Source organism: Nycticebus coucang, chromosome 4, assembly GCF_027406575.1.
Source record: "Nycticebus coucang isolate mNycCou1 chromosome 4, mNycCou1.pri, whole genome shotgun sequence".
NCBI classification, from domain to species: domain Eukaryota; kingdom Metazoa; phylum Chordata; class Mammalia; order Primates; family Lorisidae; genus Nycticebus; species Nycticebus coucang.
Window position 1 is genome coordinate 65,598,735 of NC_069783.1, and position 72,089 is coordinate 65,670,823.

General features: G+C 39.1%; 1 non-coding gene across 1 annotated transcript; it reads right to left on the reverse strand.

Annotated features, from left to right (window-relative positions):
- Positions 1 to 29,751: 29,751 nt before the first annotated feature.
- On the reverse strand, positions 29,752 to 29,858 carry LOC128585056 (U6 spliceosomal RNA). Its single transcript, XR_008379805.1, has one exon. It is a non-coding gene; the product is annotated as a U6 spliceosomal RNA (small nuclear RNA).
- Positions 29,859 to 72,089: the final 42,231 nt, after the last annotated feature.

The window sequence follows — 72,089 nt, forward strand, 5'->3', positions numbered from 1 at the left end:
ATGATTTAAAATTAATAAAAAAGAAGAAGAAAATAAATAAATAAATAAATGGGGCTTGATTAAGTTAAAAAAGCTTTTGCACATCTGAGTTAATATTTAACAGAGCAAATAGACAACCTATAAGATGGGAGAAAATATTCACATGTATCTGACAAAAGGCTAATAACCAGAATCTACAAAGAACCCAAACAAATCAGCCAGAGAAAAACAAACAGCACCATTAAAAAGCGGGCAAAATATGTGAACAGATTTTCAAAAGAAAATAGAGAAATGGCCAATAAACATGAAAAAATGTTCAATGTCACTAATCATCAGGAAAATACAAATTAAAACTATAACAAGATATCACCTTACTGCAGTTAGAATGGCTTTGTTAACTAGTTCAAAATAGGGGCTGGCATGGATAGAGAGAGAAAGGAAAACTTACACACTGTTGATAGGACTGCAAATTAGTACAACCCTTATGGGAAACAGTATGGAGATTCCTCGAAGAACTAAAAGTAAACCTACCACTCAATCCAGCAATCCCATTATTGGGTATCTACCTAAAGGGAAAAACAACTTTTCATCAAAAATACATGCACACTCGAATGTTTACTGCAGCACAGTTAACAATTGCAGACATGTGGAATCAACACCAGTGTCCATCAACTCATGGATAAATTAATAAAATGTGGTACATTTATTCCATAAAGTACTATTCAGGATTAAAAAAAGAATTAATAACTTTGTGACAATCTAGATAAAAGCTGGAGATCATTATCCTAAGTATCTAAAGGATGCAAAAATGAATTACTCACATGCACTCACTCTTAAATTGGAAGTAAGCAATGAGCACACATGTGCACAGAGGGAGTGAAACTCATTGGAAATCAAGCTGGGGGAGGGAGGAGGAGGAAAGGGAGAAAATCTACCCAATGGCTACAGTGAACCGTTTGGGTGATGAGTACAGTTACAGCTGGGACTCCAGCACTACAAAATTGATCCATGTAACCTAAAATATGTGCACTCCCTTAGTATTTTGAAATTAAAAGAAATGAAGTACTGAAATTATGAAATAAATTAGTCTATCTTATGCTCAGTGCTTAGCCTAGTATTACTTCTTATTCTTACCTTTTCTTTTTTTTAAACAGTGTATCAGAATCAGCAAGTGCATCTAACTCTTTTTTCAGCTGAATATAAAGAAAATTTATTTTTATGAAGCAGGGTTATTGTTTTGTCATATGTCAATATCAATGTTTATGGATTTCTCTTATGACTAGAAAAGAAATATCCTATTTCTCATTAATGTAGACAAAATTGGGCTGTATAGATAAGCTCAAAGAGTAAAATATGATTCTTTCGTCTTTATGTTACTCAGAGAAAGCAGTCTTTGGTATTTACACTCTAGGCTTTTCAAAAATGAATATTATTCTTCAAAAATTTATCAAATTTATCAAATATAAAATTACATAAGATACTAAACAATCTATTTTATTCATTAAACAGTAATTATCTATATTTTCACATGACACTTTCTTCTCCAACATTATTATTATAATTGAAGTATTAATTTACTATGTCATGATAATTATGTATCATTATTGGTTTAATTACCTATTTTTGTTCATTTGGACCATTTTCAATGTCTCTCTGGCACATATTCTGAGTTTATTTTATGGAATTATTATTAACTTATCAGAGATTCTTCGTATCTTGGAGATATTAGCCTTTTGCCATTTATATTTGTAGTATGTATTTAATTTTTTTCCCCTGGTTTGAATATGGCCTTTCAAATTTGTTTATAACTGTTTTTTACTTGAAGAATTTTTTTCTTTCACATAGATAAATTTTTCTTTATCTGTATTTAATTGTATTTACTTACATATTTCTACTTTAAAAGTTCTGTTAGGTAAATATTCCTGACTTGTTATCACTTGAGGAGTATTTTATAGTACCTCCAGTTTATTCTTTTGATGAATATTAGAATTTTTTTGTGATATTTTAAGAAAAAATGTGTAAGGCTATTTGGATTTTTCCAAAAATTATGTCAAATCAAACACTAAGACAAATTCGAAGAAATGAAATTTCTGAAAATGAAAGGCTTACTACATTAATTTTTATAGAATTGACCTTTTAATGTAGTTTTTCATGTTTTAAAATTTCACTTTTTATACATTTCTTTGAATTTATTTTAGTGTTTTGATTTTTTTGCTAATTTGGGTGAAATTTTAAATATTCCTAACTGGTTATTGATATGTAGAAAACACATTTATTATTCATATCTTTGTTATTTATTTATTTATTTATGGAGATAGGGTCTTGCTCTATTTCTCAGGCTAGAGTGCAGGGGCAAGATTACAGTTCACTGAAGTTTTGAACTCTGGAATTCAGTGATTCCTTCAGTAAATCCTTCCTCAGCCTCCTGAACAGTTGGGACAGCAGGTATGGACCACCATTCCTCACTAATTAAAATAATAATAATAGAAATGGGCTCTGGCTATCTCAGGCTGGTTTTGAACTTTGGGGACTCAAACAATCCTCCTGCCTTGGGAGGGTTAGAAAATGAAATTTATGGGTGGCACCTGTGGCTCAAGGAGTAGGGCGCCGGTCCCATATGCCGGAGGTGGCAGGTTCAAGCCCAGTCCTGGCCAAAAACCACAAAAAAAAGAAAATGAAATTTATAAAAAAGATTAATCTTCATCCACAAATCCATCATTCAAAAATATTTACTTTCCTTATATTGTTATCTATATTAGCAATCCATTATCTTTAATAAACACATTTATATACAAGTATCTTCAAAATTAGAGTACTCTTCTGTAAACTATAGTTTCTACTAAGATATATATTTGGAACTTTTTCCTACTTCATTTTATGGGACTGATTTTCTAATCAGTCACATTTTGTTGGATATTGATGTGGCTTCTAACTTTTTCATATGCGATACTATTACATGGCTTACATACAGATACCAGAAGATATCACTAATGATTTCCTAAGAAAAATTTCTAAAAATAGAATTACTATATTATGGGCATTCAAATTTTGAAACTTATACCTATTGCACAATCTTCCAAATTTATTTTTCCAATTTACTAGAAGTATTGCTCATTTCTCTTTAAAAACTCTATTATAACACCTTTCACCATTAATTAAGATAGACTCTCACTGTATTAAAGATTTAAACTTAAGACATGAAACTATAAAAATACTAGAAGGGAGTGCAGGGAAAACTATTGAAGAAATCAGTCTGGGTGAATATTTTATGAGGAGGACCCCCTGGGCAATTGAAGCAGCTTCAAAAATACACTACTGAGACCTGATCAAATTAAAAAGCTTCTGCACAGCCAAGAACACAGTAAGCAAAGCAAGCAGACAGCCCTCAGAATGGGAGAAAATATTTGCAGGTTATGTCTCTGACAAAGGTTTAATAACCAGAATCCATAGAGAACTCAAACGTATAAGCAAGAAAAGAACAAGTGATCTCATCGCAGGCTGGGCAAGGGACTTGAAGAGAAACTTCTCTGAAGAAGACAGGCGCATGGCCTAAGGCATATGAAAAAACTGCTCATCATCTTTAAACATAAGAGAAATGCAAATCAAAACTACTTTGAGATATCATCTAACTCCAGTAAGATTAGCTCATATCACAAAATTCCAAGACCAGAGATGTTTGCGTGTTTGTGGAGAAAAGGAAACACTTCTACACTGCTGGTGGGAATGCAAATTAATACATTCCTTTTGGAAAGATGTAAAATAGACCTGCCATTCAATCCTATAATTCCTTTACTAGGTATATACCCAGAAGACCAAAAATCACATTATAACAAAGATATTTGTACCAGAATGTTTATGGCATCCCAATTCATGATTGCTAAGTCATAGAAAAAGCCCAAGTGCCCATTGATCCACGAATGGATTAATAAATTGTGCTATATGTACACCATGGAATACTATGCAGCCTTAAAGAAAGATGGAGACTTTACCTCTTTCATGTTCACATGGATGGAGCTGGAGCATATTCTTCTTAGTAAAGTATCTCAAGAATGGAAGAAAAAGTATCCAATGTACTCAGCCCTACTATGAAACTAATTTATGGCTTTCATATGAAAGCTATAACCCAGTTATGACCTAGGAATATGGGGAAGAGGGAGAGGGAGGAGAGCTGGGGGCAGGATGGGTAGAGGGAGGGTAATTGGTGGGATTACACCTGCGGTGCATCTTACAAGGGTACATGTGAAACTTAGTAAATGTAGATTATGAATGTCTTAACACAAGAACTAAGAAAATACCAGGAAGGCTATGTTAACCAGTGTGATGAAAATATGTCAAATGGTCTATAAAACCAGTGTATGGTGCCCCATGAGGTCCTTCACCTCCTTTGTTAGGTATACTCCTAGGTATTTAATTTTCTTTGAAACTATGGTGAAGGGAGTTGTGTCCTTAATTAGCTTCTCATCTTGACTGTTATTGGTGTACACAAAGGCTACTGACTTGTGGACATTGATTTTATATCCTGAAACATTACTGTATTTTTTGATGACTTCTAGGAGTCTTGTGGTTGAGTCTTTGGGGTTCTCTAAGCATAAGATCATGTCGTCAGCAAAGAGGGAGAGTTTGACCTCCTCTGCTCCCATTTGGATTCCCTTTATTTCCTTGTCTTGCCTAATTGTATTGGCTAGAACTTCCAGCACTACGTCGAATAGTAAAGGTGACAGAGGACAACCTTGTCTGGTTCCAGTTCTAAGAGGAAAAGCTTTCAATTTTACTCCATTCAGTAAAATATTGGCTGTGGGTTTGTCATAGATAGCTTCAATCAGTTTTAGAAATGTGCCACCTATGCCTATACTCTTCAGTGTTCTAATTAGAAAAGGATGCTGGATTTTATCAAATGCTTTTTCTGCATCTATTGAGAGGATCATGTGATCTTTATTTTTGCCTCTGTTAATATGGTGGATAACGTTTATGGACTTGCGTATGTTAAACCAGCCTTGCATCCCTGGGATGAAGCCTACTTGATCATGATGAATGACTTTTTTGATGATAAGCTGTAATCTATTGGCTAGGATTTTGTTGAGAATTTTTGCGTCTATGTTCATGAGTGAGATTGGTCTGAAATTCTCCTTTTTGTTTGGGTCTTTTCCTGGTTTTGGTATCAGGGTGATGTTTGCTTCATAGAATGTGTTGGGGAAGATTCCTTCTTCCTCAATTTTTTGGAATAATTTCTGCAGTACAGGAATAAGCTCTTCCTTGAAGGTTTGATAGAATTCTGGAGTGAAGCCATCTGGACCAGGGCATTTTTTGGTTGGAAGCTTTTTTATTGTTTCTTTGATCTCAGTGCTTGAAATTGGTCTGTTCAGGAGCTCTATTTCTTCCTGGCTGAGTCTAGGGAGAGGGTGTGATTCCAAATATTGATCCATTTCTTTCACATTGTCAAATTTCTGGGCAGAGAGTTTCTGGTAGTATTCAGAGATGATCTCTTGTATCTCTGTGGGATCAGTTGTTATTTCCCCTTTATCATTTCTGATTGAGGTTACTAGAGATTTTACTTTTCTATTCCTAGTTAGTCTGGCCAATGGTTTATCTATTTTATTTATTTTTTCAAAAACCAACTCCTTGTTTCATTAATTTTCTGAATGATTCTTTTGTTTTCAATTTCATTGATCTCTGATTTGATTTTGGATATTTCTTTTCTTCTACTGAGTTTAGGCTTAGATTGTTCTTCTTTTTCCAATTCCATAAGATCTCTTGTGAGATTGTGGATGTGCTCTCTTTCTGTTTTTCGAATGTAGGCATCTAAAGCGATGAATTTTCCTCTCAAAACTGCTTTTGCAGTATCCCACAGATTTTGGTAGCTTGTGTCTTCATTGTTGTTATGCTCAAGGAAGTTAATGATTTCCTGTTTTATTTCTTCCTTCACCCATCTGTTATTCAACAGAAGATTGTTTAGTTTCCATGCCTTTGGGTGGGGTCGAGCATTTTTGTTAGAGTTGAGTTCCACCTTTAGTGCCTTATGGTCTGAGAAGATACAAGGTAAAATTTCAATTCTTTTGATTCTGTTGATATTTGTTTTGTGTCCCAGGATATGATCAATTTTGGAGAATGTTCCATGGGGTGAGGAGAAGAATGTATATTCTTTATCTTTGGGATGGAGTGTTTTATATGCGTCTATCAAGCACAGTTGTTCTAGGGTCTCATTTAAGTCTCTTATATCCTTGTTTAATTTCTGTTTAGAGGATCTGTCCAGCTCTGTAAGAGGAGTGTTAAGGTCCCCTCTTATTATGGTATTATCAGATATCATATTGCTCAGACTGAGTAAGGTTTGCTTCAATAATCTGGGAGCATTTAAATTGGGTGCATAGATATTTAGAATTGAAATGTCTTCTTGTTGTAGTTTTCCCTTGACCAATATAAAGTGACCATCTTTGTCTTTTTTGACTTTAGTTGCTTTAAATCCACATGTATCTGAAAATAAGATTGCAACTCCTCTTTTCTTCTGAATTCCATTTGCCTGAAAAATTGTCTTCCAACCCTTGACTCGGAGCTTTAATTTGTCTTTTGAAGCCAGGTGTGTTTCTTGCAGACAGCAAATGGATGGCTTGTGTTTTTTAATCCAGTCAACCAATCTATGTCTCTTCAGTGGGGAATTCAAGCCATTAACATTTATTGAGATAATTGATAAGTGTGGTAGTATTCTGTTCATCTTATTTTGTGAGAGTCCATTGCTTAGTTTTATCTTTTGCATCAGTGTGGAGGTTTGGTTCTGTCCTTTAATTTCTGAGTTCTTACTTTGCTGCTGATCCATTGTGGTGGTCAGTGTGCAGAACAGGTTGAAGTATTTCCTGTAGAGCTGGTCTTGTTGTGGCGAATTTCCTCAATGTTTGTATATCCGTAAATGATTTGATTTCTCCATCAATTTTGAAGCTTAGCTTAGCAGAGTACAGAATTCTGGGCTGGAAATTGTTCTGTTTAAGTAGATTAAAGGTAGATGACCATTGTCTTCTTGCTTGGAAAGTTTCATTAGAGAAGTCTGCAGTCAATCTGAAGGATTTGCCCCTGTAGGTCAACTGGCGCTTACTCCTGGCAGCTTGCAGAATCTTTTCTTTTGTCTTGACTTTGGACAGGTTCATCACAATGTGTCTTGGAGAAGCTCGGTTAGAGTTGAGGCAACCTGGGGTCCGATAGCCCTCTGAAAGCAGTGTGTCAGAATCTTTGGTGATATTTGGGAAATTTTCTTTTATAATATTCTCTAGTATGGCTTCCATTCCTCTGGGGCATTCTTCTTCCCCTTTCTGGAATTCCTATAACTCATATGTTGGAACGCTTCATAAAGTCCCATAATTCTGACAGTGAACGTTCTGCTTTCTCTCTCTTCTTTTCTGCCTCTTTTACTATCTGAGTTATCTCAAAAACTTTGTCTTCTACCTCTGAAATTCTTTCTTCTGCATGGTCTAACCTGTTGCTGATACTTTCCATTGCATCTTTAAGTTCCCTGATTGACTGTTTCATTTCCTTCAGCTCTGCTATATCCTTTTTATATTCTTCATATCGTTCGTCTCTTATTTGATTCTGTTTTTGGATTTCCTTTTGGTTATTTTCCACTTTATTAGCAGTTTCCTTCATTGTTTCCATCATTTCTTTCATTGTTTTCAACATGTGTATTCTAAATTCCCTTTCTGTCTTTCCTAACATTTCTGTATAGGTGGAATCCTCTGCAGTAGCTACCTCATGGTCCTTTGGCAGGGTTGTTCTGGACTGGTTCTTCATGTTGCCTGGAGTTTTCTGCTGATTCTTCCTCATGGGTGATTTCTTTTATCTGTTTCCTTGCCGTAATTTTCCTTTCTCTTCCTCTTGCTCTTCAAGTTCTCGTGCCTGTGGACTAAGGGTTACAGGACCAGAAGGGTGAGAAGGTTTTAGAGCCAAAAAGGGATGAAAGAAAGGAGGACTGATTGATAAGAAAAAAAGAAAAATAGTGAAAGGAGCGGGGGTGGGTAAAATGAATATTGACAAAAAGAAGAGAGACACAGAAAGAGGGAGACAGAGCAATATTGGTGTACAGTAGGGTACTTTGATACAACCTTAAAAAAAACAAAAAAAACACCTTCTGGGGGTGCCCAGTGGGGTGGTTCCCTTGAGGTCAGCAGCTCTTTGCTAACCTGATCAGACACAGTACCCCACCTCCACCAAGTAGAGAGGAAAGACAAAAATGCTATAAATCAAACCAAAACAAGCAAACAGAAAATGTTACGGGATAAAATTGGCTGGAAAAACCAAATAATAGCAGTAGAAACACTAAGAAAAATGAAGTTCTAATTATTGAAATAGGCAGCAATGGGAAATTATAATTAAACTAGAGAAATTGAGAAAGAAAAAGGATCTGTATGGAAAAGGTTGAACTTAAAAAACAAAACAACAATCCACAACATCAGAATAAACAAAAAAAACAACCAAACCAAAAAAAAACAAAAAAAAAAACACAACCAAAAACAAAGCAGTACGTATATGTTATTGAATATTGTCTGGGCAACATGTGGTCTTCTGGGGTATGAGATGTTAATCACAGTTCTGATATGACTGGAAGCTGCTAGTTTCTCAAACCCCAGCAGGTAGACACCCTAAATCTCTTTTCAGCCCACTTAAAAGGCACTTTGAACTTGTTGAATTACTGAGCAGAAGCTTTCTCAGGGAAGTGCTTGTCGCTGGAATCACTGCTGAAGTGGCTATCCACTTACCCTGTGTGTCAAAACTGGTCTCCCTCTGCCCCCGAGGGTTAGGGCTGCAAGGTGGCTCAGACCCCGCCCTTAGGCTACTTGGTCGCTGGGTTACCAGCTCCCACCCAATTCCAGCTCTGCGACCCTGAGGGCGGAGCTTGCCGGGGCAGATCGCTCACAATGTCTGCCTGTGACCCAGAGCCAAACACTATTAGCTCCGTCTGGCTCAGCGGCTCAGACTGGGGTCCTAGACAAAGGCCAAAGTTCTCCGCACTCCCGCTCAGGCTCTCCCCAAGGCAGTTCAGCTGAGTGCCAAGTCCAAAGACACCAAAACAGTTCACAGGTAAGGCCTTTTTGGTTTGCAGTCTCATTGCTACTGAACTTACAGTTGCGGGCGGGTTTAGACAGATTGAACACACGTGACCACTTGCTGCTTTTCCACTGTTTTAGTCCTCCTCTTGGGGTCCAGAAGTCTCTCGCTGACTCCCTGTATCCTCTCAGGGGTGATGATAGGCAGATCCCACCAGCCAGAGATGCCTGGAGTCCTATATCCCCAGACTCACGGTGCCCAGATGCAAGGAAGCTGTTACTCGGCTGCCATCTTGCTTCCGCCTCCTCGAGAAATCACCAACCTTTAATGTGCAAGGGTCAGGGCAAGTTGGTGACCCGTAGTATCCCACCGCCTGCTCGAGTTGACGCTGGGAATTGGGGAGGGTGGCAGGGAAGTCGGTGGGAGGTGCAACCTCTACCCCCGAAATTTCTTCCCCGGCACCTGACGCAGCAGGAGGAGGCCCCCTCCCTACAGAGGCCGCCCTTCCCAGGGACCCCGGCCGGCCCTCCCTCCCTCTGCTCCCGCTACAGTTCAGGTCTTTGCCGCGCTAGTCCAGGCGCCGGAGAACCGCGCGGTCCAGGATGGCCCTGGAGCCTTGGCAACCGCTACCAAAGACTTTTTCTAACACCTATCAAATGGTAGTGATTTTTAATACCTTGATTTTGCTCTGATTCATTATGCAATTCATTTACCAGAAATAAAGTTAATCTTCTCAGAATTTATTATTTTTTGGCATAATGCTAGATTTAGTTTTATTTTTTCTCCACATTGTTTATATCCCAACCCAGGGTTTTCTCTTAATTCTGTTCATGGTTTCTCTACTATGTAGAAAGTTTTAATTTAATGCCATACTATTTGTCTATGTTTGCTTTGTTGCTGTGCTTTTGAGTCATATTAAAAAAATTAATTGTGAAACCAATTCCATGGAGCTTTCCCTCTATGTTTCCTTCTAAGAGTTCAACGATTTTAGATCACACTTTTAAATGTTCAATCCATTTTGAGTTGATTTGTGCCTATGGTGGGAGATAAAGGTTCGAGTTCATTCTTTTGTGTGTGGATATTCAGTTTTCACAAAACTATTTATTGAAGGGACTATCTTTTCTCCATTGTGTGATTTGTTGAAAGTCAATTGACTAAATTCATGTATTTACTTCTGGGCTCCCTATCCTGTTGCACTGGTCTCTGTTTTTCTTGCCAAAACATGTAGTTTTTATTACTATAGCTTTGAAGTATATTTTGAAGTCAGGTAGTGTGATATTTCCAGCTTATATTTTTGTGTGTAGTTACATAGAATTTTAAGGTATTTTTCTAGTTCTATGAAAAAATGACATTGGAATTTTGATAGGTATTGCATTTATAGATAGGTCTGGGTAGTATGGATATTTTAACAGTATTAATTCTTTCAATCGTTGAACATGGCATGTTTTTCCTTTAATTGTGTTGTTTTCAGTTTCTTTCATTAATGTTTTATAGTTTTCAGTACACAAATTTATCATCTTGGTTAAATTTACTCTTAAACATTATTAATGCATTGTAAATGAGATTTTTTTTAGGTTTTTAATTTTTTTTCTTTTTCAGATAGTTTATTGTTATCATATAGAAATACGACTGATTTGTCACGTCGATTTTTTTTGTTTTTTTTTATTGTTAAATCATAGCTGTGTACATTAGTGCAATCAAGGGGTACAATGTGCTGGTTTCATATATAATCTGAAATACTCTCATCAAACTATTCAACGTAGCCTTCATGGCATTTTCTTAGTTATTGTATGTAGACATTTGTATTTTGCCTTTAGTAAGTTTCACCTGTACCCATTCTAAGATGCACTGTAGATGTGGCCTACTCATTACCCTCCCTCCACCCTAACCTCACCCCTCCCTTCCCCTTCCTTGGCCCTTTCCTCATAGTATTGTGCTATAGTTGGGTTATAGCCTTCATGTGAAAGCTAGAATTTAGCTTCATAGTAGGGCTGAGTACATTGGATACTTTTTCTTCCATTCTTCAGATACTTTACTAAGAAGAATATGTTCCAGTTTCATCCATGTAAACATGAAAGAAGTAAAGTCTCCATCTTTCTTTAAGGCTGCATAATATTCCATGGTATATATATATATATCACAATTTGCTAGTCCATTCATGGGTCAATGGGCACTTGGCTTCTTCCATGACTTAGCAATTATGAATTGGGCTGCAATAAACATTCTGGTACAGATGTCTTTGTTATATTGTGATTTTTGGTCTTCTGGGTATAAACCTAGTAAAGGAATTATAGGATCAAATGGCAGGTCTATTTTTAGGTCTCTAAGTATTCTCCAAACATCCTTCCAGAAGGAATGTATTAGTGTGCATTTCTACCAGCAGTGTAGAAGTGTGCCCTTTTCTCCACATCCACACCAACGTCTCTGGTTTGGGGATTTTGTTATGTGGGCTACTCTTACTGGGGTTAGGTGATATCTCAAAATAGTTTTGATTTGCATTTCTCTGATAATTAAGGATGATGAGCTTTTTTTCATGTGTTTGTAGATCGTGCGTCTGTCTTCTTTGCAGAAGTTTCTCTTCAAGTCCCTTGCCCACCCTGAGGTTGGATCATGTGTTCTTTTCTTGCTAATATGTTTGAGTTCTCTATGGATTCTGGTTATTAGACCTTTATCGGAGGCATAATCTGCAAATATTTTCTCCCATTCTGAGGGCTGTCTGCTTGCTTTACTTACTGTGTTCTTGGATGTGCAGAAACTTTTTAGTTTGATCAGGTCCCAGAAGTGTATTTTTGATACTGCTTCAATTGCTGGGGAGTCCTCCTCATAAAATATTCACCCAGGCCGATTCCTTCAAGAGTTTTCCCTGCACTTTCTTCAAGTATTTTTATAGTTTCATGCGTTAAGTTTAAATCTTTTATCCAGTGAGAGTTTATCTTAGTGGGGAAAAGAGTCCCTATTTAACAAATGGTGCTGGGTGAACTGGCTGGCAACCTGTAGAAGATTGAAACTGGACCCACACCTTTCACCATTAACTAAGATAGATTCTCATGTCGATTTTGTATTCTATGACTTAACTGAATTTGTTTATCAGTGCCAATAGTATTTTCATAGAGTCTTTTGGATTTTCTACATCTAAGGTCATGTCATAGGCAAACATTGACAATTTCATTTCTTTTCCTATTTGAATGTCTTTTTATTTCCTTTTCTTGCCTAGATGCTCTGGCTAAGACTTCCAGCACTATGTTTAATAGAAGTTATCTGCTTCTATCTTTAAATTGGTCTATAACTCTGGACCCACCCCACATCATTTCTATGTCTGCCAGTTTACCCCAGATGCTTTCTTTATCAGAAATTCTGCCCTTTACCTATCTATTTAAATGCTTAGCCAGTCTTCAGAGCGCACTTTCAATTATTCCTCTTGCATAAAGATTTTCTGGATCATTTCTCCCTGAAATGACCTGTCCTTTATCTGAACTCCTCCAATAGTTATTACCTATTTGTTTCACTGGGCACATACCCTTTATTACTTTGCAATTGTTGGTTATTTTGGTAGCTAATCTCCCCCAATTATAGAATGGACTCTTAAGACAGGGGTCACATCTCTATAGTTGTTGCTGTTGTTGGTGTTGTTAAGTACTTAAAAATCTTCTTATTTTAGCTGGGACTTCAGGGAGTTTATGATAGAGATGAGCTTATTGACATATGTGAAACTCATTTGTGACCCTTAGGTACATCTTTCTGATTTGGGGGATTCTATTAAAGCAGAAAAAAAGAAGAAAAAGTAAAAAATCAGTGCATAAACCAAACACCCGTGTAAGAGGGATTACTTTCCAGTGTCTAATTAAGTTAATGTTTCAGTAAAACTTTACAAGGTTATTCTTGTTAGCTATTTTAAGCTGTGGCTCTTCAAGAAAGCATTGGTATGCTCCCTCTTCTGACTCCAGTCTCTTTTGCAGTTTCATTGTTCTTTGGCAAAGATTGCTTGTGTTTGTCATCATCTCTCAACTCAGCATTGAGAACTAGAATTTAGCTTGTAGTTCCCACACCTTGATCACTTATTAGGTCCATAGGCTTTTAAAGCTAAGTCAAGCATAGTAGTTTACAAGACTAAATTTCTTGGCAAGGCAAATGATATCCTCAGAAAGATGGAAATTCTTTTATGATTTTTTTAAATGAGTTATTACAGACGGGGCTGGTGATTTTCCTTGGCATTGAATTTTATGTCATACAAAGACTTGCGCTCTTCTAAAAACATTGCCACAATTTGTTGACTCTTCGTCAAAAGTTTTGACAGCCTTTTGGCATATGATACAGTCCTGCACCTGTCTGGATGAACTTAAAAATTTGTGTATTTAAAAGAAATATTTATAAATACTTCAGCATTTAACATGGATTCAAGAGTACTTAGTGATTATTTAAAGCACCTACATTTTGAAATCTGATCCCAAGTCTTTCTGGGGATGGTTAACTTAGTTTCTTTGGAATTTTTACTCCACTGAGTCTTGAGAGTCTTTAGTTCCATTAACTTTCTTTTTAATAATAAGCATAAAAAATCCTTTGAGCTGTTTACCATTTAAGAAATGAGGTATGTAACATGTCCTTTAAAAGTTCAAGGATTGAAACCATTTCTGTGGCTATTTCTTTTAAAGCCATGATAACAATGCTGAATACTCTCTCTCTGTTTACATGTGGTTAGGTGAGAAATGTTTTGTTCTTGTTTTAATCAAGATACACAAACTTTGAACAATTCACAAATGTTGGCTCTAACACTAAACATCCTATGATACTTTTTCAGAAGGAATACTCCATAACTTTCCCTAACTAGAGATTAAAGAGAAGAATGTCGAAGGAACAGGCTAAGTGAGAATTTCATACCTGGACCCCATACTGACCATAATGTATTCACCATCCTACCATTAAAATTCTGGTATTTAAAACATCTTTTAAATATTAAAAAAAAAAAATACTTACTAAGATGTTTTTTCACTTCATTGATCATAGAATTTCCTGAGAGGCAGTATTATTTTTATAATAAAATTGGACTGGGTTCCTTGTTCTGCTTTTCACTTGCTAGCTGTGCCTCTCTTTATTTTTATTTTTCCATCCATCAGAGTTTTTGTTTTTTAGTTTTAATTTGATTTTTTAAATATCATATTAATATGAGGGTATAGATGATTAGGTTACATTGTTTACATTTCTTAGGTAAAGTTCAAGTTGCAGTTGAGCTCTTCCCCGGGGGTGTGCTGTAGCCTACATTGTGCACATTAGGTGAGAGCTTACCACCCTCCTCCCTCTCTCCTTTTTCCCCAATTCCTCTTTCCTGTCCCTGTGCCTTTCTTTAGATAAGTCACTTGTCCTTTCTTTTTTTTTTTTTTTTATTAAATCATAAGTGTATACAATGATATGATTATGGGGCATCATACACTCACTTCATAAACCATTTGACACATTTTTATCCCAGTGGTTAACATAGCCTTTCCGGCGTTATCTCAGTTACTGTGCCAAAACATTTATATTCTACATTTACCAAGTTTCGCAAATACCCCTGTAATATGCACCACAGGTGTGATCCCACCGATTCCCCTCCCTCTACCCACCCCCCCTTTCCCACTTCCCCCTATTGTTAAGTTGTAGCTGGGTTATAGCTTTCATGTGAGAGACTTTACCTCTTTCATGTTTACATGGATGGAGCTGGAACATATTCTTCTTAGTAAAGTATCCCAAGAATGGAAAAAAAAATACCCAATGTACACAGCCCTACTATGAAACTAATTTGGGACTCTCACTTGTCCTTTCTGAATCGTCTAATGGAGATCTTTCCAGAATAGATAAGAGGACCAAATGAAATAATAGATGTATAAGTAATAAATTGTTATTCTTCTTGGCTAGGCAAATGGGCTTGTGTAAACTACTGATTCTTTCATAATAAAGTTGTGTAATGCATCGTATCATTGTGACTGAAGTGTCTCTGATATCTGAAAATGAGGCAGCCATAGAAAACGGGAAATAGAATTGGGTTCAGCTATGAAGAATAAATATTCTGCATCAGTCTTCCCGTCATCCAAGGAAAATCACATCCAAGGAAGTGTAAGTGGACATAGTGAGCCATACTTGGATGACAGCATTTCTGACAAAGTGCTGAAAGCTATGGCTGTCTTTAAGACTATTAGAAAGACTGAATTCCCTGAAATGAATCTCCAAAAAGATTTTGTGTGGCCAGTAATATCCACTAAGTAGAGATGTGAGAGAAGGGTTGGATAAACAAAGTGTGCGTTCCTACTGCAGACATAGATGCTTAGTCAGGAGTAAGAAATGAAAGTGAATTTGCTCCTCTTTTAAGGCTTTCAAGTTGAAGGGATGATGTCGGTCACCTTGTTTTACTCTCAGTTTTATCCACGATGAAACTGAGCTTCCGAGACAGAAATTGACTTGCCTAGACTTTGTGTACCTGTTGCTGTAGATTGATTTCCTGAACACTCCCCTTTCACACTCAGAAGTATCCAGTGTGAACGATTGATTGATTGAAAGGCGGCCACCAACGTCAGCAGCAGCAGGGCCCAGACTGCACTCCTGTTGGTGAGTCCCAGCTCACTGCCTCTCCCACTGCGTCACTTTTCTCTTCCCCTGAGTAAGCCAGAACGGATTCTGTTTTCAAGGAGGAATTTGAAATTATCTTTTCAAAAATATTTTGCTTGCGTGGCTGCTGAGACAATCAGAGATGTTTATCTAAACTCTGAGAAGGACATGAAAGATATCAGGGATCCTAAGAGAGTTAGGGTTTGAAATTCATGGGAAGAGAATTTATGGCAAACTTGGTCAAATATCTTACTTGGGACTCTTTCAGTCAGGAAACACGTAAGGACCTACATGTCCAGCATGGAACATGAAAGCTCACCATTCTGTGTTTCTTTGCATTTTTTAATATGTCCTTTCAGCAAATAAACAAATAATTATTGATTACTTTCTAGATGCAAGGCATTATGAAAGAATCAAAGAAATGGTAGTGGATGACTCTCTAGGGAACACCAACAGCTTTAAGTGGTCAAATTTCCATTTTCTTCACCTGTTAATTTTCATTTAATCAGGGAACATCCTATTAATTTAATGGTCAACATCCCCAGCATGAATATCACTGGTACCCTTGACAGTTGAAGGTGACTTTGGGATGAGGCATCAGTCCTCTGGGAGATACTTGGAATATTTGGAAAGGTGGTGGCTGGGAGGCAGGGAAAAGGAGGAGGAGGGAGAGAATGGCCTCTATCCCTTCAATCACATCATCTAGCTTGTTTCCTACATGAGCCCAGACTGCAGGGTCAGGCAGCACTGCCTGTGCAAGGAACAAAGAGCCTGTGTGCTGACTACACAGGGTGGAGGGGCCACGCAACTCACCCCGGAGAGGTCAGGAACATGGCAGCCTCCCACCACGGCTGGCAAAGCAGAGGGCTACAAAACATGAGAAGGCAAAACCTCATGGTTTGATGGTTTGGGGTCCACCTGGCTTGTAGGGGCCGATCTTACCAGCCAATGAGCTGTTTCCAGACTGCACTTTATTTCTTGGTTGGGGGTCAGAAAGAGATGTGCATTTGGCAAAATGGGAATCTAAGCCAAACATCTCAACAGCATTACCTCCCACTGCTCCCTCACATACTGTCTTTGGCATAGCCTATTCATTAGTAATAGTCATTAGTGGAAATGACCTGGAAGACACAGAAAGTGGGGCTGGGACAGCCCTGATGTGGGTCTGCGGTAGCTAACAAAGGGGCTTTCTTAAGTTGCTTCCCCATTGGATGAGATGGGATCTTAAATGAGCTTGGGTCACATTAATTCAGATAGAGTTTCCTAACTTGATACCATTTAAGTTATCCAGAGCTAGAAACACCTTGGAATTAAGTGTCTTTCAATTTGCAGAGTCTGAGGTGTAAGGGAGTCCTCAGACCTGGCCTTCTCCCTGAAAACTACCTTCTCCCAGGAATATCTTGGGAATTGTGTCTGATGTTTACTCTGAAATGTTTGGCTTATCACTAGAACCAGGGGTTAACTTGTATGTCAAAGACACCTCGCTGAAAAACCACAGAGCTTTACCTACCAAGTCCAAAGAGTTTCCCAGGAAGACAATTTCTGGTTCCAGACATTAGGCTCCCACAATCATTTAAAGTTGACATAAAGCAGTCCTACTCACAAGTTATAAACATGATTTTACTTTTAGGCCTAACAATTAGAAACTGTTTATTTTAAGTTTGTAATTGGGTCCATTGAGTAAGTTCCGCAGAGGTCATTTATCCCCATTTTAGCCACACTCAGGCCTTCTGCCCTCTCCTCTCTGCCAGTCACATCTCCCAAATTTACCACTACCTCCCAATCCCCACCACGCTCACTCTTAAGGCTGCCAGACTTAGCAAATAAAAATACGGAACACCATGTTAAATCTGAATTTTAGATTTTAAGAAGCCCAAATCATTTCTTTTAGTGTAACTATGTCCTATACAATACTGGGGGAATATTTATTCTAACATTTTTTAAAATTATTTACCTAAAATTCAGACTTAGCTGAACATCCTTTATTTTATCTAGTGATCTTATCTCCACTCATCCCCTTTACAAAGTTCCAATATTTGTAGTATATTTAAGTTGAAAGTGCCCTTTAAGACCAGTTGAAATGATTAAGGAAAAATATGATAACACAAAAACTCCAAATATTTGCAGCACTTGAAATTTTTTGGAAAAGCATTAGAGTATGTATGTATGCATTAGTGTGTGTGTATTATGTCCTAAAATGCATGTGGAGAGTCTAGAAGCTAGTAAGTGTCTTGAAATAAATGGGGATCCTTTCAAGTAATGTCACTGTTACAGCAATCATATAATGTCTCATCGTGACATTCATTCGTATTTACAAATTAAACTAATTTTCTTCAATCAAGCATACAATTGAAAAGGGTGAATATCAAGGACTTCTTTCTTACCTATATGTAGCTAACTTCAGATAAAGTTCTATAATTTATGAAAAAACAACAGTAGCAGTGTCATTTGCCATCATAGAAATCTGGGGGAAAAATCAGGTCTCCAGACCGAGCAAAAATATGACTGTATGTGGCCATATGTTTTTCTATCAGAATTGTTGGTCAAAACGAACACATTTCTATAAAAATCTGGTAAAATTGCAAGCTAATCTAAAGAGAAAGAAAGCAGTTTCCTGAGGATGGGGTGGACGGTGGGAAGGATAGAAGGGAAGGTTTTGTAAAGACACAAAGAAACTTTCAGGGATGATGGATGTATTTATCGTCTTGACTGTGGTGATGGTTTCATGAGCATATGCATATTTTGAAACTTAACAAATTACATCATTAAAATAGGTGGTTTATTATGTCACTTATATCTCAATAAAGCTGAAAAAATTAAATTATCACAAAATAAAACTGGCACATGATTAGCTCTATTCCAATTTTAAAGAAATTAAGGAAGTCTCATTGTGTATTAGAATGATTAGAATTAAGGAACTTTCCATGAAAGAAAGATGTATATTTTATTTACCTCATGTGTTGGCGTAAGCCCTAGTACATGGTAAAGGTACAAAGTATATTTTGAATGAATAGTTACATAGAAGCAATATAATAGCAAAGTATAGCAGAGAGAAGGATATACTGGTTAGCATATGAAAATCTATTACCATAATTATGTTTGGTGCTAGGACTAGAATCCCAGCCACAGTGCAGAAATCACACAAGTATTTATTCTCTCATGCAATAGTAGCTCAGAAATGGGCAATCTGAGACTGTTTGGTGGCTCTCCAAAAGCTTTAGGAGCTCAAGGTTCTTGTATTTTTTAGCTTCGCAACACAACTCCCATCCTCAAGGACAGTTAATTTTCCCAGATGATGGTGGGAGTTCTAACCATGACAATTGACTTCAAGACTGCAGAAAAGAGGATGGCAGCTCCTTTCTACTATGACTATTTCTTTTTACGTGAACTTCTCTGAAGATCTGCATGACATTTTTAGATTTCATTGGCTGCAATTAATTGCAAGAGAGGCTGGAGAATATAGACAATATTTGGGATTCAAAGGTGTGCAAGTAAAAATAAGGGTTTGGAAAACCAAGAGTAACTGGCTGTCCCTACCATAGAGGGACTCATCATTACTTTTGTGACTATTTTCCCTCCTGTTCTTAGAATCACAGTTGAAGAGTAATCATTTAAGGTCTATGGAACTCATTTTTAGGTACCTCTCCCAATTCCTCAGGACTTTTATTTCACTATGAACATCAGGAAGACATCAAGCAGACTAAAAAGGAAGTGGTTATACGTAGAGGAAATGGGTGACACTGAATTCCATCTTAAAGATTTATTTTACCACCAAGCAAGGAATACTTCTTTTAAATCAAAGGGCATTATAATAAAAAGATTACCCTATTATTTTATTTTGCTTTATTGCATTTTTTAAGGTTATTGCATATTTTGGGTTATTGCCAAGGGCTCAGAAATCTTTTGGTGTATAGATATTTTTGTCACAATAGCATTTATTGTGATGAAATTTGACCTATATTGTATTTCTTTACATCTGCTGCCTTATTTCCCAAAAGGGTAGTGGTTTTCAAATTTTTCTAGATGAAGAAAAATACTTGTTGAAGCAAAGTATTATGTAAGCACACAGATAAAATCAATGTGGCCCTAGCTGAGGGACTCTAAGTAGGGATAACTTTCAGTTACCAATCGCCCTCCTACCTACACCCATTGGTTTAGAACACATATATATGTTTGAGCCATGGTTTAAGATTTGGAAATGATTTATTTTAAATAAGATTTAAATCCCACATAGTAAATAATAAGGAAAAATTTCTTTTACCAGCTCATTTCATAAGAAACACTAAATCTTCCAATTTGTACATCAGTTAAAACTTTGAGAATCAGTAACAATTTTGGTGTTTTTGTTTTCTGTTGAAAAACAGAAAGCTGGTCAACTGCTGAGGTTATGTTGTTGTAAAATATTATTACAGCATGGAAATATAGCTCTTCCCAACATGATTAGAGTACATATACATTCTTCTAATTGGAGAGAAAGTACTATGTTCATCACTCATTTAAGAAATAGGCTTTCAGAAAGTGGATGGTTTGTTTTTTGTTGTTGTTGTCAAAATTGTTTTGTTTTGCTTTTCACATCCATAAGTAAACTTTGCAGAACTAATCAAAAGTGAAATCTAAAGTTCCTTTACTTAAAAATAAAGAAACTTTTAGAGGAAAACAATCTTTGGAAATAAAATAATTGGGAAGAAACATCATTTTTATTATTTCATTATTGTGATTTAGGTGTCATGTGGTTTTTTTTAAGGGAAATAAAGAACATGGAGATGGATAGTTTTAGGAGTCAATTTTTTTCTTTCTAAAAAGAAGAGCCCACCAGGAAAGGAATTATGATTATAATCTAAAGAAATGAATAATAATTTCCATCTTTACTGTGTAAGATAAATGTAAGAAAAAGTTAATTTATATTTAAGTAAATTATTAAACTCCCTCGTGTTAAAGGTATATCTACATTGTGGTCTAAAGTCACGGGTGCTCAAAGAGGGCAGTACTGCTGTCACAAAAGGCATTTTACAAGCATATGTGGGTATGCTTAGGTGCAAACGTTGCAGAGTGCTACTGGCAATTAGTGGGTGTGAGCACAGGTGCGATGTGCCCTTCAGTGCAATAGAGAGTCCTGCAGAACATCTCATTGCCATGACGTGAGGGGCTTGTGGCTGTCCCACTATTTGTGTTATTACAAATAAACACAAAATATTTTTTGCAAGGTTTCAATGTATACTGACACAATATTAGTGAGAGAATGTATTTCATTTTGTTCAATGAAATACAGTGTTCACCATTTCAGAAAGTCATGTCACTGAGACCAGAGCCATTGGTGATATTTACTCGACCAACTCTCACCTGTGGCCTTCTTACCTCTGACTCAAAGAACAGGGACAAGAACCTTCTAGGGAACTTGCCTCTGAACTTACAAAATGAACTAAAGATAATTTTCTTCTGAATGATTTTACTTTTATTTCTCTCTTATATTTGATTATATTAATAGATGTTGGCAGTTCATAATTCCCAATGATTTTATTTCAGGATAGTCAAGGGGGTATATGTAACAAGCAGATGTTGGTCCTGGAAAAGTTGAGAACTGTCAGGACAGGGTTTCTTAACTATAGCTCCTGAAGGGGTGGGTGGAAACCTCCCCTTCTTCCAGAAGGTTAGCTGAAAGATCAAACTTTTTCTGAAAGAGAAAAAGATTACAAATTTATTTACTGTGCACATGGGGAAAATCACAGAGTGATTAATCAATAATCCAATGGAGTCCAGAAGTTTATGCACCTTCATTTTAGAGTGGAGGAGATGAGGAATATAAGTCATTCTGTTTAGGGACAACAAATTGTTACTAGAGACAATAAATAAACACTTGGGAGAAGGAATGGATGGGGGCAGGGAAAAGACTGACTTGTAAATGATTTTCTTTGGAAATTAAAATAACCTGAGAGACAAAAATGAGTTAGGCAAGGTCTGGTTGTATTCTTGGTCTACTTTCCTGAAATACATTGAGATAACTGGAAGGGGAGGGGAATTCAATTGTTCTTTTGGATGGATCTGGTTTTTAGGAAGGTAGAGGGCAAGCCCCTTCCAATACCTATTGATCTCTAAGGGCCTGTAATTTAAAACATTCCTTATACCAAGCAGTCATATTTCCTGAGCTCCTTCACACCTTTGGCATTTTGAGCTAGAAAATTCTTTTTTGTCATTTTTACTTTTTATTTTGTTTTTAATTGACACAATAATTGTACATGTTTATGGGGTACACTGTGATGTTTTGATACAGGTATACATTGTTCAGAGCTCAAAGCAGGGTATTTAGCATATCTATTACCTCATATTTTTATCATTTCTTTATAGTGAGGACATCAAAATCCTCTCTTTTACCTATTTTGAAATATAAAATGATAGTATCATTAACCATAGGTATTCAATTGTGCAGTGGAACACCAGAGCTGACTAACTTTGATTTAACTAAACTTTGGACACATTGACCACGCTCTTGCTATTCCACCAACACCCCCAGCCCCATCTTCCCAGCCTCTAGAAACCACTATTGTGCTCTCTATTTGGAAAATTCTGCGTTGCCATCCCCCCACCACCCCCAAGCTGTGACGATCAAAAATGTGTCAAGACATTACTAAATGTACCCTTGTGGGACAAAATCAGGCCTGGTTGAGAACCAGTGTAAGAAAGAGATGATCAAACCCCATCATCATCAGGTGGGCTCCTCTTCCCCTCCATCGGTACTTAGTCATGAAGGACATGACCCTGCTCTTTGAAACTGCTGCCAGTGGTTATTTGTTGAACCCCAACATCCTATTTTCCTTCAGTAGCCCATCATGACAATGATAGCTTTTTTCAAACCTTCTGGACGTCACTTTCTGCTTTTGGAGGGAGAGAACTGAACTTGGAAGATCTGGGTCCTACCCCAGTTTTGCCATAACCTACTTGTATGACCTTGAGCAAATCATTTCATGCCTCTGGGCTGCAACCTCATCTGTAAAAAGAACTGTTGAGCTACATAATACAAAGTGCTTTCCACTCCAAAAGGCTTCAATTCATTTGTCTCTGACTCACCACTTAAAACTTATTTGACTATTGGCAATACTATATGTGATTTGGCAGGAGATACCTCGAACATGCTGAGAAAGTATAAGGTGAATTTCAAAACGGTGATATTAATAAAAAATTATCACTCAGAGAATTTTATATAGCCAAACTAAGGTTAACAAAATAGATTAATTGCTGCTTAACCAAATTTAAATTGGTTTAAAATCCTCTGTTTTAAGAACCCTGCTCTGAAATAGAGTAAAAAGTCTCACTGGGATAATAACAAAGGATACAGCTGGACCTCCTTTGAGAGCACAGAGAGCCAATAATTTGGACATGATCTGGATTGATGCAGGACAGAAAACCTGAAGCTTTAAAAGAACACTGGTATCGATACTGATGACTCTACCCCTTAAGGCCTAGCCACATGGGTAACAAACAAAAGAGTCATCAAATCATAAACGGTTTCTCCTATACAGCTAAATATCTGGATATTTGGAGATATAGAGAACTTACAACTAATTGGCTACATTTTCACATTTTTCTTCTAAAATCAGAAAAATCAAGTTCACTTTACAACATTAGCAACAGGCACCTCTAAATCTAAGAGGTTTCAATTATGGTTCTTCCCTATTTCCTTTTTTCTCGTGTATAAACAGCCCTGAGAGCTCTCTATTGGTCAGTGGTAATGATAACTGTGAATTAAATGCCAAACTGAAAAAATATTGCTGCCTGTGGAAAGATAAGGAAATTAACCAAGTACCCACCTCTTATCTTCAGAATTGCTTGCAAGATAAACATTGTCATTTCCATTTTAGAGAAGAATAAACTGAGTCTTTGAGATGACTTATCCAAAATCACCTAAATATAAACGGGAGCCTGAGTCTTTCTTTTTAAATGAGACTGGATCCTTCTAACTCCAATGTCATTACTCTTTAAAATTGTGTTTCCCAAAGCCACCTCTGGTCAAAGCACAGTCGGAAGGAAAGTTGTGAAGTTTGGGCAGCTTGGTTTTGTTCTGTCTCTCTCTCTGCTTCTTTGTTATCTGCTCCCTGGAAGATCCAAGTCAACTCTAGGCATCAGTGTTCCCAGACTGCTCTCTAGGTCAGGCGTCCTCAAACTGCGGCCCGCGGGCCACATGAAGCAGTGTGAATTGTATTTGTTTCCGTTTTGTTTTTTACTTCAAAGTAAGATATGTGCAGTGCGCATAGGAATTTGTTCATAGTTTTTTTTTTAAACTATAGTCTGGCTTTCCAACGGTCTGAGGGACAGTGAATTGGCCCCCAGTTTAAAAAGTTTGTGGACCCCTGCTCTAGATATGCACAGCTTTCCCCAGCACCACATTCAGCCAAGACAATTCTCACAGAATCCTTCCTCTGTCAAATACTAACCATCCCTAATTCCATTTCCTTGGGACTCTGCTCTTCATTGGATGGTGATGTATGGTCATTGCTTTGGGGATACGACTGCTTTTTACTGGGCTAGCTGACTAGCTTTTGAGGGGACTGAACATCTTAACCAAGACACAAATGTACCTGCAAGTCTTAATGAGAGGTTGGAGTGATACCGCAGGTCTTGGTGACCAAGTAGGAGGATCATGCCTCTGATCGGGCTCAAAGTCCTAAGCTCAACTGGTAAAACACTTGTCAGACATTTCAGGGCAGTGAGTTTAAGGAGGACAATAAAGGGAAAACTGGACCTTTTAGGATCTGTTAAAACATATCCTGTACTAGGCCAAACTCTTCGGATGATGAACCAATTTTTGATCAAGGTAGTAAATGTCCATGGAGCTTATTGGCTTAACTGACAAAAATAACTTCAGTGTTTTCAGTAATAAAAACATCCAGGAGAAGGCAAATAGCAGCACCACAGAGGGCTAGGCTGGACATGGCCTCAGCCTCTGCAGGGCAAAGATGTCAATCATTTCACTGTGCACAAAGAGCTTCTGTTCATTAATCAATCATCCAATACTTATTGAGTACTTGCTGTGTCCAAGGACTTGTGCTGTGATGAAGGGTCTTGATAATATATAAAAGGCTTAACATAACTTAACGTATTCACAAAACCATGCCATTTAAGGTGAACTTTGCAGCAGGCCGTGGAGTCACTATGTGTACTCTGTACTCATTTATCTCTATTTATTTAGTTAAGAAATACACAATGAGGGCAGAATATTCCAGGTGTCATTCTAGATAAGTATAGTTGAGAAACAGACACTCTTTAAGTCTCAAGAGCTTCCTCATCTGGTTAGGGACATGAGTACAGTAGGGTAATTCCAATAGAATACGGTTTGGACTGTGAAAAGATTGGCTGTCCAGGCAGGTTTGACCATGACAGCACCCAGGTAGAGTGGCTAGATCCTGTCTTGAGGTGGTGGGAAGAGAATTCAGGAGGAGCTGAGCCCCAGGGGGAGACCCGGAGGATGAGGAGGGAGCCAGGTAGATGTGGGGCAAGCAGGCAGGAGAAAGCAGAGTGCCCAGGACTAGAGACTAGGCAGAGGCAGGCTGGCTAAGTGCGACAGCCCGGGGCTCAGTATGATGAGAATTTAGAATTTAGCCACAGAAATGGTGAGGCATATAGGTAGAGAGGTAAAAAAGGACTCGTAAAAATGGGTGAATTCACACCAGTGAGTTCAGATGCTATCTTGGGAATATTGCTGGGTTTTAATCATGGCAGTCATTTTAATGATTATAATGTGGCATGTAAGAGAAACCAAAGTGATTTTGCTTCTCTGGAAAACAGAAATGCCTGAAGTTAATAATAACCAAATTATCTGAAGATTTTTGACTCATCTGTGGTGGTGAATGTTGCATAAAGTGTTTGAGTGTGTTCTTTCTTCTCTCCACGGAGCTCTCTGTGCTGAGATTCCTTAGGAAATCAATAGAAGATCCTCTTGAATAAGAAGTCAGTAAAAGTCAGAAAAGACTTGAGTTAGAGGAGATATTTTGCAGCTGCTTCTGGCCAAAGCCAGAGAGTGAAATTAAGCAGCTGACGCATATCTCCTTGTAAGTTTTATTGAGCATACAACCTCCCTTCACCCACACCACCCTTGTCTATGGATTATTTTTTTAATGTGAAAAAGATAAAAAAAGTTTTAAAGTTAAAAAAATACACAACTTGACCTGGTTGATCGAACCAGTTTGCAAACTCCTTTTGTATTTGTATATAAAAAATAAACCTTCCGATTAACAAATTCTTGGCAAATTCTCTGCCTCCTATGTTAGTGAATTCATTACTAGTTAGTTTTCTGGCTTTCCAGACATGTGGGCGAATTAAGTCTGGAAGAACCAGGCATAGCTGTAATTATATTTAGCATTTTTTGCAATAAGAAAAAGTGTGTCACAGTGTACAGATGTCCTTAAGATGACATTTGCTCTGACCAGCCAAGTTTTAGGCTGTGCCCTCAGTTCTTGGATCCATTAACAGAAAACACTTAGCCAAAGACACTTTCTACCTTTCTCATCGTGACAGATTTTGTCATTAATGTAAGTGGTAATGCTCCTGACTAGACAAATTGAAGGGTAGAAGTGAGTGGGGCAGAGAAGGCTGGAAGAATTTGTGTTCCAAATTTTCAGACTCCGAGTTTAACGCAGCTTCAGATCTTAGAAAACTAGGCTCTGGTGAACAATGATGAAAAGTGCACTCAGGAAAGAACTGCCAGCCTAGACTCGGGGGCAGTCAGATGGCCCTCTCATCTCCTCCCTAATGTTCTTCTGATGTTGCCCCATCATGCACCCTTTCCAGAAGCCTTTCCTTGCAAATCTGCTTCCATCTCAACCACTTTCATATTGCTTTCAGCTTGCTTTTTCATTTTCCACTTAATGTCCTTTCCCTGGACCTTTTTCTAGGATAGCTCCACATCTTTTGCCCATCTCTCGGCATTGTGTTCAATGCTGTCCATGTAACGTGTGCTTGGTACTTTGTTGAGGCCGTTACGAAAGAACTTAATGCTCAGAAAGAGAAAACGTGGAATGCTGGCACCCAGCTACCTTGCAAACAAATTTTCCCTGCATAATCACGTTTATTACTTTCGTAAAATATAAGACTATATTACTTTTGACAGTAAATGAAAGCCTCTAATGTGTACCTTTCCTACCACACCTCACACACTTAACTATTAAGGGAGTTCTAAATGGAGGCATGGAAAGACATGGAAAAGGCCAGATTCTTCCAGCGGGAGCCAAATGACTTGGAGTGTGAAAGTTGGATTCTGAACTTAAAGTGGTCTGGGAAAACATAAACCTTTATATCTTAAGTGTGACCCACTGGCCTCGCCAGTGTTTTGAAATGGAGTCCTCCTTTCAAAATCTTCTCCTAGCCTTTCTTTGAGGAAAAGTAGTCTGACACTTACTTTCAAAGCCCTTAAGTGCAAAAATAAACAAGCATTCAGTCAGTGGGGTCCCCGATGCCTTGCTATACCACAACATTTTTGAGTCATAAATCATGGCTCTGACAGGTCTATGATGATGCATTGTGTTAATACATCGTAATGACAATACTGATGATGTATTAGTGCAATAGATCCTGAAAACCTATCACTTTAGAAATCTGTGTTTATAGATAGCAAAGAAAAGATTTGAGGGTGGCAAAATTGAGAGAGAGAGGCACACAGGAGGGTTCAGAGTGGTGGTTACCTTTTTTCTGGCAAACCAAGAGCCAAAATGGGAAATCAAAAGCTTTCACCTTCTGGGCACTAATTCCTCCCTTCTCCAAGTAACTGTGTCACGTGACTCCTGGAGGCGTACCATAATTTTCCTAACCTTGGGTCATACAGCCAGCTGTTGGCAGAGGCAAGCTCTACGCAGTTCTTTTGAGTCTTAGCCCATACTCTGTCCAACTCCAAGAGGATGAGTGTGAGATATCCCAAGTACGTGAAACAAGAGCTCTGTTCTAGGTGAACTGGTTGAATATAAATTTCCATTGTGTCTTCACGTGCTGGTGTGTGCTAACATTTGCAGTCCTTATCAGTCAGTGGCCTTTTCTCCTGAGGCTTTTCGTAAGTAATGCAATTCGATAAGCAGCCCGGGAGTAATAATGCAACCGTTTCATTCATTGGGCGTTCACTGCTACAATGACTGGGTCCCAGTATTTACAACACCTGGCCCTTACGCCAGGCTGAATGCTAATCATATACCAGCCTCCTTTTCAAACAAATTCAGTAAGACTATTTCCCTTTTTTCATGAGAACATTTGTGGTGATTTGACGATGATGAAAACAGTTAGTCCTTAGGGTTTAGCTTATGGCCTTACCTGTAAAGAAAATGAATTACATGAAAACTGTGCCATCTTTGCAATGGGAACAACTGGATAAAAAATGCCTATTCTTTGTGAGGGAAACCTCCTATATAGCCTTTCTACTGAACTTTCCATTGTTTGTCGCTTCCAGTCAGCCCATGGTTGGCTTTGACATTCTTCATTTAACTCATTGCAATTCAATTTTAAGTTGTTCCTCAACAAACAAACAAAACACATACACACACACACAAAAGAAATAATAAAAGGACTGAAGTAGAGAAACAAAAGCTGTTTAGAAGTTCAATGAAAGTCCTGAGGGAGAATAGAAAAATCAGTAGAATTGATATGTCTTTGGTTAGGAGATATGCTGAACTGATTTCTGTATCACTGAAAAGTGAATTAAGAATTTAAACTAGATGATAGAATGGCTGGTTATGGTACACATACAGATTCAAATAAATCCCTATTTAAAATGAGAAACTTATTTTCTAAGCTCAAATTACAAATGAATTGACTGAAAGACACTGTGCATTCTTGAAATAGGCAAAATAGATTTCTTTTCCAAGACATTCTGGAATTCAGATTTCCCCAATTAAGGCAAATACCCACATAGAATTAGGGAGGGTTTGATACAGACAAAAGTCAAGACAAGAAAGATGGAAGTTATTAGCTGTTGGCATTTTCTGACACTATACTGTCATATTTTGTGAGTGTTCATTTTACTACATGTATGGTCTATGTCTTTTTTAAGAATTCAGAACATTATGAGAGTAAAAATATTTTGGTTACGTGAATTGCTTTTGTACAGCTTGAGTCAAAGTTATACGTGTGCCCCTCACTCCCATAGTGTGTGAATGTATCTATTAGGCATGAATTTACCACTCCGCTCCCGCCCCCGCCCACCTGCTTGGTTTTTGTTGAGTTTTACTACCAAATATGCACATGGGTGTTGATCAATTAGTTTCAGTTTAATAGTGAGTACGTGTTGTGTTTTTTTTCCATTCTTGTAGAATTTCACTTGGAAGAATTGTCTCCAGTTCTATCCAGAATGTTGCAAAAGGTATTTTATTTTTATTTTCTTTATACCTTTCCCTCCCCACCCACCCAAAAAAAGGTATATTTTTAATGGTAGAGTTGGACTCCATGGTATGTATAGACCACATTCATTAATCCACTCATGTCTTGATGGGCACTTGGTTTGTTTCTACAACTTTGCTATTGTGAATTGTGCCGCGGTAAACATTTGAGTGCATGTCCTTCTGAGAAAATGACTTTTTTCCCCTTTGGATAAATACCCAATAGTGGGATTGATGAATCAAATGGTAGGTCTATTTTAGTGCTTTGAGGTATCTCCATACTGTTTTCCACAGAGGTTACACTAATTTACAGTCCTACCAGTGGTGGATTGGAATTCTTTTCTCTCTGCTTCCACACCAGCATCTGTTGTTTGGGGATTTTCTGATAAAAGCCATTCTCACTGGAGTTATGTGATACTTCATTGTGGTTTTGATTTGCATTTCTGTGATGATTAGAGATGCTGAGCACTTTTTCCTATGTTTATTGGCCATTACTCTGTTTCTACAGACTTGCACATGGCCCGTTTCCCCAGAGACTTCCTGTACAGGTGCAACTAGGGACTGCCTATACCTGCCATACCATATCTGTATTGCCAAAGCAAAGACCATTGATGCCTGTCTATTCTTGATGTCAATATTTGCTGATATATATATTTCTGATGTCTTGATTTCCTCACCCTCTCCAACCCCAAACTTGAGATTTACAAGTATGCTTTTGAGAACATAGAGTAAAAATTAATAATAGATGCCTTTATGGGGAAACTAGTTTTCCGAACCAGACTTTTGCTTAAAAATACTTCCAGATATTTTCTTTTTTTTTTTTTTTAAAAATATGGAACGCTTCACGAATTTGCGTGTCATCCTTGCGCAGGGGCCATGCTAATCTTCTCTGTATGGTTCCAATTTTAGTATATGTGCTGCCGAAGCGAGCACCAGATATTTTCTATTCAGCCAGTTTCTGCTAGTAAATGTAGCAGCCTGGGGCAGGAACTTTATTACCTCCCACTGCATGCTAGGGGACCATTCGGTAAATGACCAACTCTCTCTCTAACCAACCATCTTGCGGCCTGATGGAGTGAGCATTTGGAGAGGGACATTAACTCCCAGAGCTCACTTGGACCTGAGCAGGCTCCACTGACCATCAACTTTGATGGCTATTGCTGTCTAAAAAATTCTAAGATTTAAGATTGCTGTGGAGAGTAATGACAAACCCCCCAGGGTCCTGTGGCAAGACTCCAGACCTTTGAATATCCTCAGCTCTCTGACCAGTGGGCTTGTGGTAATATTTGTTGCTCTTGGCCTTGAAGCCAATCCGTCCCACGCCCATATTGAGCATCTGGAGAAAGTATGATTTCCAAGAACTGTTCCCAGAGGCCATATCTATCTCTCCATTACCAGAATAAAAATATCCGCAGCAACTCCAACCTACCTAGCTAATGAAAAGCTGTCTTATTTAGCCCAGCTGGATTAGACCAATGACCTATAGGTCAACTTTCTCCTGCCCTCTTACATCTCCCATCAAATCAAGGGCACAGAATACTAAAACATATGTCTAAAAATTCTCCGTGTTGTCATTCCCCAGGATTCATAACCCATTTTGCTCTTATAAATCTACAAGGTATTAATGTATGTGACCTGGGGGAGGATAACATGGACAGACACAGAGACTCATTCCCTTTTCCTGTCCCAGAGCCACCAACCTCTTAGGCCTCAGTTTCCTTATCTGTACAATGAAAATTTGAATTAGATGGAAAACTGAAGTATTTCAAGCAGTATCTTCTGCTTAAGGGGTACATCACTATAACATTTATTAGGAAAGAAATACATAATGGAAAAGAAAACTACTATCACAGTTATACTGCTAGAAAACTATGTGGAGGCCTCCTGGTATTTTTGTGACGTAAAACCTGCATTCTATAGTGAAACAACAACTCTTTCTTCCCCCACTATCAAAAACACATTCCCAGGCATTCAGGGCCCTAAGCAGGCTCTCTTGAACAAAAGGTCCCCAAACTGAACATTTGTGAATTAATTCAGAATCACTTGTGGGAGTGTTTGCTTCTATTAATGTAATGTGACCACGAGTTGTCTCTGCTCCATCCATTTTCCATGTTGTCATTTTTCACTAAGGTGCAAAATCCTAGTTAAGTCTTCTGTTGGGGAGTTGAATCTGAACATTTATATTTGAACATGAAAACAGGCCCATGTCCATACGTGTATTTTTGTTTTACATCCTAAGAAACAAACTCAAACAAGAAGGGAATAGTTGAAATATTTCTTTGGCATATTCTGTAGAGGGAAGAAAAACAAAACTGTTTCCTAAAACTCAGACCACCACCATCAGAGGGTGAATTCCTGACCTAGAGGCTCCTTCCCTTGCCAAAAGACTGGGTGAGTTGGCCTCAGAGACTTTTAGATGTGAAAATTGCAAAGGGAACAAGAATATGGAGCTGAGACAACTGAGACAACTTCGAGGGTCAACCTAAGAAGAGAAATGAGAGAAGAGAGGCAGTTAAAAGTAATAGGATAAAGGTGACAAAATAAGGTAAACAGGCCGGTAAAATGTCCCCAATGTTGGGTTATGCTCAGACGTTTATGGACAAGGTCTGCCTTTGTTTGTGTTGTTGTGATGTAAAGCCCCTCCTCCCCTCTGCATACTGTGTCCCAGTTGGAATGAAGTCTCTGTACACACAAGTACGTCGTGCTGATACCATGCTTGCAGAGCTGGAAGAAGCACCTGAGTTTCTCATTCAGGTCCATGTAGACATGGTAGGCCCAGAGTGGCAAGGTGACCTGTAAACTGAACTGATCCAGGAAAAGTAGAAATTTTGATCCAGACATAACCATGAGATCATAACCTCTGAGAATTTGCAGGAATCTTGAGGACCTTTTTAGACTCCCACTAAGTATGGAATAAGTATGGAATGTAAAGTTGGAGACAATCTTATCTAGATTATAAAATGCAGGAAGACCCCAGCTAACATATGGGTTCGATTAAGGGAAAAGACTTTCGTTACGCTGGCATCGGGAATTAAGCTAATCTCCTTATATCAGACTTTATCTGTCTGTAGTATTATTTTGTGGTATAAGCAAAGCCCTGGGATATAGTCAGACATGGGTAATAAGTGATTTCATAACTCAGTTTTACTCAACATGCTCCATTTGACTTCAAATCTCCCTCATCCCTTGTCACCCCCTCTGAATACACAAAAAGAACTAACCTTTTAATCACCATGTTCACTCCCATCTCAACTCTAAATTCAGGTAAAACAGTGAACATGCACCTATGTGGATTGAAATGGGATTTTCCTCCTCTGCATGTCTGGCCATTTCGAATTATTTCTCCATCCCAGTTTCCCTGAAGCAGGTCCTGTTGTTTCCATCAGTCCTGGAGTGTCCTCATGGCTTGCCCCTCCTCTCCAAAGAGGGGGCTTCACTTCCTCTTACAACTTCAATGAACCACAGTGACCTTAGAGGCTGATGCAGGTGCTTTGGGAGACCAGTTCATCAAGTGCTGCAGACAGCAAGGGCTGGGGTGAGCCATCAGCCCCTCAAAACTGTGTTCTGAAACTGCCCTGGACCAGATTAGTAACGGTGACCTAAAGGTGAAAGGCTCTGTATTCCATTACCAGTCTCCTGAGTAATCTACCTAATTCAGTATCCTTTCATTTAATTGAAACATTATTTTCTCTCTGTTAGCCAGGGCACTCAAGCTGGTGTAGTAGTGTTAATCTTTTGGCTGATTTCCATCTTTGCAGAATTACCTTTCTAGCAATTAGACCCACTGGTATAAATTTGCTTTGCTCTTTCCTGGGGTTCAACATTAAAATGGAAATCTCCAAGCTCAACGTGTTTTCCTCCAGGCTGACCCAGGGCAGGTATTAATTAACTAGAGTGTCATGAAAAGGTTGAGCTGGAAAAGCCAAGTAGGAGAATGCTTCTCTTGGGATGTCTTTGTGGCCAGCAGACGGACTAAAGAGGGTGAGACCTGGATGGAGAAGAATCACATTTAAAGCCAAGTGGAATGAGTACACTATTAGTGAACCGGGGACCAAAACAATGGTTATTCAGGGAGTATGTTATGTCTTCAAGCAGCAAAATCTGCTACATCCTTTAGTTGGAGTCTGAGTGTAGCTCATTTGCGAAAATTCTCTGAGATATTCTGAGATAAAGCGATCAGTCCTGTCATCTTGCCTGGGACCACAGGGTGATAATGACCTACGGCCTCAACTGGCCTGAGACTGAGTTCCCAGGTAAAATCAGGAAAGGCCTGGGAAAACTTATCTTATTACATCCAGTTTCTGAGAAATGTGTAGAAGCCAGTTAATTTTTCACATTTGCGGCCAAATATTAACAATGAATAGCCTATGCCCACTGCCTTATTTCCTGAAATTTGACTTTTTATGAAATCTGGCATCTGCTCCAGTAGCCAAGAAACAAACACTAGGCTTTTAAGGTCATCAGGATGACTACCTATGGAAGCCAGTTTGCCTTTTTCTAACGTTGGATACCACAGAATACACCTCTTTTTTGAACTCTCTCTTTGCTTTCTGGGGCCATCAATGATTCTGAATCCTCTTTCTAACCACTTCTCTTTCTCTACTGCTGAGTCTCCACCACCTGCCTGTTCTCTCACTGCAGTTACTCCCACGGACCCTGCTGGTCACTCACCTCCCACCTCTCAGTCCTGAATTTTTATGTTCTACTCTCCACCGCCAGGGTTGGGAGTCAGCAAACTTTTCTGTCCTTGGGCTCCCTTGCCGGCTGGCTTGCTGGCAGTCTCTGTCAGTGAAAGTCCCGGGGAGGTCAGAAGACAAGAGAAAAATAGAAGCCCTCCTCCTCTGCTGACTCCAGCAGTGTGGCAGTGTCTCACAGTGCTGGGGACGCCATCATCTCAGCAGGGTAGAGGGGAATTCTTGTCTCTAGAAGCCTCGGCAGGAGCACACCTTCTCAGAAATCCCAGCCCTGGTCAATGACAAGACAAGAATTAAAGTTTGGTGGCCTTTCCAATGTCACAGAGGCCTGTGAGGCTGTGGCATCCAGCCAGGAGGCATTAAACATTTACATCTTCTGGCTGTTGGCAACCCCGTCTGCTATCCCCTTACAACTCTTCTAACCCTTTCTATATTGTCATAACTAATTCTCTGCACTTAAGTGTGAAATACCCAGAGTGGTTGGTGATTTCCTGGCTGGCCCTTGACTGGTCTACTCTCAGGATTTCAATTCTGAACAATACACAAAAGACTCAGTTTTCAGATCTGCATCAGCAACCCTCTCAGGACCTATGTGAATGTGGTTCCACCCTACGGTGTATGTAACCCTGACTATACTCTACTACTCATCTTCCTACAGATCTTGCTCCTCCTTCCTGATTACTAGAAAAACTTCTAGGGAACAAGCTGCAGTCCCAGGTATCCCTGATGCTTGCCTTTCCTTAAATTTAATTCATCACCAAATTTTGTCCTTTTATAAAAAAACTCGAAGTATTTCACAAGTGTCACTTTGTCTCCTTTCCCATAGAGTTTTAGCCTCTATGACCTCATGTCTGAACAACAGTAACAGCTTTCTTATTTATTAAGCAAATACCGTTAATACTCGTAAGGAGTGGCTACTTTGTGCAAGCTAACTTATAGACATGATTTATGAACAAATTGCCACAAGTCTGAATAAATCTTGTCTTCTTTTGCAGATGAAGTGATGGAAGCTCAGATGCAGTTAACTTTCCCAAAATCAAACAGGTGTTGAATGGAAGAGCCTGGATCTGAGCCCATGTCCTGACTCCAGAGCTCCTATGACTCAGTCTCTGCCTTCCTACTCTAGGAAGGCAGAGATTTGAACTTCAAATCTAGCTGACATATATGCAGCCCAGCCAATACTTCCGAATTTCACTTTTAAATAACTGGATTCATAGTTAAGGTCATCAATACTTACTAATTACTCCTCTAATTAAACTTTTATAAAAATTTTAACAGCCTCACTGAGGTATACAAGGCAAATAGTGGATTGCACATATCTGAGGTGCACAATATAATCAGTCTTGAAATATATAAACCTGTCAAGTTGATCATTCCCACAATCAAGATAATGGAAAAATTCTGTTCCTTTTTCTTGCCATATCGAACTGGCTAGAACCTCCAATACAATGCTGAGTAGAAGTGGTGAGAAGTGGCATTCTTGTTTTGTCCCTGATTTTAAGGAGAAAAGCCTCAAGTATCTCCAGATTGAGTTTATTGTTTGATACACATGTTTTGTAGATTACCTTTCTCAAGTTGAGAAATTCTCTTCCATTCCTAATTTTTGAGAGATTTATTCTATACGTATGTATGAATATAAATAATTCTCTTTCAATTTCAGGCTTTTGAACTTCAAAAGCCGAGGTCTCGTGGTCATTTGAGGAATCCAGGTTCATGTGAAATAGATACAGCAGGAGTAGCAAGCCTTTCTCTTCCATCTCGGCCTTTCCTGGGTTTTCTGAACAGGAGAAAGAATGGTCAGGGCAGGAAAAGGAAGCCAGACCTGCCATGACTTTCTGAACTGGGGCTACTTCTTTTTCTAGTCTCTAACTTAATGTGTAGGAGCTGATTGACCCTTCTATCTTATTTATTCTTTTATCATTTTATGCCCTTCTTACCTGGTTAGTTGATTTTACTTTTATAAATAGTTATTCACCCTATCATTGGGTGGATCTTTTGCTTTTACTTTTTATTTAATGCCATCTAGTTTTTCTTTATCTACTTCAAAACATTGAAACTTTTTTTTTTTTTTTTTTTGCATTTTTTGGCCAGGGCTGGGTTTGAACCCACCATCTCTGGCATATGGGGCCGGTGCCCTACCCCTTTCAGCCACAGGGGCCACTCTAAAATATCTTTTTATTTAGGAGAATTTGTATCTTGTCTGTTTAACCTTGAGTCTAATACTTCTGTTCTCTGTGTTTATTCTTAGTTTCTTTTAGAACTGCAAGAATGGTAGAACTGAGGGAAGCATCTGTGAGCACTATCTATAGATTAAGCTGGGATGGCTAGAAGGCTTTTCCTCCATAGTCTTCTTTAGTTGATTTTTCAAACCCACCCCAGTGTTCCTCATGGCTGCAGGACTTCTGGAGCAATTGTCCAAATTGTGTTCTATGTAAATGGCAAGAGAAAACTGCTCCAGGAATTTCATTCCCTTTTACATACAGTGCAAAGGGAATTTGCCCCATGACATTGTACAGCACTGGTACTGGCCACCTTACAAAGGTGGTACACTTAGTGTGAAAGTTTTTAAACTGAATAAAACAATAGCTCCATGAGCCAATCTCCCTTCTCAAAATCATATGAATTGTTATGTCTCAACACAGCTGAATCAGTGAGACAGTGTTGTTTTCTTCACATCACAAATCACCTAAACCCTTTACATGAGAATATAAATTATTTAAATTGGTGATCTAGATTTAGTATGATCACTGAACAACAGGTAAATACATAATTGCATAGTAAAAGAGGCAATTGTGTAGGAAGTTTCCAGCCAGAAAAGGCTCTCAAACAACTCCTTTATTTATTTCCTTTTTGTTTACAATTTCCAAAAATTCCAATGTTATTTTGACCTTATTGAAAAAAGTAGATAAAATGGAGAATAGCAAGATAAAAATATAGAACTAAAAGCATAAAGTGGAAATTAAACAGCATATGTCACTTAAGTTTAATTTTGGTAATGGCCCAAATTACTGTAATGGTAAGCAGCTATCAATAGCTGCTTCTTCCAGGAACAATTTTTGGAAAATGCTCTAGGTGTACAGACTGAAAACAAAAGACAAGGTGTCTAGAACTGGAATTAAGATTGAGAGCTTATTCAGATGAAGCCAGCTCTGCCAGTGATGAATAATCTGTGAAATACAAAAACGGAATTTCATTGAATTCTTGTCCAGCCTTATTCCATAACCATAAACCACAGTCTCCTACAGAGTACCTCTTAGTGTAAGTGTGCTGAGGGAAGGCCCCTCTGTTCTTGCAGAACTCTGCAAATTAAAAGGCAAATATGGACAGACAACTCTCCAAAAGGTAATCTGATTGATATTCACTACTTCCTGGAGTTTATGCCCTGTAATCCCATGAGATTCTTAGTCAAGTGAACTTTCCAGGGCCCCTGAGGCTCACCACTGTGAAGATCCGAGCCCCTCTGTGGGTCCTAATTGGCATCCTAGTTGACGGCTTATATGTTCCATCTCCCCTGCAATTCCTTCCCTTTCCAGATGGATATAGTTCTGTGCTAGGGGCTATGGAAGACGCTCCACACCTGGGTGATGAGGGTCTCACTCTTTAGGCATGTGCAGTGTTGTTAAGAAAAAGATTTCCATAAATGGAAAATGTGCATGTCGATAAGAAATAGAACCAAATGTACAGTATTCTACAGTCGATGGAAACCCTAACCAAAAAGAGAGGAGAGGAGAGGCATGGAGAGGAGAGGAGAGGAGAGGAGAGAGGGGAGGGGAGGGGAGGGGAGGATATAAGGTGGGAGGAGAGGAGGAGGGGGAGAGGAGAGGACAGGAGAGCAGAGGAGAGGAGGGGAGGGGAGAGGAGAGGACAGGAGAGGAGAGGAGAGGATGTAAGGTGGGAGGAGCAAGGAATGATTCCTGAAGAAGCTGATACTTAGTGTGTCCTGGGAGCTGATAAGATCCAGATTGTAGGAGCCCCTGAATGCTGACACCCCACTTCTTGTCCATTCTGAACACTATGCAAAAATCCAGTATAAGCAGAAGCAATAGCATTCATTTCTGCTTTTTTCTCCACATTTTTCTCCTTAAAGTCTTATGGCAATCAGTAGCAGGAAAAAAAGCAGAAGGTGATGACTTTGTTTGTGTGGTCTTATTCCATCCTCCAAAACTAGGTCTGTCTCGTGGCTACAGTTTAAAGAGAGTTCTCATCCAAGGAAAGACACCTAATATTTTTCATTTAACTCATCAGCTTCTGTGGCAATTTAGTCAGTCATTTCATTACATTTAACCCATTCTCATTAAATATTTTTCATTCAACAGATGTTCACTCTGTACCGTCTTCTGGGAGCCAGTGCTGGGACCCTGTGGAATACAGCAAAGGATTAAAAAAAAAAAGCTTTGTCCTCTTACAGATTACTCTATGGTGGAAAGAGACAATAGGGAAATAAATCATGTATCTATTGATATTTATAGAGTAAATAAAAGGCAATACGATACAAAAGCATATGATAAAAATACATATAAACAAATATGTGTACATGCATATAAACCTTTATTTAAAAATCTGTGCTGGATTTAGCAAACTAAGTCAGATAAAATGAATACCAATGTAGAGGGAGGAATTTTTAATCAAATGATCGTGAAAGATCCCATCGCAGGTTGGGCAAGGGATTTGAAGAGAAACTTCTCTGAAGAAGACAGGCGCACGGCCTAAGACGTATGAAAAAATGCTCATCATCTTTAATCATCAGAGAAATGCAAATCAAAACTACTTTGAGATATCATCTAACTCCAGTAAGATTAGCCCATTATCACAAAATCCCAAGACCAGAGATGTTGGTGTGGATGTGGAGAAAAGGGAACACTTCTACACTACTGGTGGAAATGCAAATTAATACATTCCCTTTGGAAAAATGTTTGGAGAACACTTAGAGATCTAAAAATAGATCTGCCATTCAATCCTATAATTCCTCTACTAGGCATATACCCAGAAGACCAAAAATCACAACATAACAAAGATATTTGTACCGGAATGTTTACTGCAGCCCAATTCATAATTGCTAAGTCATGGAAAAAGCCCAAGTGCCTATCGATCCAAGAATGGATTAATAAATTGTGGTATATGTACAACATGGAATATTATGCAGCCTTAAAGAAAAATGGAGACTTTACCTCTTTCATGTTTACACGGATGGAGCTGGAACATATTCTTCTTAGTAAAGTATCTCAAGAATGGAAGAAAAAGTATCCAATGTACTCAGCCCTACTATGAAACTAATTTATGGCTTTCATATGAAAGCTATAACCCAGTTATAACTCAAGAATAGGGGGAAGGAGGAAAAGGAGGGGAGGGAGGGGGGAGGTGGGCAGAGGGAGGGTGATTGGTGGGATTACACCTGCGGTGCATCTTACAAGGGTATATGTGAAACTTAGTAAATGTAGAATGTAAATGTCTTAACACAATAACTAAGAAAATGCCAGGAAGGCTATGTTAACCAGTGTGATGAAAATGTGTCAAACGGTCTATAAAACCAGTGTATGGTGCCCCATGATCGCATTAATGTACACAACTATGATTTAATAAAAAAAAAAAAAAGACCTCATTACGAATACAATCTTTGAGCAATGATTTAAAGGATACCAGGAAGGAAACTATCCGGATTTCTTTTTTTTTTTTTATTGTTGGGGATTCATTGAGGGTACAATAAGCCAGGTTACACTGATTGCAATTGTTAGGTAAAGTCCCTCTTGCAATCATGTCTTGCCCCCATAAAGTGTGACACACACTATCCGGATTTCTAATGCAAAAGCATTTCAGGAAGACAATTCAGCAAGTGCAAAGGCCTTGAGTTAGAATTATGCTTGGCGTGTTCAAAGTACCTGGATTCCTATTGTGAAAGAACCACATGGCCTGCTGTGTAGAAAATAGGTTATAGAGGGACAATGGCTTGAACAGAGGCTTAGAGGAGCAGACAGGCAGGAGAAGATGGGGGCCTAGAGCAGGGGAAAGTGGCAGAGAGTGCACGTATTTTGGTCCTGAGACGATCCTTCTTCTTCTCCTTCTTCTCCTTCTTCTGCTCCTCTCCCTCCTTCTCCCTCTCCATTCTCCTCCTCCTTTGCATCCTCGTCCTCTTTCTCTTTCTCCTTCAACATTTTAACATCTTAGAAGTTGGAACGAGGCTTCTAACTGATGGCCTCCTATCATCACAACAGGCCAGGAAGTGCAGACATGCAGTTGCCAAATTTCTGCACGTGTACATACGAGGATTTGTGTTTTCATTGTCCCTCAGTACCATGACAGTCAACTGGGAGTTTTTCAGCTTCTGCTCAAAATCTGTAGGAAGCACAGAATGCCATCACCACCGCCCTATAGGGTACGAGGGATGATGTTTCTGTAGGAAGCAGAGCATTGCATCACCACGGTCCTCAGTGGTACCAAGAATGATGTTTCTATAGGAAGCAGAGCATTGCATCACCACCTCCCTCAGTGGTACTAGGGATGATGCTTCTGTAGGAAGCAGAGCATTGCATCACCACCACCCTCAGTGGTACCAGGGATGATGTTTCTGTAGGAAGCAGAGCATTGCATCACCACCACCCTCAGTGGTACCAGGGATGATGTTTCTGTATGAAGTAGAGCATTGCATCACCACCACCCTCAGTGGTACCAGGGATGATGCTTCTGTAGGAAGCAGATCATTGCATCACCACCACCCTCAATGGTACCAGGGATGATGTTTCTGTAGGAAGCAGAGCATTGCATCACCACTGCCCTCAGTGGTACCAGGGATGATGTTTCTGTAGGAAGCAGAGCATTGCATCACCACTGCCCTCAGTGGTACCAGGGATAATGTTTCTGTAGGAAGCAGAGCGTTGCATCACCACTGTCCTCAGTGGTACCAGGGATGATGTATTGCACTCTTATGACCCCAAGTCAAAAGTGATTAAGAAAATGCATCTGAAATTGATATTTGGAGGAAACTTCAACTCATTTCACATACGTTTCCTTTATGTTGCATGAAAGAAATTGATATATGGTAAACTTACTTCTATGTAAATTTGTCGCTCTTCATATACACATAAAATAAAAATTGTTAGCGATAACATTGGGTCTTATATTTTCATTATTTTCCTTTTTATGGGTAATTAAGATAATCCTGTGCCTCATAATTGCTGTTATCTTAGATTTTATAAAATACTGTATTTTTAGTGTAAATTCAATGAGGGGAATGAGAAGGAGAGAGGAGTTGATGATGACACCAAACTGCTTTGTCAGAGGAACCAATAACGTAGAGTTGTCATTAACAGAGGAGGAGAGTGGGGCAAGTTAGATGTGAGATGCTGATTAGGCATTTATTTGTGTTAATTTTCTGGGGCTGCTGTAACAAAATACCAAAACTGGGTGGCTTAAAATAACAGAAAGTTATTGTCTCACAGCTCTGGAACCTAGAAGTCATAAATGAAGACGTAGATGTTCTCCCTCCAGTAGCTCTGGAGAGGAATCCTTCTTGCCTCTTGTAGCTCTGGTGTTTGTGGACAGCCCTCAGTGTTCTTGCCTTAGAGATGTGTTACTCCAGCCTCAGGGCTGTGTCCCCACTGTGTGCCTTCACATCCGCTTTCTGTCTGTGTCTCTGTGTCTGCCTCTCACCTCTTATGAGCACACCACTCATACCAGGCAAAGGTCCACCCTAATGGCTTCATTGGAACTTCATCACCCCTGTAAAGACCCTACTCCATATAAGGTCACAGACAGAGGTACTGGAAGATAAGACTTCTATATATCCTTTAGGGAGGCAGAATTCAACCCATAATAACATCCAGCTAGCAGGATCCTGTACACAGACATCAGGGAGGCAGTCTACAGTCAGAGAGTGGTTTGGTCTGGAGACAAAAACATGAGCATCAGCAGCATTATAAATGGTATAAATAGGGGCGGCGCCTGTGGCTCAAAGGAATAGGGCACCGGCCCCATATACTGGAGGTGGTGGGTTTGAACCCAGCCCTGGCCAAAAACCACACACACACACAAACACACAAACAATATAAATAGGACCAGGTGACGTCACCATAATGACTATAAACAAAATGAAATCCAGAGTCATGTAACAGTTGGAAACTATGGAAGAAGTGTCAATATGTCATACCGGGAAGATATGCTCCAGTGCCCTATGTAGGGGGCACTTATAAACGTTGACTCTTTCAACCTCAAAAGAGCTCTGAATTCTTTCTAAAATGCCTGTTACACAAGAGAAAACACATTGAGTTCTTAATTCATTTTGTCTAAAAGAAAAAATACACTCTGAAAAACACAGTCAGGTGGTGCTCAATTTAAGCAGATCATCCCATTAAAGCTCATTAAAGAATCAAAAGGAGTATCAGGTACGAGCTCTCCACAGGGCTAAGTGTCTACCCTGAAGTAAAGAGGCTTTCAGTTAAAATGTATAAAATATTGTTAGATCACATGGTCACATAGTAAATTTTCCACAAGTAAAATTTTCTAGCAGTGATAGAATTTAGAGTTGAAATGTTGTTGCCTAAATCATCTTGCCCACAGATGAGGAAAGGGAGGCCTCGAGCCCCCAAGGGACTAACCAAATCGAGATGGTGCGCTTGAAAAGGCATGAACCAAGGCCGAGGGAGTCCTCACACACCCAGGTCAATGGGCTTTCTACCGCACCGCATCACTACACAGAGAAAAAAAGAAATCAGGGAAATTTGTGAGAAGAGCAATCACTTTAAACACAGCCCTATGAAGTCACAGCCATATTATTTTATAATTTTTATATTATTATAATATATAATTATTATCTCATATATTTATTATATATTATATATAATATTAAAATTAAAATATTTTTATTTTAAATAATATTATTTTAAAAATATTATTAAAATAATATTATATATAATATTAAAATTAAAAAATATATTTTATATATTCATTATATATTATTTGTATATATTATATATTATATATATAATTATTATTTTATATATAAGGTAAAATAAAAGCTACCTTCTCCACGTAAGGCAGTTTTTCATAAAGGAGGAGAGCACTGAAAAGGCATCCATGAGCCTCATGTTTACTTTCATTTCATTCACTTAGTCTTGATGATTAAATAATTAAACAATCATATCCCTTCAACTTAGGAAGATGACCATTCCCCAAAGAATATGATTATTTCCTTCTTGTGAAAAGCCCTTAACTGGTGGGTATCTTCTAGTTTCTGTTTGGTATAGGCGCAAACGTATGGCACTCGCACAGGGAACGCTCACATCTCCCACACCCGAGTGTGCACATGGGAATATCCCTCCGTAGAAAGCCGCTCAGTAAAGGAAGCAGTGAAAAGAATCTTCAGTTTTGGAATTAAACTTAAACTCATGCATTTCCAGTTTTCTTTATTTCTCTGGGACTCAGACATCCCTATTCTGGGAATTGGGATGATATTGCTCACTTAGAAAAGATGGCTGAGCAAAATAAATGACTTAGTTAAGACACATGAAATGTTCACACAGTACTTGGTACCTAGCAAATACCAATAAATGGCTTCCTAGTAAATAATTCTTTTTTAGCCATTTTTCTTCCTGGGGACAGTAGCTTAGCTTGAGAAATTCAGTTTAAAATTTGAATTTTAAAGATGAAGAGCCTTGCCACTGTTTATTTTGCAGTGTACCGAGATCAGATTGCTTTACTCACAAATACAAACGTATCTTATAATGTTATGTTCTTTTTTATCCAAGAACCATAAACATTTACAATCCTTAAGACACCTTTTTGGTTGATTTTTTTTTTTTGTATTTCTTGACAGCTTTCGAGTTGCAGAATAAGTAGGTCTCTTTTATGTAACAGCATTTATCTATTTACTACTTAAGTACAATTTTCCTTCTATTGAGTAAAAGTAACCGTTGCTCTTATAAAGTATAAAATGTTGATTTCATCTAACTGCAGGTCCCACCTTCGGGGATATTGTACATAGTCTATTTAGAAAAAAATAATTTTGAAAAAAGAATCTCATTTCACTGTGATTCCTCAAATATTTAACTATTTTTTAAAAAGGTTCTCAGAAGCTTTAAGATAATCAGATCTTTCCTCCTTAGAACAACCTTCCTATCTATGATTAACTGATCTTTTATGTTTAGATGGTAACTTAGTATAAGAAATGTCTTTTAAACTTTGTCAGAATTGTAAATAAGATGAAATAAAGCTGCCTCTTCCACTTGAGCCAGTTTTGTAAAACAGCAAAGAGAAAATGGAAATGACTTCCAAAAATGTATATTTTTGCCGTGTGCTTAAAATTGAGTCCCTTTTCCTAACCTTCAGTTGTACAAAAGACCAGCTGTGGTGATTAGGAGCCGAAAGTTCAGCCCCTTCAGCCTAAAGATTTGAGGACCTTAATGACAGGGGGGTTTGCTGTCATCTGCACGCCTGAAGGTTCCAAGAACTTGTCTAGGGAATGCTTCATCACCTCCGCATGTACAAATCATTTGACAAGCACTTGCTGTATGTAAGTGCACTCAGGAGCAGGGATACATAGTCTCTCGCTAGCACCTCCTATAAGAATTACAAATTGCCCAATTCAGGGACGGAGAGAGATGCTTTAACAAAAGTTCAGAGCATTGGCAGCTCTGGCACCAAATCTATTGCACGCTAATTGTTTCACTGAGATAATTTTGAGGTAATTACACCTCACCAACCCACAAGTAACCTTGCTCAAGCTGTACTTAACCCAGTGTAGCTTGCTATTTCCAAAAGGTCAGGAAATCTCTTTCCTCACCTCTAACTGCTCACCTTTCCTGGGTGCACTATGGGGATGCATAATTCTAACGGAGTGGAAATATAGTCAGTAAATGAAGTCTAGGCATAAATATTCATGCCAAAAACTTTTGGAAAAAAGTCAGGAAAGGAGACAAAGTAAATCATACCCCCTCTGGAGGCGACTCAGATGGGCTCTGACAGTTTGCATGGATTTTACTCTGTTATTTAAGAACCATTTTCATAGCAACTGACACAGCCCCTTGTCAGTATTTAGATACCTCCTTTATGCTTTTGCTTATGGAAGAAGAAAGCAAGAGACTGGGAGCCTTGCAAACTCTTCGTACAAGTGTGATACTCCGTTCCCTCTCTTAAGACTCTGATCCCTAAAACGTAATTTAAAGATTTGGTCGTGTCCCAATGCAACCAAATGTATCTGGACTTACACAAATTCCTTGGAAACATGGAATTTGTTGAACACTAAGAAGTCTGCTATTGAGTTCATTCATTGCCCAAGCTGGTTAAATAAACATCACCTAAACTATTGATTTTGATGTTTTTTATAAATTATAAATTTTACAAAGTCAATAGCCCTCTCCCCTACAGTCCCGCAATCAAAATGTGTGTGTGGGTGTGAGGAGTATTTGTGTGTTTCATTATAAAAGCCCTCCATCCTTTAGTAATAACAGTGACTTTTGTCTTTACCACAAACACCAGGTTTAATTTTTATATTTTTTAACCCAAAGGTGCTCTCGAAAATGCTGCCTTTCCTTCAAGGACCAACAAACAGAAGCCTCCTGATGGGGCTATAATTGCAGAAGTAACACTGCAGAGGAAGACCTTTTAGGACATTACTTCTTGTGGTTTATAGTCTCAAGCCTTGGAAAAACTAGTAAAAATGTCCCTGGCCAGGGCAAGGCATCAGCTAAGAACTATCTTATGATGAATGTGAAATTTTTGTACTTTCTAGTGTTCAATCATCAAACAGTGTAAGTAGCGATATCTGTGCCTTTGTGCTGGGGGGCTTTGTCCAATGGCACTCAAGTTTCACTTGCCTTTCATTGTATTTTATCAAATTCAGGATAAAGCAGAATTTGTTCATTCTCTGCAATTAAGTAGTTAAAATATTCATATACAAGTACTTGTTTTTGTTTGTTTTGCCTTTATTTTTGTTCACCTATTTCTTTGTTTTCCCATTGGCTGATGTGGCAAATCCAATTAATCTGATGAATTTGAAGATTAGAACTAAAGTGTAAAAGCCCAAGGACCAGGTAGAGCTGTGAGACCTCAGGCCTGGCCCTCGGGTGGCACTGCTTTGGGTGGCCTTCCTGTTTAAGAATAGGTTAGCCTGAAAAAAGTCTGTGTCTCTAGCATGCTCCAAACCGACTACTAGTGGAAGCCAAGAGTATCTGCCTTATTTCTTGTGGGTTTCCTGGAGCTGCTCCATAATTTCAAAGGGGAAAAGAATGTTACCTTTTTATAAAGGGGGAAGGAGACACAGTTGTTCTGCTACAGCTGGCATTCTTATGCTTGATCATGGCAAGACAAGAAAACCGTAGGAGACTATTTCTTATGCTTTGCTTTGCCTTCCATCGTAAAAGATTTATTTACCATCACATTTTCTGTAATATGCACTTAAGAGCCTCGGGTGGAAAACAAGTAGTTAGCCTTTGGAAGTCCTACAGGTAATATGCAACCTTCCTGACATATAAATTGTTTTAAAATGGGTTTGGTTAGCAATGAATATACCATTCCAAATTGAAACCCAAACTCTAGAGTTTTTCTTTTCTGTTGCTTATTTTCCAGGGATTTCCAAGAATAGCCATTTAACAGTTGAGTTGTGAAATAAAATCCTCACATCACCAACCAGGGATGTTGAACCAGATCTAAGGGAAACTAGAAAATGCACAATTTGCTCTTATGGCTTTCACTCTGATCTTATGAGGTTTTTATTATTACTATTACTTTTAATATTCACCTCGGCAATGTGATCGATGCAAAAAAGATTCTGAAAGCAAAAAGAGGACTATTAGCTTTCAGTAGGAATGTCTGCTCAATCCCCTTTCTTCAGTCTTCTGGTTTCATATAAGAAGTGATGTCGGAGAGGGGGAGCAAGATGGCGGCCGTGTAACAGCTTCCTTGCATCTGGGCACCGTGAGTCTGGGGAGATAGGACTCCAGGCATCTCTGGCTGGTGGGATCGGCCTATCATCACCCCTGTGAGGATACAGGGAGTCAGCGAGAGACTTCTGGACTCCAAGAGGAGGACTAAAACAGTGGAAAAAACGGCAACTGGTTGCGTGTATTCAATCCGTCTAAACCCGCCCGCAACTTCCACAGGCAAGAGAACTTAAAGAGCAAGAGGAAGTGAAAGGAAAATTAGGGCAAGGAAACAGATAAAAGAAATCACTCATGAGGAAGAATCAGCAGAAAACTCCAGGCAACATGAAGAACCAGTCCAGAACAACCCCGCCAAGGGACCATGAGGTAGCTACTGCAGAGGATTCTACCTATAAAGAAATGTAAGGAATGACAGAAAGGGAATTTAGAATACACATGTTGAAAACAATGAAAGAAATGATGGAAACAACGAAGGAAACTGCTAATAAAGTGGAAAATAGCCAAAAGGAAATCCAAAAACAGAATCAAATAAGAGATGAAAGATATGAAGAATATAAAAAGGATATAGCAGAGCTGAAGGAACTGAAACAGTCAATCAGGGAATTTAAAGATGCAATGGAAAGTATCAGCAACAGGTTAGACCATGCAGAAGAAAGAATTTCAGAGGTAGAAGACAAAGTTCTTGAGATAACTCAGATAGTAAAAGAGGCAGAAAAGAAGAGAGAGAAGGCAGAATGTTCACTGTCAGAATTATGGGACTTTATGAAGCGTTCCAACATATGAGTTATAGGAATCCCAGAAGGGGAAGAAGAATGCCCCAGAGGAATGGAAGCCATACTAGAGAATATTATAAAAGAAAATTTCCCAAATATCACCAAAGATTCTGACACACTGCTTTCAGAGGGATATCGGACCCCAGGTCGCCTCAGCTCTAACTGAGCTTCTCCAAGACACATTGTGATGAACCTGTCCGAAGTCAAGACAAAAGAAAAGATTCTGCAAGCTGCCAGGAGTAAGCGCCAGTTGACCTACAGGGGCAAATCCATCAGAGTGACAAAAGACTTCTCTAATGAAACTTTCCAAGCAAGAAGACAATGGTCATCTACCTTTAATCTACTTAAACAGAACAATTTCCAGCCCAGAATTCTGTACCCTGCTAAGCTAAGCTTCAAAATTGACGGAGAAATCAAATCATTTATGGATATACAAACATTGAGGAAATTCGCCACAACAAGACCAGCTCTACAGGAAATACTTCAACCTGTTCTGCACACTGACCACCACAATGGATCAGCAGCAAAGTAAGAACTCAGAAATTAAAGGACAGAACCCAACCTCCACACTGATGCAAAAGATAAAACTAAGCTATGGACTCTCACCAAATAAGACGAATAGAATACTACCACATTTATCAATTATCTCAATAAATGTTAATGGCTTGAATTCCCCACTGAAGAGACATAGATTGGCTGACTGGATTAAAAAACACAAGCCATCCATTTGCTGTCTGCAAGAAACACACCTGGCTTCAAAAGACAAATTAAAGCTCCGAGTCAAGGGTTGGAAGACAATTTTTCAGGCAAGTGGAATTCAGAAGAAAAGAGGAGTTGCGATCTTATTTTCAGATACATGTGGATTTAAAGCAACTAAAGTCAAAAAAGACAAAGATGGTCACTTTATATTGGTCAAGGGAAAAGTACAACAAGAAGACATTTCAATTCTAAATATTTATGCACCCAATTTAAATGCTCCCAGATTCTTGAAACAGACCTTACTCAGTCTGAGCAATATGATATCTAATAATACCATAATAACAGGGGACTTTAACACTCCTCTTACAGAGCTGGACAGATCCTCTAAACAGAAATTAAACAAAGATATAAGAGATTTAAATGAGACCCTGGAACAACTGTGCTTGATAGACGCATATAGAACACTCCACCCCAAAGATAAAGAATATACATTCTTCTCATCACCCCATGGAACATTCTCCAAAATTGATCATATCCTGGGACACAAAACATATATCAAAAGAATCAAAAGAATTGAAATTTTACCTTGTATCTTCTCAGACCATAAGGCACTAAAGGTGGAACTCAACTCTAACAAAAACGCTCGACTCCACCCAAAGGCATGGAAATTAAACAATCTTCTGTTGAATAACAGATGGGTGGAGGAAGAAATAAAACAGGAAATCATTAACTTCCTTGAGAATAACAACAATGAAGACATAAGTTACCAAAACCTGTGGGATACTGCAAAAGCAGTTTTGAGAGGAAAATTCATCGCTTCAGATGCCTACATTTGAAAAACAGAGAGCGCATCAACAATCTCACAAGAGATCTTATGGAATTGGAAAAAGAAGAACAATCTAAGCCTAAACTCAGTAGAAGAAAAGAAATATCCAAAATAAAATCAGAGATCAATGAAATTGAAAACAAAAGAATCATTCAGAAAATTAATGAAACAAGGAGTTGGTTTTTTGAAAAAATAAATAAAATAGATAAACATTGGCCAGACTAACGAGGAATAGAAAAGTAAAATCTCTAGTAACCTCAATCAGAAATGATAAAGGGGAAATAACAACTGATCCTACAGAGATACAATAGATCATCTCTGAATACTACCAGAAACTCTATGCCCAGAAATTTGACAATGTGAAGGAAATGGATCAATATTTGGAATCACACCCTCTCCCTAGACTCAGCCAGGAAGAAATAGAGCTCCTGAAGAGACCACTTTCAAGCACTGAGATCAAAGAAACAATAAAAAATCTTCCAACCAAAAAATGCCCTGGTCCAGATGGCTTCACTCCAGACTTCTATCAAACCTTCAAGGAAGAGCTTATTCCTGTACTGCAGAAATTATTCCAAAAAACTGAGGAAGAAGGAATCTTCCCCAACACATTCCATGAAGCAAACATCACCCTGATACCAAAACCAGGAAAAGACCCAAACAAAAAGGAGAATTTCAGACCAATCTCACTCATGAATATAGATGGAAAAATTCTCAACAAAATCCTAGCCAATACATTACAGATTATCATCAAAAAAGTCATTCATCATGATCAAGTAGGCTTCATCCCAGGGATGCAAGGCTGGTTTAACATACGCAAGTCCATAAACGTTATCCACCATATTAACAGAGGCAAAAATAAAGATCACATGATCCTCTTAATAGATGCAGAAAAAGCATTTGATAAAATCCAGCATCCTTTTCTAATTAGAACACTGAAGAGTATAGGCATAGGTGGCACATTTCTAAAACTGATTGAATCTATCTATGACAAACCCACAGCCGATATTTTACTGAATAGAGTAAAATTGAAAGCTTTTCGTCTTAGAACTGGAACCAGACAAGGTTGTCCTCTGTCACCTTTACTATTCAATGTAGTGCTGGAAGTTCTAGCCAATACAATTAGGCAAGACAAGGAAATAAAGGGAATCCAAATGGGAGCAGAGGAGGTCAAACTCTCCCTCTTTGCTGACGACATGATCTTATACTTAGAGAACCCCAAAGACTCAACCACAAGACTCCTAGAAGTCATCAAAAAATACAGTAATGTTTCAGGATATAAAATCAATGTCCACAAGTCAGTAGCCTTTGTATACACCAATAACAGTCAAGAGGAGAAGCTAATTAAGGACACAACTCCCTTCACCATAGTTTCAAAGAAAATGAAATACCTAGGAATATACCTAACGAAGGAGGTGAAGGACCTCTATAAAGAAAACTATGAAATCCTCAGAAAGGAAATAGCAGAGGATATTAACAAATGGAGGAACATACCATGCTCATGGATGGGAAGAATCAACATTGTTAAAATGTCTATACTTCCCAAAGCAATCTACCTATTCAATGCCATTCCTATCAAAATACCAACATCGTACTTTCAAGATTTGGAAAAAATGATTCTGCGTTTTGTACCGAACTGGAAGAAACCCATATAGCTAAGGCAGTTCTTAGCAATAAAAATAAAGCTGGGGGCATCAGCATACCAGATTTTAGTCTGTACTACAAAGCCATAGTGGTCAAGACAGCATGGTACTGGCACAAAAACAGAGACATAGACACTTGGAATCGAATTGAAAACCAAGAAATGAAACTAACCTCTTACAACCACCTAATCTTCAATAAACCAAACAAGAACATACCTTGGGGGAAAGACTCCCTATTCAATAAATGGTGTTGGGAGAACTGGATGTCTACATGTAAAAGACTGAAAGTGGACCCACCCCTTTCCCCACTCACAAAAATTGATTCAAGATGGATAAAGGACTTAAATTTAAGGCATGAAACAATAAAAATCCTCCAAGAAAGCATAGGAAAAACACTGGAAGATATTGGCCTGGGGAAAGACTTCATGAAGAAGACTGCCATGGCAATTGCAATAACAACAAAAATAAACAAATGGGACTTCATTAAACTGAAAAGCTCTGTATAGCTAAGGGGACAATAACCAAAGCAAAGAGACAACTTACACAATAGGAAAGGATATTTGCATATTTTCAATCAGACAAAAGCTTGATAACTAGGATCTATAGAGAACTCAAATTAATCCACATGAAAAAAGCCAACAATCCCATATATCAATGGGCAAGAGACATGAATAGAACTTTCTCTAAAGATGACAGATGAATGGATAACAAACACATGAAAAAAAGTTCATGTCTATATATTAGAGAAATGCAAATCAAAACAACCCTGAGATATCATCTAACCCCAGGGAGAATGGCCCACATCACAAAATCCCAAAACTGCAGATGCTGGCGTGGATGTGGAGAGAAGGGAACACTTTTACACTGCTGGTGGGACTGCAAACTAGTACAACCTTTCTGGAAGGAAGTATGGAGAAACCTCAAAGCACTCAACCTAGACCTTCCATTTTATCCTGCAATCCCATTACTGGGCATCTACCCAGAAGGAAAGAAATCCTTTTATCATAAGGACACTTGTACTAGACTGTTTATTGCAGCTCAATTTACAATCGCCAAAATGTGGAAACAGCCTAAATGCCCACCAACCCAGGAATGGATTAACGAGCTGTGGTATATGTATACCATGGAATACTATTCAGCCATTAAAAAAATGGAGACTTTACATCCTTCGTATTAACCTGGATGGAAGTGGAAGACATTATTCTTAGTAAAGCATCGCAAGAATGGAGAAGCATGAACCCTATGTACTCAATTTTGATATGAGGACAATTAATGACAATTAAGGTTATGGGGGGGGGAGCAGAAAGAGGTACCGAGGGAGGGGTGTGGGGCCTTGGTGTGTGTCACACTTTATGGGGGCAAGACATGATTGCAAGAGGGACTTTACCTAACAATTGCAATCAGTGTAACCTGGCTTATTGTACCCTCAATGAATCCCCAACAATAAAAAAAAAAAAAAAAAAAAAGAAGTGATGTCATAATTCATTATATTAAGCTGCCTGGTGAAATATGATTACAGAAGTGATGCTTTAATTGATGATGTTAGGCTGGTTAGCAAGAAAGTGTCAAATGTCACTTTCGTGACATAAACTGGCAGTTATGATTATATAATATCAATTATTCTTTGGAAAACTGCATTAGATCAGTTAGAGCTGAACCAATTTAGTTTGAGCAGGTTCATAGTTTTTTTGTAACTGTTCATCCAGTTCTAATTATTATGAGTAAAATACACTTTGGATGTAGTTTAGACTTTCATAATGTCCTCCCTGGAAGTATAATCGGTGTCATATATGGCCTTTGTGTTGCAAAAAAGGTACAAGAAAAATCTGTACTGACCTTCCAGAAAGGAGGCTACACCTTGAATTGCTTTAGCAAGTTCTCCTCCTCCCCAATTAAAACTCTTGGAATTATTTTAATTGTTAATTGCAATTTAAGTGAAATATGACATTGCAAAGGAATCTTTTCTAAAGAGTCTTAGCTTAATTTAGTCTTCTGTGCATGTCAGCTGCTAAGTTAAATTTAACCAAAAATTTCTAAGGGTATTTGTCTCTGCCCTCTCCTTCTCCTTACAATTAAAAATAAAGCAAAAAATGAAAAGAAGCAAAAGAAATGAAGGAACATTTCTCAGATGCTTTTTCCTTTGCTATAAACATCATTTTGAACATGTGATGAGTTAATTAGAAGAATATAGGAACTCAAAGCTCAAAAATTGAATAATAAGATTAATTATAAATACCACGGTATCGGTAGCTGTCATTTATTGTAATTACCGCATGCAGGCACTGTGTGTATCCTTCAGATGCACTACCTTATTTATTTCTCATAACAAATCTCTGAGCTAGATATGATTAATATTATTTTGCATATGAGAAAAATGGAGTCTTGCAGACACTTTAGCATGCATCAGAAAATAAACAGTTGGTAAATGTTAAGTATTTCCAGGAATCCTGGAGTAATTTGGTGGAAGGCAACCATGGGGAAATGTGTCAGTGGAGAGAGTCGCCTTTTCCACAATGTGCCTTCATTATACCCAAGGTGAAGTCTGGGAGCTGAGCTCCAGGGTGGAGGCTAAGCGCTGACAGAAAGAAGAGTGGGAGGGAGGGAGGGAGCTGGTGTGCTGGGGCAGAGCGAGTGTAGGTGTGTGCACGTGTGTGTTCATGGTCACGTGCATCTATGTATGCAGAGACGTGTGTGCCTGTGTGCACAGGCGGACTTGTGTGTGGGTATGTACATGCTTGTGTACGTGTATGTGTGTGCACACCTATGTTCGGAGAGTGGGAGCCAGGATGGGAAGGAAGAATAGAATAGTGCCAAGGCAGGGGTAAAATTAGATGGACACCTTCGAGAGATGTGGTCAAAGCCAGGCCATCCCTGGCTTTAACCACATCTCGATTACACTCAAGTCGGAAAGGGAGAGGAGGAGGAGAAAAAGAGGAGGAAGAGGGGTTGGTACGCTCTGACCTAACAGGCACAATGTAAGGGTACATGGCACACCAATAATATAGATTGCCTCCCCCCAAATTTATATATATATATATGGTTTCATAAAAGAAGATGGCCTGGGTGTGTATATGCACATATAGATACAGGGCCCTGAGATGCCATGCTGAGCTGGGCGTGAACTATCTAGTTGCTAGATCGGGGCCATCCAGTGGGGAGACTTCTGGGGGAGTAGTCTGGTGGATGGAGCTGGAGGTAGGTCCTGAGGGGTGAGTGTGTACTGCCAAGTGGGCAGCTGTATTTCAGTAATTGAACAGCAGATGTGGTCCTACCATTCAAAGCCAAGAGTCTTGAAAGGAGGTGAACTTATAAGAGATTGCTCCCTCCTGTTTCCAGTGCTGTTCCCACTTCCTTCAAAACAAGCTGCCTTCTTTCTACTGCTATTCAGGGAAGTTCCTCAAAGACACTGAGCTGAGAGCATTCTTCAAACACTTCTATTATTCAGGACTGCTTTTCTTTTTATAGCTATGGTTTTGTGTGTGTGTGAGAAAAGGATACGATGTTTGTGTGTGAATCAATGGGCACCACAGAGGAATATGAAGGGCTGAACCAGACATTCTAGAACTCGGGTGAAACGTTTTCACATTTCCTCTCAGGCTCTGTCAAATCACACCACAAAAAGAAATGAATCAATACACGCGTCACATCAGAAAACACCACATTCTCGTTCTTGGCAGCATTTGGAGTCTTCATACTAATCCTTCATGGCCAATTACGATATTTGCCTCTCAACGTCTTCTCTTGTCTCTTCTTCTTTTCTACCTTGCTTTCACCCGAGTTTGGGGGGCAAGGTCAAACTATTTCATTTGGAATGTGAGGGAAAGACATAAATGGGCCCTGGCACTTTGTTTTTCCCCTATGGCTCCAACCCCAAAGAAAGGAGACTCTGGGAAATGCAGAACCAATAGTAACTAACAGGCATCTAGTGCCGTGCGAGTTCACCAAACACTTTAATGTATAAATTCATTGTTTCTTACAACAACATTGTAAAATTGTGATTATTATGATTCCCTTCCAACAGGAAAAAAATTAAAACCTCAAAGAAGTTAAGCAAAACAGCTAGTAGGTTTTTTTAATGTATGTCCCATGAGTTTTCCAATGTCATGTGGGAATTCTTAACCTACCTCACTCTGATTATTGGAAGAAAAGCTGGGTACCCAAGCTAAGATTCCCGAATCACTTAAGCTTCATCTTTCTGTGATTTTCCCGCAACACCCCACCAAGCTGGGGTGTTGTCCAATTTGTCCAATTTGTCATTGGACAAATACCGGGTGAGCATCCATGATGTGCCAAACACTGTCCCCTGGCTGGTGATGTGCTTAGTAACCAACTTGTGCCTTTCTGGAGATTGTATTCTTACGGGGCCAAGACTAAACATTTTTTTTTCAATGAAATAATTGTGGCACTTAGTTTTCTACGACATTTCTTTTATGTTGGAAGCAGGTCCTGGGTATAGCTCACAAACAGAGAGGATTACACAGGGCACGCCTACCAGGCACTGGGGTCTTTGAGAGCCACTTCAAAAGGTTTTCTACCAAAGGAACCAGAATATCTCCTGATGACCCAAGATATCCCTTCCCTACAATGAGACACTTACCACAGCGCCTAGTGAAACCTACAAGCCCACCTCTCCCTTCACAGGATGACTTCCCTGTGTCCCAAGGCCTGTTAATTTCCACTGAGAAACAAGCTAATAAGGGCTTAAGGTGTTAACCTTTTGAGGGTCAATGGTCTGTCCACAGGATTTTCCATCTGAAACCTTTTTATTAACCATATCTTAAGCACTATGTTTGATCCTCCTGTGGAGGATACAGTCACACCTGTATCCTATGCCAGACACTGTAGCCACCAGCAGTTCTGTGTGGGCTCCAACTAGCCCCCTTTCAGTACAGCCAGCACTTCACAATTCCTGTCTTTGGCAGGCATGGAGTTTCTTTACTGGTACCACTGCATCGAGTGCTTTAGGAATTTACTTGGTGCCCCAGAAAGAATAACCTGAAAGTGGGAGGAGTTAACATCAGGTTAGAAGATGCATACATCAATGGAGACTGGAAATCAGTGGTAAGTGATTCTTGCCTTGGCCCTTTCCCTGCTAACATGTTGAGGTACATTACATTCTGCTCCTCAAATGATTCCACGGAACTGAGCAACTGGTCACCCATACTGATGCTCTTGCAGGAGCTCTCTCTCCCCCTCTGTTTCATTCTGGTTCCCCCAGGATCTCATTAACAAATACACTACTCACACATGGACTTTGTCTTCAACTTTGATGCCTGTAGTATCTACGTGAAGCTTTAAGCTTCAATGACTCAAAAAGGAGCTAAACCAATAAATTACTGATGATGAAATTTTATGTTATGGGTAAGACACCAGATACCAGGCTGAAACAGGTTTGGTTAAGACGGCATTTTACAAAGTATGTGACCTGTGTGATTGATGTTCATTCTGGGTACTGGAATATTCATTTTCACAATTAGTTGTCACACTAGACTCATGCATTTCTGTTACGATAAGTAGCTGGTTCTTTAAAATTGGCTGTACAAAATGAAGACAATGACAACAAAAAATAAATAATTAAGACTCATAAAGCAATAGGATACGTTCTATTAGTATTGATACACGTCCACTTATTCAGAGCAAAGTTCTCAGGATGGATACCAGCAATGTCATTTGGGGAAGGCTAGAACTCTGGGGCAGGAGGACCAGCAGGAATGTGGGTCTTTGGTTCTCTGTCCATCCTGTCGGGCATGTATTTGGGCAGGGAAGCCACATCTGCACTGGAAGTCTTTCTCCCTTGAAGAAACCACACTCCCTGCTGTTATCCCTTTTAAAAAGGCAATTGTGTGAGCAGATTCAATGGGGGGAAGGGTTAAATAGTTGGGGCTTGTTTTGGCCCAAGAAGTCTTAGCTTAGCACCAAAAATTTTGAGGATGTTATGAAGAACTGCAGATGTCCAGCATCTGGAAATGTTAGCATTTCTGACTTGGAAAGTAATATGGGTACAGTTCACCATGCAGCCTCACACGGTCTTGCAGAGAAGGAAGCCACCAGTTCCAGCTAGGTCATAGTTGGGGAATCCAAGGTCATTGTCAGAGAGCCCCAAGGTCTGCCATCAGAGAATTATACCCACCTCTTTATAAAATATAACAGATACACAATAGACTTGGTTGACATTTTTCTAGTTCCTTACCACTTAGGATTTAGTGGTACTCTTTAGTGTGGCCAAGAGAATGTTCTTGAACTGTTCCTCATTCTTTATTTGCCAAATACGTCTCCAGCGCTACATCATTTGTGCTTCTTCCCTGGGCAAGGTGTGCTTTTGGTTTCAGTGACTTCGTAACTGTTAGCCTTCCTTAGGTTTATCACAAGAGTAGCGTCATCAAGCTAAGAATCCTCGTCCTGTGATTTTCCCTGGAAGCTTTGCCTCTATACACTACCCCCCTCCCCGACCTGCTAGCTGTAGCTGGCTCTAGGTTCTTCAGCTCCCCAGTTCCCAAAGACACCTGCCATGTCCAATTGCTCCACTGCAAGATTAAGATTCTCCTCTGGCTTGTGGAGGAAGCTTTGTGGGAATTGGCGCTATGAAGGGAAAGTGCATTAAAGTAAGTGTCCCTCTACCCTTGAAATCATAGCTTTCTGCTTATATTTGGAATTGAAAAGAAGTTCCCTTGTTGTACTATGACAGGGTATTCTCTGGGAATAACATGGTTACAATTCCTGCAAGTCACCCTGACCTTGGAGGTGAATAAAGATGCTACCATTTCACTTGGCTGGTTTGTAGATTTTGCTGGGTAACATGAGAGGGAGATCACGGTAGAGCAGGTGTATTTTGGAACCTGATTGGCTTGGCTTTAGATTTTGGCTGGCTTTAGATTTTGCTAGGTAACATGAGAGGTAGATTATGGTACAGCAAGTGCATTTTGGAACCCTGAGACACTTTCTCTGTTCCTTTTGGAGGGAGGTTTCTAAAACAACCCCAGGGATCTCTGTCTCCTGATATCCATCTCCTTCTACAGCCTCTTTGCCTTGGGTATGATCTGAACCTGATGACTCACTTCCAATGCTGAAGAGATGGTCTATTCCTTCTAAGAATACATTATAAAAGATGATGTCTTCCATCTTGCAGGCACCTCTCTCTTCCATTCTCTCCTTGCTTTCTTGCATGAAGCAGGCTATCATATTAGAGCAGCAGTCCCCGACCATTTTTTACACCAGGGACTGGTTTCATGGAAGACAATTTTTCCGCAGTAGGGGTAGGAATGGGGGTTGGGAACATCTGGCAGGAGGTGGAGCTCAGGTGGTGATGTGAGCAATGGGGAAGGACCAGATTCATAGAAGACAATTTTTGCACATGGTGACCAGGGTGGATCTGACAGGAGGTGGAGCTCAGGCCTGCTGTGTGCCCAGTTTCTAACAGGCCATGGACTGGTCCTGGTATGCAGCCATGGTTGGGGACTGCAATATTAGAGCATATGGCATCCCAAGGTAAGGAACTGAATAAAGTCTCCAACTAACATCAGCAAAAAACTGAGACCCTCTGTCTCAGTTAAGCCACGAGGAGCTGAATCCTGCCAACAGCCATGAGAATGAGCGAGGAAGCTGATCTTTCTCCAATTAAGCCTCAAGATGACCACAGACCTGGCTGACAAGTTGATTGGCTCCTGTGAGAGGCCCTGCAGCCAAAGATCCAGCTAAGCCAGCCCAGATTCCCACCCCACAGATGAATAAAGAGTTTGGGACAATTCATTACATAGCAATAGATAACGAATACAGTCTTCCTCCAATTATTGGGATTAGGAGGCTGTGTCTCTTTTGCAAGCATTGTCACAGCAGGCTCTGGTCGCAATATCCAGAAAACGTCTGCAATCTATGATCTCCTTTGAGTGCAGGCAGCCATTTTCCACTCCTGGATCACTAAGCAACATTCAACCTGTCAGAAACTAGGGCATGCACATTCTATTACAGCCACTATATTTAACACAGAAGCCTGGATAATAAGGTCAGAGAGGTATTTTACAGCCTTAGCCTGGCATCACATCTTTTCTGGACTAAGGACACTTTCTATGGTTCTGATTGAAAATAGCAGTTGTTTTTTCCCCCTGATCAGTTATCTTTACTGAAAATGTATATCGCTGTCTCTCCTGACAAGGAGGACTTGTACTAGTCACCATGGGCTTGCACCTGAATACCCAAGTGATGCATTACATGAATATAATTTACATAATGAGCCAGGCAAAAAGCATGTGTTAGAGGGTACATGCTTGTCAACATTTAAAAATGTTGCAATCTTGACAGAGAGCTGCCTCTTAGAGTGAAGAAAAGAATGATATTTACCCCTTCTGCCTTTAAACTCTCATCTGGTGCCATGCCCCAAATATTAATACTGCTTATGGAGGAGATTCATATAGTTCACATAAAGAAATAAACCTATTATAGGTTCAAATGTTAATAAAACTAGCCCGAGGGACTTACCTGGCTGCCTTGGAGTGGAATTTTTCACTACTCTGTCAATGGAGAGGAAAGAGTAAATTCAAGCACCGAATGGATATTGTGGTTAAGTCACATTTATAAATGGGCATTCATTAATGTCAGATAAAAATGAGATTCCTAAGGAATTACATTTTGCCTTCTTATTAGTGGCTGATTTATAATTATAAACCTTGCTGGAATGAATAATTAAGAAATTGTAATAAATAACAATGCTATAGGAATGCCCTAGGATAATGAACACAGCCGAGTTTGGCACAAATTTTAGTAAATTACTGCTAGGTCTGGGTCACGTGTGTCCCTCTTTGCTACCTTTATAACTTCAAAATTGATCAGACTCTAAGAATTACACTTTAATTTTAGGATTATTTTAACTCTTTGTTAGGTCTATGCTTCCTGAGATCAGGAAGTTCTGAGTTCTAAAGATTCAGACTCATTTATTAGCAGTTTTGAATAAACTTAATAATGGAACCAAATTAAACACATTGTCCGTATCAATTACTAAGTGAAATATTTTCTACTTTGCTTCCTGCTCCCCTACACTGAGATTTAGACATTTATCTATATGATACCAAAATGTTTCTACTTGATAGACAGAAAAATTCCCTTCAAAATGGCTGCTTTGCTTCTCTGAAACCCTGCCCAACCCCATCCTCCAAAAACATGCATCTTGTGTTATTAATTCCACCTTTTTATTGATTAAAAACAATGCAGCTTAAAAGACAAACACAGTTTTTGACACCTTTTGAATTTTTAGCTCTGGTCCTAAGTAATAGAAATATATTTGGAGGAATCTTTTTATGCCTCCAATGCCTACTAATACCTTGATCTTGTCACTAAGTGTCAATAAATGCTTGTCTGTGCACACCACCAGCTTCCCAGGCTGACTCCAGTACCTGAAACAAGGCCAAGGACCTACAAGAAGAGTAAAAAGTTCTCATGTATCATGGCATTTATTTGACCTGTAACCTGCTGACCCTGGTGAGTTTTCACAGGGTGGGAAAGCATGCACCACATGTTTGCCTAAATGGAATCTATCAATCCTGCTCAAATGTTAGCCAGCTCCTAATTGCCTTATGCACTAGCAGTGGAAATGCCAGGAGAATCAAGAGGCCTTTCTTTTTGGAATGAACCGTGGCCACCTGTGCTTTCAGGAAGAGGTAGCTCTTACTAGCCTCTGGTTCTATGATGCACAACAATGGCAGTGATGAATGGGAGGGTCTGCTCCACCCAACAGGCAGCCTCGGCTCACCCTCTCTTCCAGCCTCTTCCCACCTCACATCCTTGCATTTGGAGTTGCCTTTGCTTAGGATGTTCTTCCTCAAATCTTCATTCCTCAGGCCTCTGCGATTTAAAGATCTCATCAAATGCCACCTTCTATGCCCATCAATTCAAACTTTTCAGTTAATTTCATTTTTAGAGGGATGCATTTCTTTAGTTCCAAACTCCAAATCTATTATTGACTAGCTGTGTAAACTTAGGCAACTTATGAAGACTTTCTGTACATTTAGAAGTGTGGGATGTGGATGGATGAATTCATGCTTACTCTTTATTATTCCAAAAAGTATTTAAGGCAACCAAATCTGTCTATGTTATTTGGATGTCTTCCATTTGTAGTAACTTGATATTTCTCTTCTACTTCTCTACATTCAAGACCAACCTAATTCCCATTGTTTTCTTTTTCCTTCATATTTTATTATAGGCCACAGTCAATTTATATTTGTTACTCCTCTTCATAGACTGATATTGAGAATTTATAAATTAGCAAAGGCTGTGTCTCAGTGGGCTAAATTATTAAGAATTGAGGATTTAAGACCAAAGTTTAGATAATCTGGGCAAAGAATTCCAACTGAAAAATAAAGGGTAGTGTGAAATTTGGCCTGTATTTTCCAGTCTAGGTGGGTTTTGTTGTCTTATTGTCTCATGATTGCTCAGCATTTTGTTTTATTTCATCTGTATAATTACCTGAGAATTTGTAAGAATTGGGGACATTCATTCAACTTTATTTGAAAATATGGTGTGTAACTGTTAATAAGAACAAATAAGTACTGAATTGTTTGTCTATGGGAAAGCATTTGTTGGTCATTGGTTGGTGACATTTGGGAGTGTCTTTTTGATGATGCTGAGTACGTATTGTCAGCTGAGACCTGGTAAGTAAACCAAAGACATTTTATAAGCTGTAAGTTCGGGCAGCGCTTGTGGCTCAGTGAGTAGGGCGCTGGTCCCATATACTGAGGGTGGCGGGTTCAAACCCAGCCCCAGCCAAACTGCAACAAAAAAATACCAGGCATTGTGGCGGGCACCTGTAGTCCCAGCTACTTGGGAGGCTGAGACAAGGGAATCACCTGCGCCCAGGAGTTGGAGGTTGCTGTGAGCTGTGTGAGGCCACGGCATTCTAATAAAATGAGACTCTGTCTCTACAAAAAAAAAAAAAAAAAAGCTATAAGTTCTTCTCTGTAAGTCATCACAATCCAAACAGGCTGCTAAAAATTTTCACTATTGTTTCATGATGTGAATGTTAAAATCAATTTATATTGTTTCTTTTATTTTGCTGATTTTTGGTGAAGTTATTCAGCACCTTTTGAAACCAGATGGAAAGGATGAGATGTACAACATACACCCTGTATCTAAGTAGTGTGGTTTGCTCCTAAGAGAGGAACTAGCTAAAAAAAAAAATATCCGCAATGTGAAAAAAAAATGATCAGCTTTAAAGTTGTAATATAATATAGGGTGGACTCTGGCAACAGGTTACTTAATTTAACAAGCTTGAGATATTTGCTCTGGAAGAAAAAGTGTAGTGAGAAATGAGACAAAAGGGGCTTAAAACAGAAAACAGGTACTCATTAAAGGAGAAGAAGAGAATTGAGGCACAGACCTTATCAGGGAAGTAAAAAGAGTACTCTGTTTTTGAATTTTGAAAGTGTGTATTTGCCATGGATTATACACCCTTCTCTGAATTAAACAGCCTAACTAATAATCTAGAATTGCAGGACCCACAAAAAAAAAAAAAAAAAAAAAAAACCTGAACAAACACAGTCAATGTCTTTCCGGATAATGAAAGAAATGTAGAATTTGCCAGAAGACTTGGGTTTTTGAGAAATGCATATTACCAGTTTCAAATGCTCAGCTTAAGATGAGGTAGGTTATTATGTCCCTTGTTAAAGAAATTAGTAGAAACAGGAGAATTTTTATTGCCTGGGTTTTAGAATCACACTGAATGATGCAGTTTTAACCTGATGGTGACCACCGCCTATGTGGCCAGCTGTGATGACCTATTTTGTATGAGTAGATACATTTCACCTTTACCTTTTTTCCCCTCAGAAATCCCCACTTACTGGAATGGATCTGTGACATGGTGACCTATGAACACAGACTCCCTTTAAGACTATGCATTCAGGAGTGAGAGCAAGATGGCGGCCAAGTAACAGCTTCCCTGCAACTGGGCACCGTAAGTATGGGTAGATAAGATTCTGGGCATCTCTGGCTGGTGGGATCTGCCTATAATCATCCCTTCGAGGATACAGGGAGTCAGCGAGAGACTTCTGGACCCCAAGAGGAGGACAAAAACAGTGGAAAACTGGCAAGTGGTCACGTGTGTTTGATCCATCTAATCCCACTGGCAGCTGTAAGTACAGCAGCAGCGAGACTGCAAACCAGAAAGGCCTTACCTGTGAACTGTTTTGGTGTTTTTGGACTTGGCACTCAGTTGAACTGCCTTGGGGAGAGCTTGAGCAGGAGTGTGGAGAACTTTGGGCATTGTCTAGGACCCCAGACTGAGCCAATAAGCCAGACAGAGCTAATGGTGTTTGGCTGTGAGCTGTAGGGAGCCATTGTGAGAGAAGGCCCTGGCAAGCTCTGCCCTCAGGGTTGCAGAGCAAGGGTCGGGCGAGAGCTGGTAACCTAGTGACTGAGCAGCCTAAAGGTGGGGACTGAGCCGCCTTACACCCTTAACCCTCACGGGCAGAGTGAGACCGGTTTTGGCACACTGGGTAAGTGGATAGCCACTTCAGCAGTGATCCCAGTGACAATCTTTCCTGGGAAAGCTTCTGCTTAGCCAAGTTTAGAAGTTTAAAGTGCCTTTTAAGAGGGCTGAAGAGAGATTCAGGATGTCCACCCTGTGGGGTTTGAGAAATCAGCAGAGGACTCCAGTCGTATCAGCATTGTGATTAACATTTCATACCCCAGAAGACCACCAGTTACCCAGACAATATTCAACAAGATATATATACTGCTTTGGTTTTGGTTGCTTTTTTTTTTAGTTGTTTGTTTGTTTTTTGTTTATTTTGTTGTTGTTTTGTTTTGTTTTTCAATTTCAACCTTTTCTGTACAGATTTTTTCTTTTCTTTTTTTTCTTTCTTTTCTTTCTCCATTTTTCTAGTTTAAATACAATTTCCCATTGCTGCCTTTTTCAATAATTAGAACTTCATTTTTGACAGTGTTTCTACCCCTATTATTTGGTTTTTCACCCAATTTTATCCCATAAAGTTTTCTGTTTGCATGTTTTGGTTTGAGTTATAGCATTTTTGTCTTTCCTCTCTACTTGGTGGAGGTAGGGCACTGTGTCCGATCAGGTTAGCAAAGAGCTGCTGACCTCAAGAGAACCACCAAACCAGGCACTCCCAGAGGTTGCAGCTTTTTTAAGATTGTGTCAAAATACCCTACTATACACCTATATTGCTCTGCCTCCTTCTTTCTGTGCCTCTCTTCTTTTTGTCAATATTCCCACACTCACACCCTCTCCTGTCTCTATTTTCTATTCTTTCTTTCTTTTACCCTTCTTGCTCTTTGACCATCTCATCCTTCTGCTCCTGTACCAAAAGGACTCATCAAAATCTTAGTCCACAGGCACAAGAACATAAAGAGCAAGAGGAAGTGAAAGGAAAATTAGGGCAAGGAAACAGCTAAAAGAAAACACTCATGAGGAATAATCAGCAGAAAACTCCAGGCAACATGAAGAAGCAGTCCAGAGCAACCCATCCAAGGGACCACAAGGTAGCTACTGCAGAGGATTCCACCTATAAAGAAATGTTAGGAATGACGTAAAGGGAATTTAGAATATACATGATGAAAACAATGAAGGAAATGATGAAAATAATGAAGGAAACTGCTAATAAAGTGGAAAATGACCAAAAGGAAATCCAAAAACAGAATCAAATAAGAGATGAACGATATGAAGAATATAGAAAGAATATAGCAGAGCTGAAGGAACTGAAGCAGTCAATTAGGGAACTTAAAGATGCAATGGAAAGTATCAGCAACAGGTTAGACCATACAGAAGAAAGAATTTCAGAGGTAGAGGACAAAGTTCTTGAGATAACTCAGATAGTTAAAGAGGCAGAAAAGAAGAGAGAGAAAACAGAACATTCACTGTCAGAATTATGTGACTTTATGAAGTGTTCCAACATACGAGTTATAGGAATCCCACAGGGGAAGAAGAATGCTCCAGAGGAATGGAAGCCATACTAGAGAATATTAGAAATGAAAATTTCCCAAATATCACCAAAGATTCTGACACACTGTTTTCAGAGGGAGATCAGATCTCAGGTCACCTCGACTCTAACCGAGCTTCTCCAAGACACATTGTGATGAACCTTTCCAAAGTCAAGACAAAAGAAAAGATTCTGCAAGCTGACAGGAGGAGTTGCAATCTTATTTTCAGATACATGTGGATTTAAAGCAACTAAAGCCAAAAAAGACAAAGATGGTCACTTTATATTGGTCAAGGGAAAAATACAACAAGAAGACGTTTCAATTCTAAATATTTATGTACCCAATTTAAATGCTCCCAGATTCTTGAAACACACCTTACTCAGTCTGAGCAATATAATATCTGATAATATCATAATAACAGGGGACTTTAACATTCCTCTTACAGAGCTGGACAGATCCCCTAGACAGAAATTAAACAAAAATATGAGATCTAAATGAGACCCTAGAACAACTGTGTTTGATAGACGCATATAGCACACTCCATCCCAAAGATAAAGAATGTACATTCTTCTCACCATCCCATGGAACATTCTTCAAAATTGATCATATTCTGGGACACAAAACAAATATCAAAAGAATCAAAAGAATTGAAATTTTACCTTGTATCTTCTCAGACCATAAGGCACTAAAGGTGGAACTCAACTCTAACAAAAACGCTCGACCCCACCCAAAGGCATGGAAATTAAACAATCTTCTGTTGAATAACAGATGGGTGGAGGAAGAAATAAAACAGGAAATCATTAACTTCCTTGAGCATAACAACAATGAAGACACAAGCTACCAAAACTTGTGGGATAATGCAAAAGCAGTTTTGAGAGGAAAATTTATCCCTTTAGGTACCTACATTCGAAAAACAGAAAGAGAGCACATCAACAAACTCACAAGCTATCTTATGGAATTGGAAAAAGAAGAACAATCTAAGCCTAAACCCAGTAGAAGAAAAGAAATATCCAAAATCAAATCAGAGATCAGTGAGTAGGGCTCCGGCCCCATATGCTGAGGGTGGCAGGTTCAAACCTGGCCCCGGCCAAACTGCAACAAAAAAATAGCCGGGCGTTGTGGTGGGCGCCTGTAGTCCCAGCTACACAGGAGGCTGAGACAGGAGAATTGCCTAAGCCCAGGAGTTGGAGGTTGCTGTTGCTGTGAGCTGTGTGACGCCACGGCACTCTACCGAGGGCAATAAAGTGAAACTCTGTCTCTACAAAAAAAAAAAAAAAAAAGGAAAACAAAAGAATCATTCAGAAAATTAATGAAACAAGGAGTTGGTTTTTTGAAAAAATTAATAAAATAGATAAATCATTGGCCAGACTAATGAGGAATAGAAAAGTAAAATCACTAGTAACCTCAATCAGAAATGATGAAGGGGAAATAATAACTGATCCCACAGAGATACAAGAGATCATCTCTGAATACTACCAGAAACTCTATGCTCAGAAATTTGACAATGTGAAGGAAATGAATCAATGTTTGGAATCACACCATCTCCCTAGACTTAGCCAAGAAGAAATAGAGCTCCTGAACAGACCAATTCCTAGCACCGAGATTAAAGAAACAATAAAAAATCTTCCGGGGGGAGGCGGAGCAAGATGGCGGCCGAGTAACAGCTTCCTTGCATCTGGGCACCGTGAGTCTGGGGAGATAGGACTCCAGGCATCTCTGGCTGGTGGGATCTGCCTATCATCACTCCTATGAGGATACAGGGAGTCAGCGAGAGACTTCTGGACCCCAAGAGGAGGACTAAAACAGTGGAAAACCAGCAAGTGGTTGCGTGTGTTCAATCCGTCTAAACCCACCCACAAATGTAAGTTCAGTAGCAGCGAGACTGCAAAACAGAAAGGCCTTACCTGTGAACTGTTTTGATGTCCTTGGACTTGGCACTGAGTTGAACTGCCTTGGGGAAGGCCTGAGCTGGAGTGCGGAGAACTTTGGCCGTTGTCTAGGGCCCCAGTCTGAGCTGCTGAGCCCGACGGAGCTAATAGTGTTTGGCAGTAGGTCACACGGAACCATTGTCAGTGATCTGCCCCGGCAAGCTCCGCCCTCAGGGTCACAGAGCTAGAAACGGGTGGGAGCTGGTAACCCAGCAACCAAGTAGCCTAAGGGTGGGGTCTGAGCCGCCTTGTAGCCCTAACCCTCAGGGGCAGAGTGAGACCGGTTTTGGCACACTGGGTAAGTGGATAGCCACTTCAGCAGTGATTCCAGTGAGAAAGCTGGGAAAGCTTCTGCTCAGCAAGTTTACAAGTTCAAAGTGCCTTTTAAGTGGGCTGAAGAGAGATTTAGGGTGTCTACCTGCTGGGGTTTGAGAAATCAGCAGCCTCCAGTCGTATCAGAACTGTGATTAACATCTCATACCCTAGAAGACCACGTGTTGCCCAGACAATATTCAATAACATATACAAACTGCTTTGTTTTTGGTTGTGTATTTTTTTCTTTTTTTTGGTTTGGTTGTTTTTTTTTTGTTTGTTTATTTTGACGTTGTTGATGTTCTTTTGTTTTTTAATTTCAATCTTTTCCATACAGATCCCTTTTTCTTTCTCAATTTTTCTAGTTTAATTATAATTTCCCATTGCTGCCTTTTTTAATAACTAGAACTTCATTTTTGCTAGTGTTTCTACTGCTATCATTTGGTTTTTCACCCAATTTTATCCCCGTAAAGTTTTCTGTTTGCTTGTTTTGGTTTGATTTATACCATTTTTGTATTTCCTCTCTACTTGGTGGAGGTGGGGTACTGTGTCTGATCAGGTAAGCAAAGAGCTCTGACCTCAAGGGAAATTCCCAACTGGGCACCCCCAGAAGGTGGGGTTTTTTAATGTTGTGTAAAAGTACCCTACTGTACACCTATATTGCCCTGTCTCCCTCTTTCTGTGCCTCTCTTCTTTTTGTCAATATTCCTTATCCCCACCCCCTCTCCATTCTCTATCTTTCTTTTTTTTCTTATCACTCGGTCCTCCTTTCTTTAATCCCTTTTTTGCTCTTCAACCTTCTCACCCGTCTGGTGCTATAACCCTTAGTCCACAGGCACAAGAACTTAAAGAGCAAGACGAAGTGAAAGGAAAATTAGGGCAAGGAAACAGATAAAAGAAATCACTCATGAGGAAGAACCAGCAGAAAACTCCAGGCAACATGAAGAACCAGTCCAGAACAACCCCACCAAGGAACCATGAGGTACTACTGCAGATGATTCCACCTGTAAAGAAATGTTAGGAATGACAGAAAGGGAATTTAGAATACACATGTTGAAACAATGAAAGAAATGATGGAAACAATGAAGGAAATTGCTAATAAAGTGGAAAATAACCAAAAGGAAATCCAAAAACAGAATCAAATAAGAGATGAACGATATGAAGAATATAAAAAGGATATAGAAGAGCTGAAGGAACTGAAACAGTCAATTAGGGAACTTAAAGATGCAATGGAAAGTATCAGCAACAGGTTAGACCATGCAGAAGAAAGAATTTCAGAGGTAGAAGACAAAGTTCTTGAGATAACTTAGACAGTAAAAGAGGCAGAAAAGAAGAGAGAGAAAGCAGAACATTCACTGTCAGAATTATGGGACTTTATGAAGCGTTCCAACATACGAATTATAGGAATTCCAGAAGGGGAAGAAGAATGCCCTAGAGGAACGGAAGCCATACTAGAGAATATTATAAAAGAAAATTTCCCAAACATCACCAAAGATTCTGACACACTGCTTTCAGAGGGCTATCGGACCCCAGGTCGCCTCAACTCTAACCGAGCTTCTCCAAGGCACATTGTGATGAACCTATCCAAAGTCAACACAAAAGAAAAGATTCTGCAAGCTGCCAGGACTAAGCGCCAGTTGACCTACAGGGGCAAATCCATCAGAGTGACTGCAGACTTCTCTAATGAAACTTTCCAAGCAAGAAGACAATGGTCATCTACCTTTAATCTACTTAAACAGAACAATTTCCAGCCCAGAATTCTGTACCCTGCTAAGCTAAGCTTAAAAATTGACGGAGAAATCAAATCATTTACGGATATACAAACATTGAGGAAATTCGCCACAACAAGACCAGCTCTACAGGAAATACTTCAACCTGTTCTGCACACTGACCGCCACAATGGATCAGCAGCAAAGTAAGAACTCAGAAATCAAAGGACAGAACCAAACCTCCACACTGATGCAAAAGATAAAACTAAGCAATGGACTCTCACCAAATAAGATGAATAGAATACTACCACATTTATCAATTATCTCCATAAATGTTAATGGCTTGAATTCCCCACTGAAGAGACATAGATTGGCTGACTGGATTAAAAAACACAAGCCATCCATTTGCTGTCTGCAAGAAATACACCTGGCTTCAAAAGACAAATTAAAGCTCCGAGTCAAGGGTTGGAAGACAATTTTTCAGGCAAATGGAATTCAGAAGAAAAGAGGAGTTGCGATCTTATTTTCAGATACATGTGGATTTAAAGCAACTAAAGTCAAAAAAGACAAAGATGGTCACTTTATATTGGTCAAAGGAAAACTACAACAAGAAGACATTTCAATTCTAAATATTTATGCATCCAATTTAAATGCTCCCAGATTCTTGAAGCAGACCGTACTCAGTCTCAGCAATATGATATCTGATAATACCATCATAACAGGGGACTTTAACACTCTTCTTACAGAGCTAGACAGATCCTCTAAACAGAAATTAAACAAAGATGTAAGAGATGTAATTGAGACCCTAGAACAACTATGCTTTATAGATGCATACAGAACACTCCACCCCAAAGATAAAGAATATACATTCTTCTCATCACCCCATGGAACATTCTCCAAAATCGATCATATCCTGGGACACAAAACAACTATCAACAGAATCAAAAGAATTGAAATTTTACCTTGTGTCTTCTCAGACCATAAGGCACTAAAGGTGGAACTCAACTCTAACAAAAATGCTCGACCCCACCCAAAGGCATGGAAATTAAACAATCTTCTGTCTAATAACAGATGGGTGCAGGAAGAAATAAAACAGGAAATCATTAACTTCCTTGAGCATAACAACAATGAAGACACAAGCTACCACAACCTGTGGGATACTGCAAAAGCAGTTTTGAGAGGAAAATTCATCGCTTTAGATGCCTACATTCGAAAAAAAGAAAGAGAGCACATCAACAATCTCACAAGAGATCTTATGGAATTGGAAAAAGAAGAACAATCTAAGCCTAAACTCAGTAGAAGAAAAGAAATATCCAAAATCAAATCAGAGATCAATGAAATTGAAAACAAAAGAATCATTCAGAAAATTAATGAAACAAGGAGTTGGTTTTTTGAAAAAATAAAATAGATAAACCATTGGCCAGACTAACAAGGAATACAAAAGTAAAATCTCTAGTAACCTCAATCAGAAATGATAAAGGGGAAATAACAACTGATCCCACAGAGATACAAGAGATCATCTCTGAATACTACCAGAAACTCTATGCCCAGATATTTGACAATGTGAAGGAAACGGATCAATATTTGGAATCACACCCTCTCCCTAGACTTAGCCAGGAAGAACTAGAGCTCCTGAACAGACCAATTTCAAGCACTGAGATCAAAGAAACAATAAAAAATCTTCCAACTAAAAAATGCCTGGGTCCAGAAGGCTTCATACCACAATTCTATCAAACCTTCAAGGAAGAGCTTATTCCTGTACTGCAGAAATTATTCCAAAAAACTGAGGAAGAAGGAATCTTCCCCAACACATTCTATGAAGCAAACATCACCCTGATACCAAAACCAGGAAAAGACCCAAACAAAAAGGAGAATTTCAGACCAATCTCACTCATGAATATAGGTGCAAAAATTCTCAACATAATCCTAGCCAATACATTACAGCTTATCATCAAAAAAGTCATTCATCATGATCAAGTAGGCTTCATCCCAGGGATGCAAGGCTGGTTTAACATATGCAAGTCCATAAACGTTATCCACCATATTAACAGAGGCAAAAATAAAGATCACATGATCCTCTTAATAGATGCAGAAAAAGCATTTGATAAAATCCAGCATCCTTTTCTAATTAGAACACTGAAGAGTATAGGCATAGGTGGCACATTTCTAAAACTGATTGAAGCTATCCATGACAAATGCACAGCCAATATTTTACTGAATGGAGTAAAACTCAAAGCTTTTCCTCTTAGAACTGGAACCAGACAAGGTTGTCCTCTGTCACCTTTACTATTCAACATAGCGCTGGAAGTTCTAGCCAATACAATTAGGCAAGACAAGGAAATAAAGGGAATCCAAATGGGAGCAGAGGAGGTCAAACTCTCCCTCTTTGCTGATGACATGATCTTATACTTAGAGAATCCCAAAGACTCAACCACAAGACTCCTAGAAGTCATCAAAAAATACAGTAATGTTTTAGGATATAAAATCGATGTCCACAAGTCAGTAGCCTTTGTGTACACCAATAACAGTCAAGATGAGAAGCTAATTAAGGACACAACTCCCTTCACCATAGTACCAAAGAAAATGAAATACCTAGGAATATACCTAACGAAGGAGGTGAGGGACCTCTATAAAGAAAACTATGAAATCCTCAGAAAGGAAATAGCAGAGGATATTAACAAATGGAAGAACATACCATTTGGATGGGAAGAATTAACATTGTTAAAATGTCTATACTTCCCAAGGCAATCTACCTATTCAATGCCATTCCTATCAAAGTACCTACATCGTACTTTCAAGATTTGGAAAAAATGATTCTGCGTTTTGTATGGAACCGGAAAAAAACCCGTATAGCTAAGGCAGTTCTTAGTAACAAAAATAAAGCTGGGGGCATCAGCATACCAGATTTTAGTCTGTACTACAAAGCCATAGTGGTCAAGACAGCATGGTACTGGCACAGAGACATAGACACTTGGAATCGAATTGAACACCAAGAAATGAAACTAACATCTTACAACCACCTAATCTTCAATAAACCAAACAAGAACTTACCCTGGGGGAAAGACTCCCTATTCAATAAATGGTGTTGGGAGAACTGGATGTCTACATGTAAAAGACTGAAACTGGACCGACACCTTTCCCCACTCACAAAAATTGATTCAAGATGGATAAAGGACTTAAATTTAAGGCATGAAGCAATAGAAATCCTCAAAGAAAGCATAGGAAAAACACTGGAAGAGATTGGCCTGGGGGAAGACTTCATGAAGAAGATTGCCATGGCAATTGCAACAACAACAAAAATAAACAAATGGGACTTCATTAAACTGAAAAGCTTCTGTACAGCTAAGGAGACAATAACCAAAGCAAAGAAACAACCTACACAATGGGAAAGGATATTTGCATATTTTCAATCAGACAAAAGCTTGATAACTAGGATCTATAGAGAACTCAAATTAATCCACATGAAAAAAGCCAACAATCCCATATATCAATGGGCAAGAGACATGAATAGAACTTTCTCTAAAGACGACAGACGAATGGCTAACAAACACATGAAAAAATGTTCATCATCTCTATATATTAGAGAAATGCAAATCAAAACAACCCTGAGATATCATCTAACCCCAGTGAGAATGGCCCACATCACAAAATCTCAAAACTGCAGATGCTGGCGTGGATGTGGAGAGAAGGGAACACTTTTACACTGCTGGTGGGACTGCAAACTAGTACAACCTTTCTGGAAGGAAGTATGGAGAAACCTCAAAGCACTCAAGCTAGACCTCCCATTTGATCCTGCA